Source organism: Panicum virgatum, chromosome 8N, assembly GCF_016808335.1.
Source record: "Panicum virgatum strain AP13 chromosome 8N, P.virgatum_v5, whole genome shotgun sequence".
Lineage (NCBI taxonomy): Eukaryota > Viridiplantae > Streptophyta > Magnoliopsida > Poales > Poaceae > Panicum > Panicum virgatum.
Window position 1 is genome coordinate 5273696 of NC_053152.1, and position 69382 is coordinate 5343077.

The 69382-nt window shown below is 46.2% G+C and overlaps 7 protein-coding genes, 1 long non-coding RNA gene and 3 pseudogenes across 13 annotated transcripts in view; 3 read left to right on the forward strand and 8 right to left on the reverse strand.

The window, feature by feature from the left end:
- Positions 1-1569, reverse strand: part of LOC120684704 — a 2880-nt gene extending 1311 nt beyond the window's left edge. Inside the window, exon 1 of the mRNA XM_039966600.1 lies at positions 1-1569. This exon is cut by the window's left edge and continues 1311 nt beyond it. Within this exon, the coding sequence (XP_039822534.1) occupies positions 1-542 (542 nt within the window). The 5' untranslated portion in view covers positions 543-1569.
- A 2639-nt stretch (positions 1570-4208) lies between these two features.
- Positions 4209-5783, forward strand: LOC120684705. Its single transcript, XM_039966601.1, has 2 exons — positions 4209-5001; positions 5206-5783. Exons 1-2 carry the CDS (start codon positions 4209-4211, stop codon positions 5781-5783), a joined length of 1371 nt encoding a protein of 456 aa, XP_039822535.1.
- Positions 5784-10813: 5030 nt separating this feature from the next.
- On the reverse strand, positions 10814-12351 carry LOC120684519. Its single transcript, XM_039966365.1, has one exon. It carries the CDS (start codon positions 12063-12065, stop codon positions 10932-10934), a length of 1134 nt encoding a protein of 377 aa, XP_039822299.1. The 5' UTR covers positions 12066-12351; the 3' UTR covers positions 10814-10931.
- A 5518-nt stretch (positions 12352-17869) lies between these two features.
- On the reverse strand, positions 17870-23405 carry LOC120684405 (fructose-bisphosphate aldolase, chloroplastic). Its single transcript, XM_039966273.1, has 7 exons — positions 21896-23405; positions 20306-21780; positions 19262-19531; positions 19050-19159; positions 18878-18968; positions 18503-18772; positions 17870-18413 (listed from the first exon to the last, which is right to left on the reverse strand). Exons 2-7 carry the CDS (start codon positions 20450-20452, stop codon positions 18135-18137), a joined length of 1167 nt encoding a protein of 388 aa, XP_039822207.1. The 5' UTR covers positions 20453-21780; positions 21896-23405; the 3' UTR covers positions 17870-18134.
- LOC120684406 lies at positions 21436-23068 on the reverse strand (annotated as a pseudogene).
- Positions 23406-26425: 3020 nt separating the features above from the next.
- LOC120685768 lies at positions 26426-28864 on the reverse strand (annotated as a pseudogene).
- A 100-nt stretch (positions 28865-28964) lies between these two features.
- On the reverse strand, positions 28965-30616 carry LOC120685765 (integrator complex subunit 3-like). Its single transcript, XM_039967850.1, has one exon. It carries the CDS (start codon positions 30552-30554, stop codon positions 29079-29081), a length of 1476 nt encoding a protein of 491 aa, XP_039823784.1. The 5' UTR covers positions 30555-30616; the 3' UTR covers positions 28965-29078.
- A 10074-nt stretch (positions 30617-40690) lies between these two features.
- On the reverse strand, positions 40691-44506 carry LOC120685763 (annotated as a pseudogene).
- A 1096-nt stretch (positions 44507-45602) lies between these two features.
- Positions 45603-46739, forward strand: LOC120685769. Its single transcript, XR_005679727.1, has 3 exons — positions 45603-45641; positions 46285-46397; positions 46481-46739. It is a non-coding gene; the product is annotated as an uncharacterized LOC120685769 (long non-coding RNA).
- Positions 46740-47105: 366 nt separating this feature from the next.
- On the forward strand, positions 47106-49654 carry LOC120685766 (DEAD-box ATP-dependent RNA helicase 9-like). 5 transcript variants are annotated; one of them, XM_039967852.1, is made up of 4 exons: positions 47106-47734; positions 48462-48538; positions 48734-48806; positions 49172-49654. In XM_039967852.1, the coding sequence occupies exons 1-4, from the start codon at positions 47121-47123 to the stop codon at positions 49182-49184; spliced, it is 777 nt and encodes a 258-aa protein (XP_039823786.1). In that variant the 5' UTR covers positions 47106-47120; the 3' UTR covers positions 49185-49654. The 5 variants fall into 5 exon arrangements, with proteins under 5 accessions (XP_039823786.1, XP_039823785.1, XP_039823787.1 ...); XM_039967851.1 differs by lacking the exon at positions 49172-49654 and adding an exon at positions 48971-49163; XM_039967854.1 differs by lacking the exon at positions 49172-49654 and adding an exon at positions 48971-49129 and having other exon boundaries at positions 47129-47734; positions 48730-48806.
- A 15326-nt stretch (positions 49655-64980) lies between these two features.
- LOC120685764 (calcium-dependent protein kinase 24) lies at positions 64981-69268 on the reverse strand. 2 transcript variants are annotated; one of them, XM_039967848.1, is made up of 8 exons: positions 68649-69268; positions 67899-68566; positions 67147-67290; positions 66892-67044; positions 66645-66760; positions 65877-66044; positions 65567-65791; positions 64981-65456 (listed from the first exon to the last, which is right to left on the reverse strand). In XM_039967848.1, the coding sequence occupies exons 2-8, from the start codon at positions 68491-68493 to the stop codon at positions 65325-65327; spliced, it is 1533 nt and encodes a 510-aa protein (XP_039823782.1). In that variant the 5' UTR covers positions 68494-68566; positions 68649-69268; the 3' UTR covers positions 64981-65324. The 2 variants fall into 2 exon arrangements, with proteins under 2 accessions (XP_039823782.1, XP_039823783.1); XM_039967849.1 differs by having other exon boundaries at positions 67899-68563; positions 68649-69244.
- Positions 69269-69382: the final 114 nt, after the last annotated feature.

Genomic DNA, 69382 nt, shown 5'->3' on the forward strand with positions numbered 1-69382 from the left:
CGGAACAGGTACAGGACGGACGCGGCCATGAGCGCTGACAGCAGCAGCCTCACGAAGGGGAAGCCGCCGGCGAACACCACCGGGTGCGCGCTGTAGAAGCAGTCGTGGAGGAAGGAGAGCTCGACCTCGGTGACGCGCAGCGCCCGGTCGTAGCTGCCATTGGCCCCTTCCTCCAGGAGTGCCTCCGAGATGAGCCGCCTCGTGGCCGGGTGCGCGACCTCGGCGATGGGGAAGTCGAAGAACCGGCGGCGCTGCAGCTTGTAGAGGGCGAAGGAGAGGCACACGTCCTTGAACTGGCCGTTGCCGTCGGCGGCGGCGCCCAGCAGCCTGTCGCTGCTCTCCTGGTCCCACACCTTGTCCACGGTGATGAGCAGCTGCTGGTTGCTGGACCCGGGCCGTCCCGTCGTGGTCAGGTCCAGCTCGCGCGTGAAGCCCGGCGGCATGACCTCCTCTGCCTGCTCTTCTTCCCCGGCGACGATGTACCGGTACCCCCGCATGGCGGCCGGCGAGGCATCGCCGTCGGTGTGATGCGCCGTCAGCATGTAGTCGCTGACAAGCTTGATGTTCCCCGGGGTGGCCTCGCCGGCCCGGCTGGAGGAGACGTGGTACCAGGCGACGCGCAGCGCGTGGACGGACCAGATGAGCCAGAGGGGGCACCGCGAGGCGCGGCCGCGTCTGGTTCCGGAGCTGGTCGGCGGACCACAGGGAGGAGAGCAGGTCGAGCAGGGTCATCTCCTTGGCCCTGTACGGCCTGCCGATGCGGGCGCTGGCCTGCATGATCACGATGAGCACAGCCCACACCTGGAACAGGTCGTGCACGGCGGCGGCGGCGCCACCGCTGGCGGCGGCGGTGGGAGAAGCAGCAGCAGGCTTCATGAGCCCGAGGGTGTAGCTCAGGGAGTAGGAGCTGAGCATGTGCAGTAGCCGGAGGAGGGGGGCGACCAGCCTCCTGGAGGAGAAGAACCGGGGCCCTATGGATTCCACGGTGAACCTGACCAGCAGCAGCAGCGTCGTCGCCGACACCCAGAACTCCACGGCTGCACGGGTGCTGCCGTCTTGCGAGAACATCACGATCACGATGCTGCTAGACATCTTGCTTGCTGCTTATTGGCTTAATTTGGCTGTGATCAAGATCGAAAACAAATTCTTACTCTGTGAAACCAACAGGCCAAGCCAGCTTGACTGTCCCAGAACTATGGCGACGAAACTTAGAAAAAGACATGAAGAGGCCATGTGCCGTACTGGTGTGTGACTGTTGCTGTCTTGCACATATAACGCGTGGACCATCCACATCATTTGGTCCACAAAACTTGCGGCAAAGAGCTCAACCAAGCCAAGGAACACCAGAGCAGAATCACCACGCACACGAAAAAGAATGAGGAGCAATGGGAGGAGTTTGAGTTTTATCCTCGTAAAACCCAGCCGGGCATAGTTACTAATTAAATTCATTCTCAGTCGTGGTAACTGTAATGAGACTGGCCTTAGCGAGTTTTCCTCACTGATATCAAGACAATCGCCGTGCATCCCAAGACCACTCCCGGTTCTCCCCATCTTACTATTACTTATTGGAGGCTCATTTTGAGCCTTCATATGAAACCATCTAGGATCCTAAATAGACACTATAAAAAATAGAGAAATCTTAGAAATTCTCATAAAAATCAGAAACATTCGACCTTCAATCCGACAACTCTAATCATAATAACTAATTGGAGGCTCCTTTTGAGCCTCCACGTGAAGCCACCTAGGATTTTAGGTGGACACTTTAAAAAATAGAAAAATCTTAGAAATTTTCACAAAAATCAGAAACATCCGGCCCTCAATCTGACAACTCTAATCATAATAGTCATTGGATCTGTTATCTTTTCTAATAAATTACCCACCTATGCCATTATAAAAATAAACTAAATTAACCCCCTAAACATGTATCTAAATTACCCTCCTCTGCGATTATAAATAAATCAAAAGTAACCCCCTAATCTTCGTGTAAATTATCTACCTATGCCACTATAAAAATAATGCAAATAACCCTCTAAATTTGCATATAAGTTATCCAATTATGTTATTATTAAAATTTAAAATAACTCCTAAATCTGAATCAAAATTATATAATTATAATAAAATATTAAATTGCACCAATATAAAATTCTAAATTACTACTTTTATTATTATTAATATATTATTTATATTATTGTTTATATAAAAATACTACCCATGATATGTGTCACCATGTATTCATGTATAATGGAAGAGATAAGAATACCAATTGACAAACAAAATAATTCAATTAAATATATATCAAACACATGAAGGTGTGATGCAATATGAAATCTATTGCAACTAGATAATGATAAACATGTATTTAGAGTATGTATTATAATATTTAATAGATGAAAGAGAGCGTGAGATAGATAATTATAATTATTAGCTATAAGCTTTATTTTTATATTAATTCTAATTAGCCCGTGTGGGAGCACGGGTTGATATAAGCTAGTAACAATTAATGATACACATGTATAACCCATAAAAGTAGCAAAAAGTATAAAGGCCAACATGGGGAAAACTAATGATAGTTGATTTGGACAAACTAGACCGCCAACGACAAAGTATAGGCTAATTTCTTTTGCCTTTACGTTTGTCGGATGTCCCAGACCTTTTTAGTCGTACCGTACGTCAACCGGTCAACCGACTGTGTTTGCGCGCGTAAGTCCCGTTAGTACCATCTCTTCTTCTTTTTAGTCCTGGACTTGACCCCGAAATTTCTTTTTGAAACGAACCGTGTGGCGCCACCACCCTAGCCTGTCTTCTACACATTCACGCGGAATCGGGCATGTGATCTAGGAAGTTGCTGAGAACATTTCAGGAACAGTGCTGGGTGATTGGGTGGGCAGGTAGGACACGGTGTGCACCGACTGACATCAAGTTATCTTCCAGTTTTCTCGCTGCCAACAAACAGCAAGTAGCTGCAGATCGGAAGCTAGCTCTGCAGAGGGGAAAGTCCGTTCGGCCGCAGGAATTTCTCCTTGTTCAAGGCCTTCGTCCTCATCGAGGTAAGCTCCAATCAGTGGCGGATCTAGAATCTCAATCTAGGGGGGCTAATTTTCCCTTCTTCTTCTCTCCTCACTTTTTCTTCTTCCTCCTTTTCTTCTTCCTCCTCTTCATTCATGGTTGAAAATTCTTGGGGGGGGCTTTGGGGGCTCCATTGGATCCATGGGGGAGGGGGGGGCTCTAGGCCCCCCCCCCCCCTGCCCCCACGTTGGATCCGCCCCTGGCTCCAATCCATAGACACTCATCTCATGCATCGAACACACTCCCATAGTCACAAAGTTCCTGGGTCGACCGGGTCGAGGAATGGGGTCGATGGTCGTCACTTTATAAAATTATGGTACGAAGAGGGTATACATCTATGGAACGATAAATTATTATGTGGGACGCGACCCTGATTCATCGGGGTCGATATCTTCGGGTCGATAAAGACAAAAACTATATATATGCTACTAATGAAGAAACTAATCTGTACAAGCATATAAGAAACATATAAAATAGTACATTTAGACCATGCTACACGTACTCAGCTCATTGTCTAACAAAAACCACACCAATCCACTGTCCTTAACCTCCTTATCCCAATTAAATCTGCTAGCAATGGGGCTGCGACCCCTTTCAAACCGGGACACAATCCAACCTTGAATGGGACACTGACCCTCTTCGACCCCGACCCTCGAATCGGAACGACGTTCCCGGGTCGAGGGACGAGGCATCGACCTCGAATCCTGTGACTATGCACACTCCTCCTCCTTCTTTTCCGTTTCCACCAGGACTTCCAGAATCCAGAGGACCACCTAGCTCGATGCTCTTGCATGATAGCTACACTAGTTAGTAGTTATTAATTAATGATAATGCTTACAAGAGTCATTAGATTGTATTAGCACAATCAGCTGAAGAATATACCAGATAATATAAACCTGAGGCAGAGAGTACTCTATATGTCACAAATGATACATATGTGCATTATCATAATCCCCAAGTACATTTTTCACGCATGCTCCACAAGTATCCTATGCCACTGTTACCAGTGAGTTCCAAAAGAAATAAATAATCCATTGCCTCATTATGTTGCAGGTGTACCGTCAAATCTTCTATGTTCAAAAGTTCCATCAATCTAGGGGATTCAACTAGTAGAACAGCAGGCTTGACAATCTTACCATATGATGGATGTTCCATCTGCGATTACATCCTTCATCAACATGTTGAACGAGGAGATACATGCCCTCATCCGCATCGAGTTCTTAGTCGCCCTTGTCACAATGATGTTCCTTGCGATGTTTGTCTTGGACATTTACCGCTTCCAGCTTCGCAGATCCACCATTACCACCATCATGGACATCATTGATGGTCTGTCTGGTCGGATAGTGGTGTATCTCATCGGAGCGATGAACTCTGCAGGTTCCAGGAATCAGCTCTTTCCTGTCTGGGCCGTGGTGCTGGTGACCCTACGTGATAGCCTCGATTATCTCTCCGGGCACAGCATCATGGACCGTCAGCACTGTACCAAGGAGGTGCAAGCGATTATCTTTATCGGAGGATTTTTCTTTAGTGCTATGATGGAGGGCTTGGGGTTTGGGGATCCAATCTGGTGGCTCTTCACCATCCTGCAACTGAGGAGCATGTACCGGTCTTTCTCACATCACAGGGCTGTGGAATCCTTGTGGCATGGACGGAGCTCAGAGTTCCTCCCAGACTACCTCTACAAGGGAACGGGCGACCAACAAGTCGGGAACAATAACTTCAACAACACTCAAAAACACCTGGTTTATGGAGAGTCCGATCAGAAGACTAATATAAAGCAGCCTCAATACGTTCGACAGCTTGATGACACCAACCATGAGTCACTCATCACACTGGAAAAGATTTGGGAATCTTCTGGGCCGCTTCTGAACTCCAGCAATAGCTGCAGATACAAGGACATGAGCCTGGCCTTCACATTGTCGAGGCTCCTTCGCTGTAGGCTTGAGGGCGCGCCACTGCACTCAGAAAGCATTCCGATGACACGACATCTAATTACATAAGAGGTCATTGGTGGTCAACATGCAGAGCCAAATGCAGAGGCGAAGCGAGCAGCAGGGAGGGCATTCAGAATCCTAGGCCTGGAGATTGCATTCATTAGAGATTACTTTTACACCTTCTACCCTATGGTCTTCTGGCGAGGGCTTTTTTCTCTCCCCTTCATCCTCCTCCAGTCCACCACAATCTTTGCTGCAGCCTCCTGGCTGGCTGTGGTCATCATCTGGATCAACAGCTTTGATGGTGGGTTCAATGTTCAGGTCATCGCCACATTGGTATTCTTGTTCTTCGTCATGTTCAAGGAGGTCTGGGAGATGGTCGCATACTTGCTGTCAAACTGGACAAGGTTACTCCTTGTCTGTAAATATGTGCGGAGCCAATGCTGGTGCCTGGGTTATGCAGCTCTCACTGAGAATCTCACAAGATTATTCTTCACCTACAAAATTGTCGATCCATGGCACGGACGAATCGACCAGTTCCAGTTCTTACAGTCATGTACTTACAAGCCAACCTTCTGGAACCTGGCCCACACTGCTACACTGGGAGTGACTCCAGAGAAATCTGTTGGGAAAAAATCTGGTGGTGCCATCAAGATCCCTGAATGTGTAAAGGCAGCTGTCCTTCAGGAGCTCCGTTGCCTAGATCTAAGCAATATCACCGGCTATGAGCTGCCCATAGACTTGCTCAAGAGTAAACTCCCTGGATATCCGCTGCCTAGATAGAGTGCTCAGCAAGTTTGGAAAGTACGAATGGGTCTTCCATGTTCCCACATGTTCTCAGGTGATTCTAGTGTGGCACATCGCGACCAGCCTCTGTGAGATCAAGCTTGCGCTAGACAATCACATTGACTTAAGCAACCCCGGTTTTCTCCGCTCTGTCTGGTCACGCATGAAAAAACTGTGCATCTGCTCTTCCCAGCCGTTCCTTGTTGATGAGAATATCCTTCTGCAAGGCCGACTCCAGACTAACTACAGCATTGCCAACAGCTTGTCGCGGTACTGCGCATATCTGCAGGCCTTTCAGCCTGAAATGCTACCAGATAGTTTTATGGTGCCTCAAATGGTCTTTGAGAAAACTTCACAATATGCTTGCGAGAAACTCAAAGGTTGTGACTCAACACAGTGTAGGTATGATTCTCTGAAGGCAATAGCGCAGCAAATAGTGCAGGACAGTGAGGATGGGAAGCTGAGTAGGAACATAGTGGAGCAAGGTTCGATGTTAGCCAGTGACCTGATCGACCAAGAGAGTGAAGAAAACCGTTGGGAGATTCTGGCAGGAGTGTGGGCTAGCTTAGTTGTACACATTGCCCCCAGTTGGAATGCAGAAGCACACAAGCGTAATCTCAAGTCTGGAGGCGAGTTCATAACCCTTATCTGGGCATTGCTTTGGCACTGTGGCATTGAGAAGAGTAGTCTGTGGCATAAGGGTAATGCATATGAAAGGAACGCTCAAGCACCTCAGGAAGATAGTAGTGAAACCTGGAACAGTCAGTTCGCTCAGCAACAAGCTAGTGAGAATGGAATTGAAACCTCCAAAGAGGCAGAGACAAGCAACTTTGGGGCGGATATAGCACTGCAAATCCAAAGGGAGAAGGAAGCAAAGAACAACATACCTCAGGAAAACAGTTCTGAAACTAGAAGCACTCATTTCATTCAGGAAAAAGCTAACGAGGATGGAATTACCTCTAATAAAGAGCCTGAGACAAGCAACTTTAGAAGCGGTAGAGCAGAGCAACCCCAAAAGGAGAGTGAAGCAAAGAATGATGCATCCCAGGAAAACAGTATTGAAACAAGAAACCCACAATTTATTCAGGCAGAAGCTTATGAGGATGGGATTGAGACATCTGAAGAGTCTGGGCGAAGAAACTCTAGCATGGGTACAGTGGAACAAGGCCAAAGGGAGAGTGAAGAAAAGAACAGTATATCTCAGAGCAGCACCACGAATTAGCATGCCCCCTTACCGCGGTGAATGCACGCTTTTGGTTCTATCGCTATCTAGCTTACCATCTACATGCAGTATGGCAAGGTCATGTTTCTTCAGAGCAAACACAGGTAGCTGTTTAAAGCTGAGGTAGCGTGGCTGATGAGACACATGGACTTTCATGTAAGCAGCATTGATGTGCTTGAACAAGCTCACTGCATCAACAAGGGGAAGACTTTAAGTCTGCAAGTTGCTACTAATGTTAGTTGTGGTCATTTTTGTTGTTGTGTACTTGTGCATTCGATAGAAGCCTATGACTGTTTTTTTTTTCCTAGCGTCTCTCTTTCTTTAGGCCTCTGCATTTGTATGTGATAAACTACAGTCTACAGTTGGAAGTACTGTGCTATGAGTTTCTTTAGAGAAATTTCCAATAAACATCCCCCGTGACCTTTTGGTGTTACCATGGCCACAGGTACTGGTAGTGCATTAGAGATCCGTAGAGAGCATAAGCATAATCACTCATCGGTTACTAATGGGGGCAGCTGATATTAACTGCCCCAGAGCTCTGTGTCTGAATCTCTGTACGATTTTTATGTGCTGCAAATGACTAGATTCTACCAGGTACCAGGTAGTAACTACATAGATTTCACTAGCTCCTAATGTTCAATAGCATTATGCATCGCTGCCATCCCCAATCTTTGTGTACCCTACGCTTCAGCCCATGGCATCAACGAAATCTTATCCCTTGCGCTCGCAATGGCAACGACATACCTCGATCCATCACGGCCTCGAGGGGCGATTCGCGCGGGGGGCGCCCTCCCTGGAGGGCGGAGCAATAGCGGCGGGACAGGACCTCCTCCGCCCCTGCGCTGCCTGCTGCCTCCACATCGCCGTCGTCGCTTCCATCCTCCTGCGAAACTCCGGCGGCGGCGCGCTGGCGGCCGTGCTCCCAAAAGCGGTGGGGCCCGGTCCAGCATGTAATCGGCGACGTTTATCGTGTTGGGCCCGTGAGAGGCCCATGTCGAGCTGACATGGGCCGGGTTGGATGCTTTTCTTTTGGCAAAAGTCTATTTTACCTCCTCCAACTATTACCAAAGTTTGGTTTTCCTCCTACAACTATAAAATCGGGTATTTCACCTCCCTCAACTTTTCAAACCGTCCATTTTACCTCCCTCGAGCGGTTTTGAAGACTGTTTGCTACAGTAACCGTAGTTTTGTCTTTTTCTTTTTTAAAAAAATTTCAGTTGAATCTTTGAAAATTCATAGTAAATCACAAAAAAATCATAAAATAGAAAATCCAATTTTGTTGGACTCCACATGAGTAGATATACGTAGTGAATATATTATATGATATACTTTAGTACAATTTTTTTACTGTAACTTTAGATATATACTTTTCTGTAATTAATTTATAGCTACAGTTTTCGTCGTCCTATTATGGTGAAATTTTTATGGTGAGCTAATCATTATATGATTGAGCTGTAGTAAAAATTTTATGATTATTAGATCATGTTTGACTGATCTATAGATTTATCTATATAAACTAGATAAATCTATAGAAAAATCTAGACGAATCTATAGATAAATCTATAACTCAGTCATACATGATCTAATAATCATAAAATTTTTACTATAGCTCAATCATATAATGATTAGCCCACCATAAAAATTTCACCATAATGGGACGACGAAAACTGTAGCTATAAATTAATTACAGAAAAGTATATATCTAAAGTTACAGTAAAAAAATTGTACTAAAGTATACCATATAATATATTCACTGCGTATATCTACTCATGTGGAGTCCAACAAAATTGGATTTTCTATTTTATGATTTTTTTGTGATTTACTATGAATTTTCAAAGATTCAACTGAATTTTTTTTAAAAAAGAAAAAGACAAAACTACGGTTACTGTAGCAAACAGTCGTCAAAACCGCTCGAGGGAGGTAAAATGGACGGTTTGAAAAGTTAAAGGAGGTGAAATACCCGGTTTTATAGTTGTAGGAGGAAAACCAAACTTTGGTGATAGTTGGAGGAGGTAAAATAGACTTTTGCCTTTTCTTTTTGACTGGGGGCCGGGCTGGATGCTAGTGGTGATTTGTGAATAAATGTTTTGTACTACCACAATATATATATATATATAGCATCTCCTACAGATTACTCATATCTCATAATTATAAAATTCTCTTTTTTTATAATTAACTATCTTTATACCAGTACGATGCTACGGATATCCAGCATAATAAACATATATAGCATGTTGTTGATATCTTAGCAACATGCTATTTTGAGGCTAATTGAGATTTAAAAGCATAGATTAGTAACATAGCGTCAAAGCAATCAGGAACATAACACATGAAAATATAGATTATTCGTGTAACACTATGGGGGAAAATAAAGAAAAGAAAAAAAGAAAAGGAAGAAAAAAGACTTTTTAGGAAAGGGGTCAAGGCCCAATAGCCTACTTTCTCCTCCAACATGCCACCACTTCCCAGACCGACACCTTCTCCTTCTCTTTGTCGTTCTCTTCCTCCTCCTTCTCCTCCTCCCCCTCCCATGGCTGCTCCACCCTAAAATTCCCCCATTGCAGCGTCTAATCCTTGAGGGGAAGTAGCACAAAACGGAGTAGAGTGAGAGGAGTATCTTCGAGGTGAATTGGCCCTTCTCCTTCTCTTCCCGTTGCCCTAGGGTTTGAGGAAAACCAAGGTGATGTTGCTACGAGGCATCTATGCCATGTCTACATAATCGGTGAAGGCAAGTGAACGTAGCGGTTGCGTTGCTACAATTTTAATATTCTATTTTTACTGTCTCCACTTATAAAATACAGCACACATGCTTATATGTGATAATATAACAAGTTTAGACATGACTCATAATTATGGAGTGAAGTATGAAATATTGTTGCTAATATAAATTTAGAGGTAACGTGGCTTTTTACTTTAGCATGGGCCTAAAGGAAGGTTAAGGTCTTGTTTCAATATAGAAAGGTACATTGTTATTGTTAATCTGATGGTAACTAATAACTGTCGTAACGAGGTACGCTCTACGTACTGATCTGCAATGAGATGATAACCAAGAGCAAATTAAATAAAAAGAAAGTAAAGAGTTAAGTTTAAGTTGAATAGTTTAAAGTACAATGGTAAGAACAAGGGGGGAATATGTTAGTGTTGATTTCCAACGACCAAGTCGGGCCCTTGACTCAGTCCCCTGATCGGGGGAGCCCAACCCAACTGGGTTGTGGGCCCCTGTCGCGCTGGCACTGTATATAGGAAGTGGGGGCTATAGAGGGAGACACGCCAAGACAGTACCGTGTCCTCTCGCCCACCTCCGTGACTCTACCGAGCGAGTGCCGGAAGCGGCGGGAAGCTCACCGCCACTACACGTCGCCGCCACTACACCACGTCGACCTCGACCCACTCCGGTGCGTCAACGACGGCGCCATGGAGGTAACTGAGGCTACTGAGAAGGTTTTGTCCTACTGAAAGTGAGTTTCCCCTCTCGATCTATTTTCTAGTGATCCTGGTTATCTAACATAAAGTTGTCATGATTACCGCTAAGAAACATAATTACTGTTGCAATTATCGAATTCTACTCATGGATGGATTTACTGTCTGTGAGTTTCTGTCTACTTAATATAAACGATGTTCCCATATACTTAGGATATAATAAATGCCACACATTTGCGAACCAAACGGTACATTACTATAAAAATCAGTTCAAAATATTCAAACCATATATAAACAGTTCATGTGATTAGAATACTGTAAGGTATTAACACAGTAATTAATCTACAGCTGATATAACTTCGCACAGGCGCAAGCGCAAGCAAATATACATGGGGAACACACTTTGATACACTTGATACGGAGTAGGCGCAGCTAGTTAGCAATGCCATTTAGGAAACTCAGATTGAAATGATACAGTTCACGAGCAATCGTGCATGAGCCGTTTAATAAGCTGCTGGTTGCTGCTTGAGAGAGAGTAGAGCCTTGAAGATGCCCACCAGCACGCCGACAGTGGACAGCACCGTAGCGATGGTTTTCGAGTTCTTGTAGACGAACCTGTAGATGGCGATCCACAGCCACCTCTTCTGCCTGTACTCCTCGAGGCTTCCGATGAGTCGCCAGTAGGCGTTGCCTTCCGACACGCCTGGGGCCAGGTCCTTGAAGAACTCGAGGGCCTGCCGGTCGCTGGAGGTGCCGTGCACGATGCGCTTCACGCGCAGCTCGCGCACGTCCTCCTCCCGGTGCATCAGCAGCGACAGCACGGAGAGGTACGAGTTCACGGAGCAATCCTCCCACGCCGTCTCTGTCCACATCTCGAACGCCGCCATGTTGACGAGCCAGCAGTAGATGGTGGCGTCCAGGTTCAGCGGCGCCAGGAAGAGCTTGGCGAACAAGGAGGGGCCTTTCTCCATGGCCATGGCCGAGAACTGCCTTCTCCGGCTGGCTTCCAGATCGATGCCTAGCTCTGCCAGCTCCGCTGCACTGGTATATATGGGTACTGCCTTACCGGAGAGGCGGGCAGCCGATGACCTGTTTGAAGAAACACCTGTGCAGATGTTGCCAGCTGCTTCAAAGAACCGGATGAGGCAAAGGAGATGTGATGGTTTGTAATCCTTGTCGATGCTAATGACCAAATCTTCAGTTTCAGTGTTTGACGTGGTGCCATGAAGGCAGTTGTCCACCAGTAAACGGATGACATCATCCACCTTCAAGCTCTTAAGGGGCATCAGGACCTCCATCACCGCCCAGGGGATCTGGTTCTCCAACAGCATCATGTCCCTCAATACGCCGATAGTATGCGGATGGATGAGACGTCTGAAAGAAGCATCTCCGCTCCTACCAAGCAGGGTGTCAATGAACTGCACCAAAAAGCACCCATCAACGAGCATTATCTCAGCAAACTCATCATTAGTGATGTGTCGAAGCGCATGTGTGTCGTTGTAGCAGCAGCGGGCATGGCCAGCCATGGATTTGATCTCCCCGTAGGTTGCCTCCTGCGACTTGTCCACCCCTTGAAAGAAGTAGTCCACGGCCGTGCGCTTGATTTCTTCCATCAATTTGAGTTCGGACGCCGCCATGCCATGGTAGTAAGGACCGATAGCCACCGTCGTTGGGGCGATGTAGCCTCTTTCTTTACCGATCCTGTCTAGGTTTGAAGGAAACCTAGGGATCTGATTGGGTTTCAAATTCAAGATTCATCTTTTGCTACTACAAAAAGAAAATCATCATCTAGATGTCCCTCTCTTGGAATTGCCATCCTCTGAATTGGAAATGGAATAGGATATTTGGGATCTTCCATGATATGTGTCAATATGTGTATAGATGCAAAGGTAGTGACCCCCCGTAAAAAAAAAAAAGGTTCAAAGGTAGTGAGGTATGTATGAGTTTGGATGTGCATGTTGTGGCATTAAATAGCCTGCAACTAGCTTTACAGTGAAGACTGTGCTTAGCGTATCCCTAGCTAGTACTTGTCCCATTATCCACGTTCAGAACAGCGCGTAGATAAGGGAAATCAAAATTTAATACAACAAACACTACTACAGATCGGGCCATTTGTCCCGGTTCCAAAGGGCTATTTGTCCCGGTTTTGGAACCGGGACAAGACCGCCGGGACAAAAGCGCTGGAGGCTTTTGTCCCGGGTGGTAGAACCGGGACAAAATGTCCCTCGCGCTAAAAAATATTTGCGCCCTGCGGGATTGGAACCCAAGACCTATTGCCTAGCGCATGGCTTTCTTGCCAACTCAACTAAGTAGTACATGTGACTCAGTAAAGAATAACTCCCTTTTGAACTATCATGTGGAGGGGCCTTTTGTCCGGGTTGGTATTACCAACCAGGATAAAAGGGGTTGGACCTTTTGTCACGGGTGGAGCCACCAACCCGGACAAAAGGGGGGCCTTTTGTCCGGGTTGGTGGCTCCACCCGGGACAAAAGGCCCCTGTCCCCCCCGCTGGCCCGGCTAGCCTTTGGACCCGGGACAAAAGGTGGCTTTTGTCCCGGGCCCAAAGATAACTGGGATAAATGACCTGGAACAAAGGCATATTCTGTAGTAGTGAAAGGTAGTAATAATCCACTAGAATCATGTGCGCAGAACACTGGAAACTACAATATTTTTACGTAAATAGTAGGAGTAAACTACATGCACTGGTGTAAAAGGGCATATGAAGCATTAAAAACTTCTAGAACAAGAGAGCACTCACTCCACGAACAAACATCTGAGATGGATTCTACCGCGACCATGGTAAATAATATGAGAAACAGGGAGGTATACTTTATCCAATGATATATATACGTCCATAAACTTATATTTAATCGTACGTGTCGATATTAAGGGTGTTATCTAGCTTGTTTATTACACTCCTAAGTGCATCTCTGTAAAGCCAAAAAATAGAAAATGGAGCTTGTGCTACGGATCTGAGTAGAAAATAGCTAAATAAGCTAGGATTAATCAAACATTAGATAAAAACTTTGCACAAGGATGTTGTAGTATATATACCTCAAGGATGCACATCATGCCTTTAGACCTTGCATAAGTTAATAACTAGAATCCTATAATGGGAGAACACACGTTAGACCTTGCATACGTTTGCCAAGAATCCTAAAATGGGGGGACACGCACGTCAGACTTTGCATACGTGAGCCAGAATTCCTTACTTCCCTGAGCGAAGAGTTTCCTTTTCCCGTGGGCGAAAAGAGCTCAATCCATACATGAAAGGAAGAAAAAAAAAGAAGCATTTAGGTGAAATAACACCATTTTTCATGACCATTTGGTGGGTACGGTACAAATTTCTGGATCATGCATGCTGGCTAATTTTTGGGCAGTTAGCCATGTATGGTGCAGATCAAAAGGCATATCCTACGTTGGCGCGCGGTACCTAGGTTTAATTAGATTTTGTGCCATATGGTGCAAAGTGGTGGAATCAACTGCTTTTTATTTCATGCCAGGTTCAGCAAAGTAGCACAATCAGCTTCTTTCGTATAAGAATTCGATCTGTATACAAAAGGTAACGGAATCAGCTTCTTTGATTGTCATCCTTGTACTACTATTCCGCATTAGATGACTGACCTCTCAAGCAAACTTTGTTTGTGGGGTACTGGGCAGCACTACGGGAGACGCCTAGTTTGCCGTGTGCCTAGCTGAAAAACGGCTTTGCCATGTGTAACACACGGCAAAGTGTTCACGGTATACAAACATCGACAAAGGGCTCCTTTGCCGTGTGTCTTTTATCGGGCACACGGCAAAAAAAAGTTCGGCAAAGATTCAATCTTTGCCGTGTGTCCTGGAGTGGACACACGGCAAATTAAAGACTCAATCTTTGCCGTGTGCTTACTCTTAGGCACACGACAAACACTCAATCTTTGCCGCGTGTCATGGCCTATGCACACGGCAAAAAATTGACCACGGTACACCTAAAATGGCTTCTTTGCCGTGTACTTTGGTCATTGCACACGGCAAAGGTACCATATTTTGTGTTTTTTTGTCCTACACGTATATGGTACCCCAAACATTATAAGCAATTCATATATATCACAATAATCATTGTACGCATTTCATACATCACAATAATCATCGCACACATTTCATACATCACAATAAGCATTACAGGCAGTTTATATAGTCAAGTAATACACAAATGCAAATAAATTCTAGTATCGTTTATCCACAACCACAAGTAGTGCATACAAGTTCATATAATAGTCTATACAAGTTCAAATGCAAAGGTAGCATATATATCCCTGCAAATCAAGTCCATACAACTCACTGGGCCGCTGCTAGCGGCGGCGGCCACGGATACTGCTACGAGTATTGCTGAAGGAAAAGCACCCAATTAGGACGCGGCCACAAAGGAGTATGAGGCGGCGGCATAGGCGACATGTATGGATTGATTGGCCCATCATTGGATGCCGACGATTGATTCTGCACATAAGTGAAGATATTACATGTGTTAGACAAGATTTAAGTTAGAAACATTCGAACTAAGTCATCATTGCTTTATCCTAAGTTGCGAGCATGTATATTATGAGAATGAAACTACAAGCATTATCCTAAGTTCATAGTCATTGTAGTTGTATCCTAAGTCATTAGTTCTAAGTCATTGTAGATCCATCATTCAAAGTTCTAAGTCATTATGACAAATGAAAATATAAGGTTGTCAAGTCACTCATAGGAGTAGGAGTAGCTGCAAGGGTCAAATTATTCACCTGGCTGATCCTCATTGATAGGCTGAATACCAAAACAATGCTGAGCAGATGACACATAGAAGTACATGGAGATGATCTATGTGTAATGTGTACCACTGGGGCAGATGAAACCATTGAGCATTTGTTCTTTAACTATCCTTTTGCATATCAGTGCTGGGCAAAAATCAACATCAACTGGGACCTCACCCTGAATTTGGAAGATCGACTCCTTCAAGGAATGCAGAACAATGGGTTGGAATTCTTCATGGAAGCTTCCATGATTGCTACATGGGAGATTTGGAAGATACGCAATGACAAAATCTTCAATAGAGGCAATCCAAGCATCAATAGATGGTTCTGTAATTTTAAGAGTCAATGTCTTCTCCAGTCTATTAGATTCAAGGCAGACCTTCGGTCAGCCTTTTGCTACTGGTTAGATGCATTTAGCTAAACTTGTTGTAAGCTCTCTTAACTTTTGTTCCTATTTTAATCTAAAAGGTTTTTGATACTGAGGGAATCTCCTCCACGGTTTTTTCCTTCAAAAAAACATAATAAATTACAATATTCTTTTTGCATATCTTGGAGATGAGTGACAATAATATTACATGAATGTTCCTTAATTATCATTTATAGCATCCGAAAACCCCGAAGGTTGGAAAAGAACTACACAGAACAAGGACCTTTTAAAATTAATTAGCAATAGTAAGATCTTTTTTTTTTTATATTTGTAAGTTTTGTGGAACTTTTGGTACTTATTGGATTTTTTTATATATTTTTGAAGTTTAAATTACATTTTTTTGTTCTCTATACTTTTAAATCACAGTTGCAAGCTTTTTAAAATTGGTTTAGAATATATTTGGAAATTTGGAAAAGTTTTGGAATTGTTTACACTTTATGCATAACAGTTTCCTGTGCACATCGACTGAAATTAGCTTTGGAAAATATCTCAAATTTGTTCCAGAACCCCATATGTTACCTATTATTTTCTATTGTTATTTTATAATCTCTTTGGTTATAGTTAAGGATGCAAGTAAGCAAGTTGGTATCGATGGTGTTTGTGTTTCGTAGCTATGGTGGCATATCATTCCAATCATTTATTCTCCTAAATTAGCTGTGTGAAATGCTAGTTCATTTTATTAAATTTTTAGATCGACCCTATGATCCAAAATTATTAGAACTTGCATATCTAATTACAGCAGTTAGGGTAGACAACCGGCCGTCTCTGTTTTCTGCAAATTAAGAATATGCATGCACCTGGGCCAAACCTGAGCTGAGCAGCAGTACTGCCACATGTAGCCCATTTCCACATTCAGCCCAAGACGGCTGGCTCTTCCTTCCTCAGAATTTCACAATCCTGCTTAGTTTTTTTTTGTGTACTTGTAACTTTGCCAAACGAGCCATAAGTTTAAAACACACTTCACCACAGAGCCGTAATGTTAGTTTAATGGTTTACATAGACATGACCATCCACGTAGAAAAAGAAATAATATGTGAATACATATTCCAAACTAACCAAGTTAATTAATTGATTTTTTTTATAAAAGTAAGTTTTTTGTTGAAATCAAGATAAATATAAATGGCGTACCCAGTGCCGTAGGGTTCCCGCACTATGCGGGGTCTGGGGAAGGGTTGTTTTTATGCCCCAAGCCTTACCCACACAAATGTGCAGAGGCTGGGGCTCGAACCCTGGACCTTCCGATTACAGACGGTAGACTCTACTGTTGCACCAGGCCCGCCCTTCGAAATCAAGATAAATATATCTTGCTTTTTACAACCATCTTGAGATCACTTCCGACATCTGTGCAATTAAAATGGGCAGAGCATAGAACAGTTTTGGTGGGAACAAACCAAGTTCAAACTAGCTAGGACTGTCTACATGACTTATTATTTTCAACATGACATTGTTTCCTGCATCAAGAGCAGTGAAGCTGACCAGATCATGAAAGCTGGAGCTATAGGAGAAGGGTGGCCTTCAGGCTTGAGCATTGGGCTCTCTCTCACCTTCACCTTCAGTCCGGTGTACTACAAAGAGAAGGATTGTAATCTTGCAATTTCATAATATCCATTCATTGGGAAAAACTAATAGCTGTAGAAACTTTTGGACAATGTGTCCGCCACGGGCATCTTTGAGAATCGATTAAAGTGCAGAGCATCTGAGCTAAGTTATTCCTGCCCTCTGGTAATATCATCTGAGCTAAGTTATTCCAGGAGAGCAAACAGCAACTTCAGGTACAAGGAACCTGTTGCTATCATTCGCACCATCCCTAGTGAAACAACACCACTCGCTATCTTCTCATCCAGAATCGATCCGCGTGAGTGGAGGAGAATGCGGGGAAGGGCGTGGCGCAGGCCGGCAGATCGCCGGCCGAGGATAGGAAAGGAAACTAGGACGGCGACAGCTCGGGGGAGGCGACGTCAACGTAGAGGGCAAGGGCAACCACGACGTCGAGGGTTTGGGGTTTGGTTTGCATCGCCATCTCGGAGGAGGCGACGGCGACGGCTCAGGCTCGGAGAAGGCGGCCGGGTTTGGTTTGCAACGCCGGCTGGTCGCCATCGGAGAAGGTGTGAGGCGACAGCGACGGCTCAGGCTCGGAGAAGGCGGCCGGGTTTGGTTTGCAGCGCCGGCTGGTCGCCATCGGAGAAGGTGTGAGGCGACGGCGATGGATTGTAGGAGACGAAGGTCGTACAGTGATGGCTAGTAGTGAGATAATAATATGCAAAACTTTGCAGTAACCAAATCCACAGGTCACAAAGATTTGGCTACTCGAGATTGTCGGTAAAATACAGAGGCAGGCAAGGTCACAACGCTCTAGAAAAGCATGCGAAAATACAATAACCATTCCGCACACCCTAGCTAGGATAGTAAAACTGCAGTGTACATTTTTTTCCATTGTCTGAACCTGTAATGGCACACTGCCTACGGTGCCCTCGAGGTAGCAGGTACTAGCAGCGAGCATCGTCGTCTACTTAGTAGACGTAGTTCTTGACGAACATGCCCTCGCTGGCCTCGGCAGCCTCGCCGTCGCTGGTGTACTTGCCGAGCTGCGCCAGGGAGTTGGCCTTGGCGCGGAGGAGCAGGGCGTCCTGCGCCGCCTTCACGTTCTCGGGCCGGCCGCCCCATGTCTTGAGGCAGGTGTTCTGGAGAGCCCTGGCGTAGGAGAAGGACACATGCCACGGGTTGGGGCCCTGGTTCATGGCGTTCAGGTTCTTGGTCGCCTCAACCTCAGACTGCCCACCAGACAGGAACTGCATTTTTTTTTGCACAACAGGAAGGTCAGAACATGATCTCCATTTCTTGGACAGTATGTACAGCGAGAGAGAAAAATGTTACAGACCATGATGCCAGGGACGGCAGGAGGGATCCTTCTGTGGAGGAGCTTGAGGGTGTAGTCGGCGACTTGCTCAGGGGTGGCCCTGTCCTCACACTCAGCACCAGGGGTGACCATGCTGGGCTTGAGGAGGATGCCCTCGAACATCACATTGTTCTCAGCCATGTAGTAGAAGGTCTCAGCCCACACCTTCTGTGCGACCTCGAAGGTCCTCTCGATGCCGTGCTCACCGTCAAGAAGGATTTCAGGCTCCACAATTGGCACCAGGCCGTTTTCCTAGCAGATCCAGAGATAAGACGTTTATATACATGCATATTGAAAGGAAGCCAATGTCTTCTATTGTTGAGAGTTTCTGGCTGTTGAAAATGCATGGCAGGATACCTGAGAAATGGCGGCGTAGCGGGCAAGGCCCCAGGCAGCTTCCTTCACGGCAAGTTCAGATGGACCGTTGGGGATGCTGACAACAGTGCGCCTGTGACAGAATTTCATGTCATACATGGGATCTATGTCACATAACAGAAAGTAACTGCCAATGCAGGGGTACGTTTCTCACCATTTGGCGAAGCGGGCACCAGCCTGGTAGTAGGCTGCTTCACGTGAAGCAAGGCCATCAAGACCTTGGCACCATGACTCGTCGTTGGAGCCAGCAAGTGGCACAAGACCCTGAGATTGAGCATAAATTTAGAGGGATGAAGTTGTCTTCCATCTTGAAATAGAGTGGAATTCACAGCAAATGTCATGTGTCAGTTTGAGCCGACTACATACCTTGTCGACCTTGATACCGGGCACGATTCCCTGCTCAACAAGAATGTCTACAATCTTCTTGCCATCAACAGTTGACTGGTAGAGGGTCTCCTCGAAGAGGATAGCACCAGAGATGTACTGTCCCAGGCCTGGAGCACTGATGAGGAGGGTCCTGTAAGCCTGGCGGTTGGCCTCGGTGTTCTCAAGGCCAATGGAGGCAAGCCTCTTGCCGCAGGTAGCGTTCGACTCATCCATGGCAAGGATACCCCTTCCTGGTGATGCGATGGTTTTCTGCAGCAAGAATAAAACTAGTGATGTTTTGAACCGTAATTGATATGGTCATCTAAAGTTCCCTTTCTCAATAGAAAAAAAAATACATTTCTAAGCTGATGAAAAGTGCTTTAAAAAGTTTGAGACGACAGCAAGTTTTACAAATTACGGATCTTTCAGATGTATCGTGGACCTTAAGCAGGACCTTTCAAATTATCTAAAATGCAACTGAAATAGATGAGTCATCAAAATTCTGTGTGGCTTTTACTGCATCTTGGCCTGTAATTACAGCTACTGGTATTGACCTGTGTCATGTGTCATGATGCAGAGATGTCTAATTTACACATTCATCTCTTGTGTGTTGTGAGTTTCCCAAGTTCTTTTTAGGCAATCTTTGTTTCTTTATTTTTTTCTTCTTCTACAGATGTAAAATAGGATGCCAAATTTCCTAAACCAGTGATACATGAACTATGCAATGTGAAAATGTAGGTTTAGATTAGTGTGTCAGCATAATCAAGTAATATTGGGATCAAAAGAGCCAAATGGGTTGTCTTCTCCTAATGAATCATCAAACTTAGAGTAACTGAATTATAGAAGCAGAATTTTAGGGTGATTGTTCATCCAAGTTGGATCTGTATGCAAGGTTACTAAGGCACTGCTTATATCTATTTTGACATTACATCATTTTCCATTTATACAAACAAGCTTCTGCAAGTTAATAACAAAAAAAAACAGCATTCATCATCCCAATGGAAAAAAGTGCAGAATTATAATGCTGGTGTTCAGAAATCATACCGCGGTTTGGACAAGCTCATCAGCATAGGCGCTAGCACGGACAACCATGGAGACAGTCACCGGCTTGGGAGCAGCAACCTGGCGCGTGGCACCCCATTCGGCCTTCTTGGGAAGGAAAGATGACTTGAGGAGAGTAGCAGATGCCATTGCTTCTGGTTCTGAAGGCAAACAAGGAGATCAAGCACTACCCGCTCTTTGATACACAGTCTTTCCTTCGGGGCTGAGAAGTAGTGCAGCAGCTGACATATAAGGTTATGCACAAGGGATATGAGTTGTGAGGTGGAGACTAGTCTTCCGGATATGAATGGCTGAGCTTTGGTTGCTGCATGCAATCCTCTTTTGCCAACCTCTCTTTTGTCCTGGCTCTGGCAGATATTTTCTCCTCTCTTCCAACGGGGAGATGCCCTGATAGTGATATACTGCATCCTTGGAATTGTCCCCTTGTCATTTATTCCAGGGAATACCAGATTTTCCAGCCAGTGTCTTGGTGATAACAAACTCCAGTTGTGAGTCGTTGTTGCATGCAGGGTCCCTTCTGTGACACACATCCTTCTAGTTCTCTTCCTGAGACAATGTTGCTGCTTCTTGGGCCTGGCTGCAGCAGGGACATCCGCCACTAATTTGAACTCCCTGCCAAAGATGCCACCAGGAGGATTCCAACCATATAGCAACATATCATTCTTGAAGATCATTTCTGGTGACACCTGATTTATGATGATTTCCAAGGAAAATGCATTTTCTTTTTCTTTTTCCTTTTTCTCTTGGACTTGCAAAGTGCTCTGACATTACCTAACACCACACCGCAAAAATTAACAAACCAGCTGGGAGAAGGCATAAGGTACAAATATCATATCTTGCAGAGTATAAGTAGTTTCAAAATGCTGAAGAGTAAAAGGAAGAAAAAAAAATTCTGCCAGTTGGGAAAAAAACTTTATTAGCAGAGATCAGATTGGCTTCATGGCACCTACTGATCTCAATGAAAGGGAAAGAAACAAACTAACAAGTACAATGAAAGGGATTTTACTATTGAATCACAAAAGCTGAACAGCAGCAGAATGTTTACAAGCACATAATTCTGTCTGAAGGATTTCAGATTACATAAAATTAAATCGAATTAACTGCTTCCTTAGTTCAGAGAAAGACATCTATAGAAACACCTTTTTTCGATACAAACACCTGCTGCATATAGAACCATTTTGTAAAAAGAAAATGAATAATACTAATACAAAACAAAAATTCCACTATCACCAAGATGCTGTGTATGGTGCTTTTTCTTACACATGCAAACCTTGGATCTGGACACATAGCTGGAAGCATCTGCTACACCGTAGTATACAATAGGTCATCACAGCTTCTTTAGTCAATTACAGATGTCGGTAATTTAGCACAAAGAACAATGTTTCTGCTGTACTCCAGTTGTTCGTGTCTGGACTAATGTGAAACATGCAACAAGAAGCAAAAAATTGCAGTCATCCCTGCAGAAACCATTCAACCAGTGAAATAACCTATTCAGGCACATGAAAACTATATATTTGGCATGGTTTGAGCAAACTCAACAGTTCATAGATCAAGCAGTCAGCCAATTCATACCGAATATGGTGGAAATATGAGTTGAATGTGGATAAGGTTGGCTTCAATAGTGTGAAACTTAGTTTTATGCGTCACTGTAGATGTAAATCAGGAACCAACATGCTAGATATAGCGGCAGCCGTTGATGAATAACTGCATACTCCACATCCCTTTTCTTCCTGCCCCCAATGATTTTTTTCACATCTTTCCTCTCATTTGCGAGAGCATCATGATTCCTCTTCAGATGCCTATCCCTGCAGAATTGGTGCCGAGCTCGTTCCTGTGACACATGACTGACATACAGAACCATTGATTAATATGTCTAGCTTCAGCAAGCACTCTTCTTCAACTCTGTTTGTTTAGAAACTACAGCAGTTGGTTTCCCGCAAGAATCTTCAGCTGCCCCCAGGATTGGAACTACTTACAAAGGCCACAAGCTTCTGCCTCAGCAATGGTGATAGCTTCTCACAACAAGTCAATGGCTCCAACGATAGGATCACCCGTTTCTTCACCAATGCCTCGAATGCACTCCTCACACAGCAAGCAATTGCATCCTTCCTCCTCACATCATAGTTATCGATAAGAAGAAACAAGAACTCAAGCAGCATGTTCGAAATATCAGCATACTGAGGCACCAAGTTCACCATCTGGAGCATTGCAGGCTCGATATTCATGATACTACCCCTCCCCTCCTCAAAAAACAACCAGTCATAGAAGAGCGCCAGCTTCGCATTAGCCATCACGTAGCCTTTGCTGCAACCCGTCAGCAGCCAGCCTATGACCACCCAGCGGGCAATAACACCAGAATTCATGACCTCATTCGTTGGGTGGTACCCGCAGCATATGAACCGCACAATGTCAGGGATCCTCTCCTCCCCTCCAGGCACCATCAGGTGCTTCCTCGCAAACCACAGCTGATACCTCTTCTAATCCCCCCACTTCACATTGTTCATCATGAACAGGAGCTGTGTCTCCATCTCAGCCGTGACGGCCAAGGCCGTGCACCAACCGGGTGTGCTCATCCGGCAGACATCACCGACACGGTCCGGCATCAAGTCTCTCCACAGCGGCTGGAACTCCGGGACGAGGGCCAGCTCGTGGAGCGACCTCACAAGGTCCCTTCCTATCAGTGCACACACCTGGAAGTGATCCCGCAGCATGGAGACGCAGAAAGACACCAGCTTTCCCCTGCATTCTTCGAGGCTCTTGGCGCTCTTGCACTCTTTGCAGTCCTTGCACTCAGCGCTGCCCGGGGCCGGAGCGAGACGGTTCCTGGCCAGGAGGCGGAGGAAGGCGAAGGCGGCGGAGGCGAGGAGCACGAGCAGCGGCTCTTCGTCGGCGAGGAAGGAGGCGTGCTCGGTAAAAAGCTCGAGCAGGCGGGCGTCGCCGGGGAAGGGCACGCGGCGGAGGAGGGATGCGAGGAGGGTCCCGAACCCCGGCGCCGCCGCGCGGGCGAGCTCGGAGGCGGCGAGGAGGAGGCGGGCGCGCGCGTGTGGGAGGAGGAGGGGAAAGGGGAAGGAGAGGAGGGCGGAGGCGAAGGCCTGGTAGAAGGCGGGGAAGCGGCCGCCGGCGGCGTGGAGCGCGACGAGGAGATGCCGCGGGAGCGTGGAGGGTTGGGTGAGGAAGGCGAAGGCGAGGGCGTGGGGGAGGTGCGGCGAGGAGAGGTCGGCGGGGGAGGGAGACGGGGAGGGGAGGAGGAGGTGCGCGGAGAGGAAGGGGTGCTCCGGCGAGGAGGCGGAGGTCGGGGGCTGGAGGTGGTCGCCGCCGGCGAGGAGTCGCGGGGGCGGGGATGACGGCGACGGCGGCGGCATAGGGGAAGAAGAAGATTTGGATTTGCAGAGAAAATTGGAATTTTGTAAGCGGGTTTCGCTAGAATGCCATCCAAATTGTGGGCCTCGCTGGAATGTCTATGAATCTTGTGCCTCACGCTATAATACCATTTCAGCTCATTTGATAATTTCACAAAATCTGCAGCTCATTTTTTGATTTGAATGGACACTTTTACCCTTGCCTCATCTCTCTAATCCTCTCCAACCGTTGACTCCCGTTACTCCCGTGCAGGGGAGGGGCGCACGCGCCTGGCCAACGGTGGCGCAGCGGCGCTCGCTGCAGGCCGCCCACCGCCGGAGCCCCCGCTGCAGACAGCCCACCGCCGGAGGCCCCGCTGCCGGAGCGCCGCCGCCACCCGCCGAACTCGTCCCGCGGTGCCCAGGTCGCCGCCACGCTGGCCTCCGCGCTCCTCTGCATACGCCGGCCCGACGAGGCTCTCGTGGAGTGCGGGTGCCCGCTCGTCATGGCGGCCCCTACCGACCTGGCCCTGCAGGTCGCCGCCGCCGCCTCCCAAGGCGGCCTCACGGCGCCGAGCTCCCAGGCGCGCGTCGCGGGATGCGTGAGCGGCTCCTTGGGGTCCGCGCCAACGCGGAGGCCTGGAGCGGCAGCGGCGTCGTCGGAAAGGGCGCGGATCGCGAACTCCGGCGGGCGGCGGCGCTCCGGCAGCTGGCAGCGCTGCTACAACGGGAGCTTGGCGGAGGGCGGCGCTCCCGTGAACAGACGGATGAGGGCAAAAGTGTCCATTCAAATCAAAAAATGAGCTGCAGATTTTGTGAAATGGTCAAATAACGTGAAATGGCATTATAGCGTGATGAAGCACAAGGTTCGTAAAGACAGCACAAGGTGCACAAGGTTCGTAAAGACAGCACAAGGTTCGTAAAGACATTCTAGTGAAGCCCACAACTTTGATGGCATTCCAGCGAATCCCACTTCGGCAAAATTCCGATTTTCTCGATTTTGCAGGCGAAAGTTTTTGGATAGGTCTCGATGTCTCGTGTACATGGATGGACCTAATTTCTTTGTGGGCCTTTATGAAAGCCTATAACGGCACACTACAGACGCTAATTCTTGAACGGGCTTTTATTACAGCCCACACATATATAAGCCTAGTAACTTTATTCTTCCACATACATCAAAAAAAACTTTTTTCTTTTACAATAACTTTTTAGATGAACATGAAAAATGAACTATAAAACTACATATCCAGTTCATCAACTAATAATAATTTATTTTACTGATTAATCTCCGTATCACAGGAAAAACTGTAAACAGGTACATCCAGCCGATCGAGCCGATCGACAACGCATCCAGAACTTACCCCATGAAATGTACTAGGCGACCAACATGCATAGTGTAAGGAAGATGGCACTATTAGACCATTATTTTGTGATTTTGGTGATTGAATAACAACGTAATTAATGTGATTAATGGGACTCAAAGAAATGAAAAAATAGACGAGTTCTACAGAGTTCAGTTGCACTGGATACACCGGTGATGCTACACCGGTCTAACCGGTTGTCATCGGACGCACCGGTGCCCTAGCACCGGAGCATTTTGCAGAGCTGGTGCCAACAAGTCATGTGGCACCGGATGCACCGGTGATATCAAGTTGAAGCACCGGTGCAAGCACCATGCTATGTACCAGAGAGCATGTCAAGGGCCAAAGAGAAGTCTTTTCAGCACCGGTTGAACCGGTGGTGCACAAGCGCGAAGCATCGGTGTAATTTCAAGACAGAAGATGAAGATTTCTTCAGGACCGCATGAACCGATGAAGCACCGGTGCATGGGACCGGTCTAACCGGTGATAGCCACGTCAGCTGTCAGAAGGCCAACGGATAGCGAAGAGCTGTGAGTGACCGGATACATCGGTGCCCTACCACCGGTCTATCCGGTGCCCTCGCAGAAAAGTGGCCAACGGCTCTTAACGGCTCTATGGACTTGGAGGCCTATATATATGTGATCCCCCGGTTATTTGAAGATTGCTGGAGTTGCTACAAGCCTCAAACACACCCAAAAACATCTCCAAACCATCCAAGTGCTTATTGATCATATATTTAGTCATTAGCACATACAAGAGAGTGTTAGTGCTTGGTTAGCTCTTTAGTGAGTGAACAAGCACGGCTTTGTGCCTTTGTGTTGTGGTTCTTTGTTGAACCAAAAGAAGATTTCGGTGCGCCGGCTCCTTGGAGCATTGGTGGCTCGCCGGCACGTCATCGACCCTCCGACTTGGTGTGGAGCGGCGACGACAATCTTGTGCGGGGGACGTGGAGACCCCCATCCTTTGTGGAGAAGCTCCTTAGTGGATATCGGGATCAAGGTGACCGTGGTTGAGTCTAAGGAAGAGACTTGATTTCCGAGAAGCAATACTCTTAGTGAGTGCTTCAACAACGTAGATGTATGTGTGCCTTTGTGGCTAACCGAATCACGAAATAAACACCCGCGTCAAGAGTTTGCTTCCTCCTATCCCGCTCTTTAGTTTCCGCATTTCATACTAGCAATCTTTGTGTGCCTTTATTTTCGTAGAGTAGTTTCTTGATAGGAAAGACAATGAGTTGCTAAACTCTTTTGGGATATAGGTTTCACACTAGAACAACTTTAGTTGCACATATAGATAGCATGTTTTAGTTTAATATTGTGCAATTTAGTTGGAGCCATAAGTCTAGATTTTAAATTACCTAATTCACCCCCTCCCCCTCTTAGGCTAGAGCAACCGATCCGGTGTTTCTCACGGCATTCCAACAAGCGCCAGATTTTCTTTTTTATTTCGAAAGTGGAAATTATTTTCAACATCTGCAACCGCACACAACCAAGCAGTGCTAGGTTTTGCTAGGGTTAAAGAGTTGGCAAGATTCAAATGCAGGCTTTGTTCCTCATGGTTTTCCAGCATTAATATCCTTCCTCACCATCGCGGCAAACTCATTGTAGCTGATTCTCCCATCCTGAAGTGAAAACCATATAGGAATTGATTAGTCTCCCCAAGCAGGAGAATTAAGTAACTGACGAAACAGCTCTAAACCAAGAAGTCTACTGAATAGTATAAAACGACTAACATTGTTTTGATCGATATCTTTAATCGTATCGTCAAGGTGAACAACATCGACACCAAGTTCACGGCATGCTTGTGACAGCTCGTCAGTGGTTATGAAGCCACTTCCATCTTTGTCGAAAAATGAGAATGCTGAAAGCAAGTTTTCCTCCCTCTCCAGTTTATTCATGTGCAACGTAGCTGCAACGAATTCAGAGCAGTCGATGGTTCCATTGCTGTCAATATCAGCCTGGGAAAAGGTATGATAAGAGTACAAGACAAAAGATCAGTATCATTTACATTTCCCAGATCGAGAAGTTATGATTTAACTAGTAAAGAAGCACCCTCACCGCATCCATTAACGTCTGCATTTCTTTATCTGACAATGCAGAGCCTAACCTTTTCAAGCCATCTTTTAGCTCATCAAATGTAATAGTTTCACTATTGTCTGTAACTCTGTATCAAACATCTCGAACAGCTTCTTGAGGCCTCCAATCTCTTCTTCAGACATGCTTTCAGCAATAACCTGCAAATTGAAAAGACGCTTACAATTGTGTCAAATGTTTGAGACAACCATGGCATGATGCACGTTATGTGTCGAACAGAGTCCTGTTGAGTTGCTTAGAGAAATATCTGTTAATTCGCTACAAATCATGATAAAGCTTAGGCTGTACGTTAGTACCACACATTAAGGAAAAACAAGAACATGTCAGGTTACCTCACGTTACATCTATAGGATCATGTATGGAATAGTGGAAGTTATATATCTAATTGGAAGATATTTCCTGTGTTTTCCCCGTTTCTGAAAGGGAAAAATCAAGTTTACACCCTCGAACTATCATAAAAGTCCAATTTTCAACCATCAACTATGAAACCCGATAATAGAGGCCATCCAACTGTTCAAATTAGGCAAATTTAACCCCTTAGATGGTTTTCTATTTTGTGAGAATTAAAATTATTTCATTTTGAACTAAAAAATCATAAGTAATTTATTTTAAGTTAAAAAATTACGAAATGGGTATCAAAATTTTTTCTAAAAACGTAACCTATCTATTGACACAATACTTGTCACTTATTCATGTCCAATTTTTTTTATATTCATAAATTTGGTTGCTTATAGTTGTGCCTATTATTTTTGAATAAATAAGATTCAAATGGAGCGATAATAGATAGGTTACATTTTTAGAAAAATTTTGATACTAGTTTCATATTTTTCTGATATAAAATAAACTAGTTTTGATTGTTTTTAACATTACAAACCTCCTTCAAAACCACCCCAAGGGTCAAATTTGCCCGGTTTTGACAATTAGATGGCCTATGTTGTCCGGTTTTGTAGTTGAAGGTTGAAAATCAGACTTTTATAATAATTCGAGGGTGTAAATCGAACTTTTCCCTTAATTTTAAAAAACATATGTTTCCCCCATTTCTGAAATTAAAACACACCGTAAAAAAATTGAAAGTGCAGAATCAGACATTGTATCAACAGGAGTCAGTAAACCTCCACACCTTCAATACCATCTTCGTGAACATGTTCATTGCTGAAAAATGCTTCAGCCTTGACAAAACGGCAGAGTCACTAGGCTTATCAGGTGCAACGGCATCATCAATCATCCATGGGTGACCTAACATATACAAGGTCGTTATGAGCAAATAAAAAAAATCATATTCAATGTGGAACACCACACTAGCTGTGAAAGGTGAGGGGAGCGAGGGAAGGGTGGACTTACAAAGAACCTCATGAGTACTAAATCTTTTCTTAGGATCCTGAGGAAGCATATTACGGATCAGATCCTTGGCGCTGTCAGAGATGCTAGGCCAGAGATCAGATTCAAAGTCAATTTTGCCTTGTAGAATCTCGCTGCGGGTTCCCTCTTCGGTTTCTGAGAGGAGAAGCATATATGAGCAGAGCTAGGAAGCGTGAGAAAAATTCAGAGATGGAGACAACTAATACTTTGAATTTGATGGTCGTTGTAATGAGCTAGAAATGGTTCACCTGCCCAAAATGGGGGCACGCCAGGAAGCAAAATGTACAGAATCACCCCAACACTCCATATATCAGCTTCTGGGCCATAGCATTTCTGTAGTTGATGCGTCTCTGTAGATCCTTAGTTTGATGCGTCTCTGTAGATGTAAATCAGGAACCAACATGCTAGATATAGTGCCAACCGTTGATGGATGACTGCATACTCCACATCCCTTTTCTTCCTGCTCCCAATGATTTCTTCACATCTTTCTTCTCATTTGTGAGAGCATTGTGATTCCTCTTCAGATGCCTAGCCCTGCTGAATTGGTGCCGAGCTCGTTCCTGAGAGACATGACTGTGACATACAGAACCATTGATTAATATGTCTAGCTTGAGCAAGCACTCTTCTTCAACTCTGTTTCTTTAGAAACTCCAGCAGTTGGTTTCCCGCAAGAATCTTCAGCTGCCCCAGGATTGCAACTACTTAAGAAAGCCACAAGCTTCTGCCTCAGCAATGGTGATAGCTTCTCACAAGTCAATGGCTCCAACGATAGGATCACCCGTTTCTTCACCAGTGCCCCGAATGCACTCCTCACACAGCAAGCAATCGCATCCTTCCTCTTCACATCATAGTTATCGATAAGAAGAAACAAGAACTCAAGCAGCATGTTCGTAATATCAGTATACTGAGGCACCAAGTTCACCATCAGGAGCATTGCAGGCTCGATATTCATGACACTACCCCTCCCCTCCTCAAAAAACAACCAGTCATAGAACAGCGCCAGCTTCGCATTCGCCATCACGTAGCCTTTGCTGCAACCCGTTAGCAGCCAGCCTATGACCGCCCAGCGGGCAATAACACCAGAATTCATGACCTCATTCGTTGGGTGGTACCCGCAGCATATGAACCGCACAATTTCAGGGATCCTCTCCTCCCCTCCAGGCACCATCAGGTGCTTCCTCGCAAACCACAGCTGGTACCTCTTCTGATCCCCCCACTTCACACTGTTCATCAAGAACAGGAGCTGTGTCTCCATCTCGGCAGTGATGGCCAAGGCCGTGCACCAACCGGGTGTGCTCATCCGGCAGACATCACCGACACGGTCCGGCATCAAGTCTCTCCACAGCAGCTGGAACTCCGGCACGAGGGCCAGCTCGTGGAGCGACCTTACAAGGTCCCTTCCTATCAGTGCACACACCTGGAAGTGATCCCGCAGCATGGAGACGCAGAAAGACACCAGCTTTCCCCTGCATTCTTCGAGGCTCTTGGCGCTCTTGCACTCTTCGCAGTCCTTGCACTCAGCGCTGCCCGGGGCCGGAGCGAGACGGTTCCTGGCGAGGAGGCGGAGGAAGGCGAAGACGGTGGAGGCGAGGAGCAGCGGCTCTTCGTCGGCGAGGAAGGAGGCGTGCTCGGTAAAAAGCTCGAGCAGGCGGGCGTCGCCGGGGAACGGCACGCGGCGGAGGAGGGATGCGAGGAGGGTCCCGAACCCCGGCGCCGCCGCGCGGGCGAGCTCGGAGGCGGCGAGGAGGAGGCGGGCGCGCGGGTGTGGGAGGAGGAGGGGGAAGGGGAGGGAGAGGAGGGCGGAGGCGAAGGCCTGGTAGAAGGCGGGGAAGCGGCCGCCTGCGGCGTGGAGCGCGACGAGGAGATGCCGCGGGAGCGGGGAGGATTGGGTGAGGAAGGCGAAGGCGAGGGCGTGGGGGAGGTGCGGCGAGGAGAGGTCGGCGGGGGAGGGAGACGGGGAGGGGAGGAGGAGGTGCGCGGAGAGGAAGGGGTGCTCCGGCGAGGAGGCGGAGGTCGGGGGCGGGAGGTGGTCGCCGCCGGCGAGGAGTCGCGGGGGAGGGGAAGACGGCGGCGGCGGCATTGGGGGAGAAGAAGAAGATCTCCGGAGATGATACGGGTGGACAGACCAAATTTCTTCGGGGGCCTTAACTTTTTTTTTTTTTGAGAAAAAGGGTTGGACTTTATTGATAACATTTTACATCCAGGCCCTGAAAGGGCACCCCAAAGTGCAAGATAATTTACATATAAGCTCTTGAAAGGAGCACCCAGCAAACTTCAGCATCGCCCACCAATGTTGCCGCAATCCGGTTCTTCTCCATCTCCCGCAATAGAGAAGATAACCCAAAATGGAGCTAGCAGTCGCATCCCGAATCGACGAAGAGTCCGTAAATTTTGAAAGGCCCATCAGTGGCTCTTGCCTTTGATCCGTTGAACGCCCTAACAAATGGCAAGCCATCTCTTTGTCGTCACCAGGATCGGACACCGGTCGCCCCACCGTCCAACCCCAGTCGACGAGCAGCAAACCCGCAAAGGGGGACACAAACCTCACAAGGCAGTTTCTGCCAACCTCGCAGTCATTAGAAGTACCTTGGAGGGACAAAATAATCCTCTGGACTCCAGCTCCCATATCAGCAGGTATGAGGCCACCGCTGACACTAGTTGCATGGGCATGGACAGCGCAAAGAAGCGCACAGAAAATTCGACCACCAACGCATAAGAAAGTATCGAAGAAATCATCGCCGGTGATGAATCCTCCGCATATGACGCCATCATCATGCTCCACGCAGACAACGACCGGCAACAGACCCCAACCACCGCCAATATTGACAACACCAGAAAAAATCCAGAGGAGACAAAAGACTCCCGGCACATGGCTCACCGAGAGGTAAACCAACCCTTTGGTAACAGTAGATCTACGCACTAAGCGTAGATAAATGCATATAACAGCTAAATCCACAAACATAGGTATAAACAATCCTCTCACTAGAGACGACGCCGCAGAGCTCGCCCTCAAGCACCGCGAGGCACCACCGCCCAAGGCCCAAATGGACCCCGCCCAGCCGCCGCCGACCCCATGCAGAAGACGCTCGAGCCGAGCTTCCTCCACCAGGAGCCACGCACCGCCGCTGGGCTTACTCCGCGGGGAGGCACGCCCCACCGCAGAGCTCCCCCAACGGGGCCGCACGGCATGGAAGAGCTCGTTTCGCGCGTGCCTCGGTGGAGGAGATCCACGAATCGCCTGGAAGTCGCCTATCTACACTGTAGCTGGAAGAACTCTCGCGAGGAAGACACCCCCCCTCGTGGGCCTTAACTGAATACCCATTTGTGGGTGCTCCTTTGTAAGTGGGCCTCTTTTTGCCAGCCCACACAGATAACAAGTTTAGGAAAAATCCATTTATATTGACTTTACTCAGCGAAAAATCCATTTATATGGACTTTACTCAGCGATTAGGCTTATTTCTTTAATCTCATTTAATGGTGAAAAGATTTTTTTCTCTCCTTTCAAATTTTATAGGGCCATTGTTAAACATTATGCATTGTACTGCAAAACATATTTCAGAACTTTACAACTGTTTTTGTAGATTTGGAGCCATTTCGGATATGAAAATACATAGGACACGCAAAATTACCACAGTAAATAGGTTATGAAGTCATGTATCATCTCACAAGAATTAAATCTAATACACAAATCGTAGAAAAAAAGTAAAGACAGATATCATACTTTTTTTAAGATGCAGATTTCTATTGAATTATCAGACTACAAATCCTATTCACCAACTGATACCAATTTTCCTTTTTACTCCTAATATGCCTATTCTACTAATTTTATGACGAATATGGTAAATAGTATACAGGAAAGATAAAAAAAGGTGTCAAAAAATAGTTAGATAGTGAGGAAATTAGAGCTAGAAATAGCCATTTAATACCAACCTAAATTGAAACTTAGCAGCGACAGCGAAGAAGTACTTCTAGGGAAGATTTTAGACAATGTTCAATCTACATCTACAGTAGTACATGTAAACAGTTGATCACAGTAACCAGTGTACCATCGCTCTTCTCTAGCTGATACCACTAGGACTACGAAAATCCTCCAGCACCTCAGTAATACCACAGGACAGCCACTCAACATCTCATACTAGACCAGTTGATAGCAAGTCGATGACGAACCAAAACTTCAGACGCTATGAGCATGTACCCGGCATGGCCTTCCTGCATGCGCTAGGTTTTGCTGGGGTTCAAGAGCTCGCCAAGATTCAAGTCATCAATGATCAATGCAAGCTGTTCCTCATGGTTCTCCTTCCTGCTGCACCAGTATTTGTGAGGAACGAACTAATCCTATCAACTATACTACGATAGATCAATGGAACAGAAGAACCAACAAGCAAAATTAAGCTAGGAGCTACTGCAATCTGAAGATTCAATACCTATACAAGAGGAGGTCAGATCTCCTGGCTGTCAGTGTGGCGGCGCCTATAGCTACAACCCTAGCCTAGAAACGAGTTCTTCTTCCACGTACGATAAGATCCAACTACCCTCCTTCCTCCGCCTTTTAACAGTGGGCGGGTAATTACATTAATGGTCTAAGTAAACACATGCTTAGCTGCTTATTACAGTTCATTTAGAACACAAAAGAAGTGTCTTAATGGCTGTAGCTCGTCACCCGTTGTCGCAGACCGTTGGATGGAGATCTTGCGGTGAGCGTTAAGTAGATGAAGCGGTATGATTGAGTGTTGACTTCCACTTGCACGCTCGACTGAAGATACTGACGAACTGAATGATGATTGCAGTGCCTAATAAAGCCCCCCCCCCCCCCCCCCCCCCAGCATCCTTGTCCTCAAGGATGGAAAGATGGAAAAATTCTCCTGATGAAGTTGGCGTCTTCCCATGTGGCCTCCGAGGATGGCAGATTTGTCCACTGAATGAGCCACTGTACTACAGGTTCGTTGTTGCGTGGGATAAGCCTGCGTTCGAGAATTTCCTGCGGAGCAACTTTGATGTTGCCATGCTCATCCACCAAGGTAGATCTGGTGTTGGCACCACCTCTGGTCCAATATCCTTCTTCAGTTGACTGACGTGAAACACTGGATGTAGGTGACAAGTATCAGGCAAGAGGATCTTATAAGCAACCTTACCTATTTTCTCAAGAACTCTGAAAGGCCCATAATATTTGGAGTTAAGCTTGAGAGAGCTGTGAATGCTAAGTGAGGAGTGTTTATAAGGTTGGATTTTGAGGTAAACCATGTCACCCACTTCTAGCTGACGCTCAATTCTATGTTTATCAGCTTGATGCTTAATACAAGCTTGTGCCTTCAATAAGTTATCTTTGATCAACTGATTAGATAGTTGTCTGGTCTGTAGGATATTTCTTGCACCATCTTCAGGACAGTCTGGCAGGATGACTTCAGCTATTTGAGGTGGAGGAAACCCATACAAAGCTTAGAAAGGTGTCACATTTAGAGATGTGTGATAGGATGTATTGTACCACCATTCAGCAAGGGAAAGCCAGTAGTACCATTTTCTTGGTGTAGTAAAACACATGCATCTCAGATAATTCTCCAAACATTGATTAACTCTCTCTGTTTGCCATCTGTTTCTGGATGATAAGCAATACTAAAATGCAGATTAAATCCCAGTGATTTGAATAAGGCTTGTCATAAATTGCTCGTGAATATCATGTCTCTATCAGACTCTATAACAGTAGGTATGCCATGTAGCTTGAATATGTTTTCCAGGAAAATATTAATGACATCTTGGACAGTGAATGGATGACTCAATGTGAGAAAGTGAGCATATTTCGTAAATCTGTCAACAATGACTAGAATCACATCTTTGTTGTTGGACTTGGGCACGCCTTCCACAAAGTTCATGGACATATGAGTCCAGGCCATATCTTGAACAGGGAGTTGTTCAAGCAATCCAAGATATGGATTGTGCTAAGATTTGTTTTTCTAGCATACAGGACAGGTTCTCACATATTCCTTAACTTGTTTGTGCATCTGAGGCCAATAAAAGACTGACTTCAGCCTCTGATATGTAGCCCTCTCTCCTGAATGTTCCCCCAAGCTGATTTATGAAAATTTTCTAGCAACTGTAGTTTAAGCTGTCCTGTAGCCTATTAATATTCTACCCTTGTACCTAAGAATGCCATTTTGCAATGTAAATGGCTGGACAACTGTCTGGTCAATGCTGAGTTTAGTGAGTAATTCTTGGCATTTGAGGTCTGCACTATAAGAATTGTTGACTTGTTCAATCCACACTAGCACCACACAAGATATTGCAAGAGATTCAGCATGGCTAGCTCTGGACAGAGCATCTGCTACCTTGTTCTCTGTACCCTTTTTGTACTCAAACACATAGTTGAAGCCCAGGAGCTTGATCAAGAGTTTATGTTGGATACCATCAACCAGTCTCTATTCATGAATGTACTTGAGACTTTGTTGGTCGGTTTTAATGACCACAGAAGAACTGGCTAGGTAATGTTTCCATTTCTTCAAGGCTTCCAGTATGGCTATTGCTTCTTTATCATAAGTGGACAATGCTGCTGCTTTTGGGCCTAAGGTTTTGCCGAAAAAAGCTATTGGTCTGCCTTGCTGCATTAAAACAGCTCCAATGCCCTGGCCACTAGCATCTGCCTCCAAAACAAATGGGGAGCTGAAGTCTCGTAATGCTAAAACTGGGGGTGTCGGCATTGCTTGCTTTAGCTTCTGGAATGCTTGTTCCTGTGGATTAGACCAAACAAAAGCATCTTTTTTTAAAGCATCATATAGTGGTCTATAGATTGTGCCATAGCCTTTGACAAACCTTCTGTAATAACCAGTCAGGCCCAAGAAAGCTCTTAGCTGGGTAATTGTTTGAGGTGAGGGCCATTGTGCAATGATACTCAACTTTTGTGGGTCAGTGGCCACTCCATCTTTGCTGATAATGTGCCCAAGATATTCAATTTCCTATTTTGCAAAAGAACATTTGCTCAGCTCGGCATACAGTTTGTTACTCCTGAGAGCCTCTAAAACATCCCTTAAATGATTCACATGATCAGATAATGTTGAACTGTATATCAATATATCATCAAAAAAGACTAGAGCAAACTTTCTCAGGTACTGAGAGAGAACTGAGTTCATGAGAGACTGAAATGTGGCTGGGGCATTAGTTAATCCAAATGGCATTATTATAACATCAAAATGACCCAAATGTGTAGAGAAGGTTGTTTTCTCGATGTCTTTCTGCTTCATTCTTATCTGGTGATATCCAGATCTCAAGTCTATTTTGGAAAATAGTTGTGCTCCATGTAATTCATCCAACAAATCTTCAATGATTGGGATGGGGTACTTGTTTTTCACAGTGTTTGAATTTAGTTGCATGTAATCAACACAAAGCCTCCAAGTTCCATCTTTTTTCTTGACCATGATGACTGGAGAGGAGTATGGGCTTAAGCTGGGTCTAATCATGTGAGATGCCAACATGTGCTGAATTAATTCCTCCAAAGCATTCTTTTGGTGAAAGGGCAATCTATAGGATCTTTGAGTCACCACCTTAGTACTGTCCATCAACACAACTAGAACATAATGCGCGCTTGCGCGCCCGATCACGAGTTGCATACAGTATCCAATATCCCATGCAAATATTCTAATAATATTAATATTGTTTTTTTGAGCGGATAATATTAATATTGTTGATTGAATGGGATCTGCAGCTCATAGGTGCTGTGAAAACCATAAATTATATTTAACAATCAGTATTAGTAGCTACCAAACATTTTAACAGGTAACTTAGAATACTGATCCAAATAAGAGTGGAGTACTAAGATATTAAAAGGAGGAGATAACACACTTTGTAGTCATCCGGTATCCAAAAGAGTTTCACTGATGTTGAAAACACCAAGTTATAAAGGGCAGACCCCCAGAGGCTCCCACTCGAGTGGGGTCTGGGGAAGGGAAATATACGGGCAAGCCTTACCCCCACAGTAAACTGCGGGGAGGCCGCTTGAACCCACGGCCTGGCACTTCGGTGAGCAAGCGCTCAACCAACTGCACCAGGCCTGCCCTTCATATAAAATGCCTAAATATATATAGCACCAAGCAGCAGGGCATCAGATGCAGATCAAGGCATGGTTGGAACTGTGTAAACATAAAATAAGCTGCTCCCCTTCTTCCTTCTAAGCATCGTCATTTGGAACTGTAAATATAGGAACGATAGTTAGTTGCTATAGAGCTTGTTAATAGCCGCACGAAGAGTTTACAATAAATCTAATATTTTGAGGAGGCAGCCATATTTGAATGAGGATCTGATGCTGAAAAAAATTAAAGTGATAAGAAGCATCTCTATGGTACCTATGGCTATGTCTCTCACATATACTCACAATTTGGAAGAGAAAGATATAAAACAATAAAGAGGCACATGTAAAGAATTATTAGAAATTCTATGTTGACATTCAACTTGAGAGGAAGGCTGTTGTCTAGGTAGGCAAATTATATAAGCAGGACGATATGTAAATAGGAAAGCAATATGCAATATCAGATATATTTTTGCATTGCTAAGTAGAGGAAGATGCTTACATTAGTATAAATGATATATGCACTATCAATTTTATAGATACTATGATATACCAAATGTCCAACTCGGTGACGACTAATAAAGATAATGCTTTACGATCAAGTGCAGCCATGATCTAGTCGGTCTATCTATTTTATTTGCAGTTTGTAGCAAGGAGATACCTAGATTTGGAAATGCCATGTTCACAACCACGAGCTTTGCTTCCAATGTCTTTATCAAGCAGTAGCTTATTGATGATTTTCTTGTTAGAGGAGTAGTGAAACCTGAAAAATAAACATGTTAGTTACCATGGTATTACTTGACATGTTGAAGAAAACAAATTTATGCTTATAAGGTCGATCTTTTCTTACGATAGTCTTTTCTATCTTTGTTGCAGAATTGCCAGCTCTCTTGATCCAACTGACTTCGCTAGTGAATGAATCCAGCAGACTCCAGACTTTAGTTACTTTTTAGCGGGGCGTCTATACATAACACGCACGACAGCAACCATCGTCGCCGCAGGAGGTCGGTCCATCGTGGCCCGCTGGATGTGCACCCATGAACTTGCATCATAAAAGATGTTCTAAAAATAAATTAAAAATTGTTTTAGAAAGACAACAATATTTTGATTGTGTTGTTACTAAGGAGATGTAAAAATGGTCATCGTAGAAAGATTGTTTAAAGATAAAATAAATTATTCCAAAAATAAAATTTCATATTCTAAGAAAAATATTCTAAAAAATGTTTTAGAGCAAAAAATATTTTAAATAATATTTTTCAAACGTAGGCAAGTGTGATCTAGTTTTGAAAGTCTTAACACAAAGATCACTACGGTGCAATCATAATTTGATTTAGATAATTAGTTTGTGAAATACAAATTTTTTTAGTTGGAGTACATGCACATAAACTGAGATATGTCAGGTGAGGTATGCAGCCGCTAATTTTTTACACTTGAATGCTCCGTGAGTGCTGTGGTTCGTTCGAGGCAGCTGGCTAGAATCGGCCCATGAAAATAACAGATGGGCTAAAAGCATGCGCCAGCAACCGTGACGTGGTGCATTATGGTCTGGGAGCATGGAGCAACCCAGTTCCTACAGCAACACCAGACCCATCCATCTTACGCCCCTGTACATGACGTGGCGAGAAGCAGGGGCACCGCAAGCCGCGAAACGCGGACGAGCGAGGAGGAGCTACCTCTCTTTAATTAACCCGATAGGGTGATCCACTTCTCTTTGTGGTGAAAGCTCTATAGGCTCTTGAAAGATGTCAGCAAATTCCTGTAAAACAGTGGAAATAGCTGGTGGAACATCTTTAGTGGGTTCAACATCATTGCTAGAATTTGTGGTGGAGAGCACAATGACAGATGAGCAGGCTTGTTTTTTTTCAATAACTGATACAACTTCTTAGGCCCAATTAACAAGTGTTTGGGTGGAATGGATTCATCCTGAAAGGTGAGTAGTGAGCTACCATACTTAGTGATAGTGAATTCCCTTGTTTTCAAGTTCAAGCCCACTGGGCTGTGAACCAAAAGCCAATCAGCTCCCAAAATAATGTCATATCCTTTCAACTCCAATAGTCTGAAATCAGAGATGAATTCATGGCCCTGAATGGAATAAGAGCAAGCAGAACATGATGTTTCACTGAGCATTGTTGAACCATTTGTTGTTGCTACCTGTAAGGGAGAAGTAGCCAAAATATGGAACTTGTGGCGTGTAGCAAATTTAGCATTGATGAAGGAAATGTCACTTCAGGTATCTATCAATGCTATGGCCAAACTGTGATTTCAGGGTAAATACAGTAGCATGAGAAGTGGAGCCACACAAAGCATGCATAGATACTTGTGCTACAGGAATGGTTGAAGCATCAAAGTATTCACCATCATCTGATTGAGTTGTATCATCAACAACTGCATCTTTCTCTTTACCCTTTGTATTCTCAACAAGAATCATTGAAAAGGTATGCTTGCCTTTACAAACTTTAGTGTGACCAGGAATTCAAGGCTCCCTACATTTGAAACATTTACCAGCAGCTCTAAGATCTGCTATGGTAGGATTAGTATCATCTTTTGACTCAGTTGGTTTTTGGCCCTTGTTCCATTGTTTCACTGGCTTGGGCACTTGTGGAAATACAGTGTATCTCTTGGGTTGATAGGTAGCCTGTTCCAATCTTCTAGCAAACCAGAAAGGTTGAGTTAATGAGGTTGGTTTGTGCCATTGGAGGTGGTGCTGGATATAGTCTTTCAGCCCTGCAATGAAACTGGACACAAAGTACTCTTCTTGCAAGGATGGGTTGTTTCTTTTGACCAAGCCAATAAATTCTTCAAATTTATCTATATATTCTGGGACAGATGTTCTCTGTTTGAGGTTGAGAAATTAGCCAATGATCTCAACTGTTGAAATTCCAGGAATCTATCCTCCAACAGTCTGTAGAAATGATGCCATGGTAGTGTAGATGGATTACACCCAGTACCTCTTCACCAGTACTCAGCCTTGCCCTTCATGTACATGACTGCAACTTTGACTTTGTCTTCAGATGGGACAGCCACAAGTTCAAAAAGTTTCTCAGCTTTTCTTATCCAGCCATCAGGGTCAGTGCCCTCAAACTCAAGGAATGATAATTTAGGTCCTTTGGCCACTACCTTTTGCTGAAACTGCATTTGAAAATGAAAATGCTGCTGAACAGGATTGAAATTTTGTTGTGGAATGGTGTGGAGGTTTGGTGCAGATGTACTAAAAAATGGGTGTGATTGCTTTTGTGGTAAGGTAGCAGATTGATTATGCAGAGGAGTCATATCTCTGTTGGCTAACTCATAAAATGCTTCTAGTTCCAAATCTGTCCATGGGCAATCATGCAAATCATAATCGAGGGTAATCATCTCAGGAGCTGTGGTGGACAGACCATTGTCACTGGCATGAACAAACTGTGCTCTTGTAGAACCAGGAGGGGTGTAGAAATGAGTGGTATTTGGTTGCTGGGGTGGGCCAAAATGCAGAGATTTGTTGGTGTGAACAGTTGGCTTACTCTTAACATTGGAGCCTTTGTCTTCTACCACTGGGGAAGTATCTGTGCAGAATAGTTTGTCAATTTTGCCTAGTATCTTGTCCAAGGTATTTTCCATTGCAGCAGTGCGTTGTTCCTGAGTCTTCATGAAGGAATCAAGAGTGTGACGAATTCCATTCACTTCATCAGCGGTGGCATACTCTTCCAATTCTCCATCTTTTGGGGTAGTCAGCTTCTCCTTCTTACCGATACGGTTTGAGACAAGCTCTCCCCTTGTGGATCTGCAAGAATCGTCTATCGCCGCCTGGGTTACGGATGTGGATATAGAATTTTACACAAGGACTCGCCTTGAAACCTTCTCCACAGAGTAACCCCCCGTCCACGCCTCCTCGGTCTGAAGCAGCTTATCGGCTCCCGAAATTTTAAGCAAGAACAAAGTCCTGCAACCCTCGCCTCAGCTGAATCTCCCGATAATTTGAAGGGAAAAGTGGGGGTGGTGTTCACGGATCGGGGTGGGATGGATGGGATTTTACACGAGTGAGTCGAAACCACGAATCCACCGTGCCGATCGGACTTGATCCGGAACTCTGGCTCTGGAACAGAAGAATTTGGCCAAGGATAGCTGGCTCTGGATACCAATTGTGACGAACGAACTAATCCTATCAACTATACTACAATTGATCAATGGAAAAGAAGAACCAGCAAGCAAAATTAAGCTAGGAGCAACTGCAATCTGAAGATTCAGTATCTATACAAGAGGAGGTCTGATCTCCTGGCCGTCAGTGTGGCGGCGCCTACAGCTACAACCCTAGCCTAGAAACGAGTTCTTCCATGATAAGACCCAACTACCCTCCTTCCTGCGCCTTTTAACAGTGGGCGGGTAATTACATTAATGGTCTAAGTAAACACATGCTTAGCTGCTTATTACAGTTCATTCAGAACACAAAAGAATCGTCTTAATGGTTGTAGCTCATCACCCATTGTCGCAGACCATTGGATGGAGATCTTGCGGTGGGCGTTAAGTCGATGAAGCGGTATGCTTGAGCGCCGGCTTCCACTTGCTCGCTCGACTGAAGATACTGACGAACTGAATGATTATTGCAGTGCCTGACAGTATTGCCCTTCCTCATCATTGCTGTGAACTCGCTGTGGTCAATTTGCCCATCCTAAAAAATCATATAGAAATTAACTGCCGAACGATCAAAACCAAGATTTATGAATGCGACTAAAAAATGGAGATGAAGAGAGTAGACATAAAATGGACTAACATTGTTCTGGTCAATATCTTTAATCATATGCTCAAGGTGAACATCATCAAGACCAAATTCACGGCATGCTTGTGATAGCTCATCAATGGTTATAAAGCCATTTCCATCGTTGTCAAAAAAATGAAAAATGCTAAAACAAGGTTTTCCTCCTTCTCCAGCTTATTCATGTGCAACGTAGCTGCAATGAATTCAATGTAGTCAATTGTACCGCTGTTGTCAATATCAGCCTGAAACAAATTACAAATGTGTAAACAGGCAGAACATAACTGCAAAGATTATGATTGAACAAGTAGAGATTGAATAAACGCTTACTGCTTCCATTAGAGCCTGGATTTCGTTCACTGTTAATTCTGAGCCTGCCCTTTTCAAGCCATCTTTCAGCTCATCAAATGTTATAGTACCACTATTGTTTGTATCAATCATTTTGAACAGCTCCTTGAGGCCTCCAATCTCTTCCTCAGACAGGCTTTCAGCAATAACCTGCATATTGAATTCCTACAGTATTAATATTTTTAAGATGACCACTGCAAGTTGTGCAGTGTATTGAGCAATAGAGACATTGTGTAAAGCATTAAGCGTCAAGATTATGAATTTTTTTTGTAGTTAATTCCCAGCCAAAATGAGAGCAGATATTCCAAAACATCATATCTGACATCCAATGTTCTGCTTCGACAATATGAACCTGAACAAAAACATTACTGCATATTTTCTAAAATCTGGATGGAACTAGGGAGCATTGTGACACAGAAAAGAAAGCCGGGGTGTCAATACTCAATAGTCATCAGGACAGAACGTCAAGAGGTATGATATGACTATTCATCCCGCAACCCTCTACTAGAATTACATTTAGAAGAGCCACCTTCGTAGGGATCGCAATTCAGGAACCACTACAGTTAACAGTAAGATTAACTGGGTGGAAAATAGTCATGTGGAGTTTGGCTTTGGCGTTTCAAGAAATAAAGGTATAGTTAGCAGTAACACTTAGACCACCCCCTCTAGCCACTCTGACCCTAAAACCCAGGTATTAGAGTGGGGGAGAGGGGGGCTTTATCATTGGACCAACATTCCCCCTATGGTGAGCGAGCCGCGCCGCGCCGCGCCGCGCCTGTGGCTGCTGGTTGCTGGGCTCAGCAAACCCCGCAGGGAAATCGCGCAGCGGAAGAATGTGTGGCCGGTGGGTTTCGAACCCGGGACCTGGCTCTGGTACCAACTTAGACCACCCCCTCTAGCCACTCCGACCCTAAAACCCAGGTATTAGAGTGGGGGAGAGGGGGGGCTTTATCACTGGACCAACAGTAACTTATATGGAGCATTAATTATTAGGGCATTAATGTAGCATAAACAAAACATAAAGTGGAACTTAAAGATGCAGAATCAGCTATGACATCAAATAGGGAGATAAGTAATCTATACCCTTAATGCCATCTTCTTGAGCTTGTTAATTGCCGAAAAATGCTTCAACCTTGACAAAACAGCAGAATCAATAGGCCTATCAGGTGCCACAGCATCATCAACAATCCATGGATGACCTAACAAAGACACCACCATTATGAGTTTGCATTTCCTATGGGCCATGTGGCAGCAACACAGGACATATACCTACAGAACTACACCTCAACTACATGAGAGAGATGAGGGGTGAGTGTACTTACAGAGAACCTCATGAGCACTGAATCTCTTTTTAGGATCTCGAGTAAGCATATTACAGACCAGATCCTTAGCACTATCAGAGATACTTGGCCAGGGTTCAGATTCAAAATCAAGTTTGCCTCTCAGAATCTGTCTGAAGATTCCAGCTTCAGTTTCTGAGGAGAATTAATTTTCGATAACGGAAAAGGTATGAATTTGCATAGTCAAACAGGTTTGAATGACAAATACTAATTCTTAAAAAATGGCAAATACTTTACCTGCCCAAAATGGGGGGACACCACAAAGCAAAATGTACAGAATCACCCTGCGCTCCATACATCAGCTTTTGGACCATAGCATTTCTGTAGTACCTCTGGTGCAACATAGTAAGGGCTCCCAACAACATCGCTGAATTTGTCACCTGAGGAAATGGAAAAGACAGCTTGCATCATCAATAAACTTTTTTTCGAAACATATCATCAATAAACTTAGCCCAAGGGATACAGAGAACATCCTAGCAGCACAAGAGTCAAACTGTGTACAATTTTGAATGCAAGTACCATTGTACCAAAAACATAAAAATAAAACTCATAAATCATCATGCACTACATTAAGAACAATACAACAACCAGATCATCTATAGGGGAGGTAGTATATATAAAGTCTACATTATGGTTCTACGTCATCTCCTAACCTCAGCTGGCATCTTGAAAACTTCTACCAACAATTTCAGTAACTCACTCCCATTCCAAAATGAAACTAGGAGCTTCAACCGGTTTTGATTTATTCTCCTACAATTCTTGCCAGATAATCATAGCAATGCGCCAATGTCCTATCATTGCATTCTCATTCCATCAAAACGAACAACGTGCAGAAGCACTAATGCCAAATCCATCGGACTGACATGGCATCAAGTATCATTGTTTCAACAAACTAATATATATCATTCTAACACAGCAATTAGCCTAATAATTTGCATCAGCACTCCAAATAGCAACAATAAACAGCAATAGTTGGCCTATAGCAATGTAAAGCAAAGGAATCAGCATACCAGGCTTGTAGAACATGGAGAGCCCAAAGTCAATGGCCTTGAGCGGGGCGTCCTCAGAGGTGCCGGCAAATAGAAAGTTCTCCGGCTTGAGGTCCCGGTGCATGACACCAAGCGAGTAGCACCCCTCCACCATCCCCACAATCGTCTTTATGAGCTTTGCTGCCTTGCGCTCGCTGTAGTGGCCCTTGGTGACAATGGGGTCGAAGAGGTCGCCACCGGCACAGAGCTCCATGATGATGTGCACGAAGTGCGCGTCCTCATAGGCGCCGTGGATGCGGATGACATTGGGGTGGTCGGAGAGGTGGTGCATGATCTGGATCTCGCGGTAGACGTCCTTGTAGTCCTGGCTAAGGAAATTGCGCTTGGGGATGGACTTGCATGCGTACTCGGCGCCGTCGGCCTTGTCCACGCACTGGTAGGTGGTGCCGAACTGCCCCTGCCGCAGCTTATTGCACGTTCGCCGTCTTGTACGGCAGCACGGACGCTGGCCGCCTCGATGACAGCGCCGGTGGCGTCACCATCATCTTCACTATATTGAAGAACCTGCTCGAGCCGGCCCGCTGAAAGCAAAACAACTGGTGTCGCCCGTAATGATGCAAGCGTTGTGAACAACTAAACATGGTAATCTAATAAAAGTAGCTTCATGTATGATTACCTCTTCCACTCGTGGCCCTTTGTCCACGCCAGAGCTCTTGTCCTCATTCTTTGTTGCATTAAGTGTTGTGATTATATCCGATGCAGCAGGTCTTTTCTCCGGGTCAGTCTCAACACATCTTAGTCCTATCTTGATGCATTCTTTTACTTGTTGACTGCATATTTCCACGGGTATGCATTTCTGCATCTTTTTCACCCTGTTCCTCCATTCCTCAACCACCTAATGAGTATGCAATAGTAATTGTATGAGCATTTTTTTAATAAATAAATAAAAGTTACACCAAGCTGATCTTGTTCATCTCACATTCTCAATGAAGCGTACATGTACGAGAGATGCTTCACTATTCTGGGGATAGTTCCTGTATCCCGTCAATCATTCTATGATTATAACGCCCAAACTGAATATGTCTGACTTAGTTGTTATCAACCCATTCCTCAAGTATTCTGGTGCCATGTATCCACTGCATTATAACAAGCACTACTACAGAATATATCATTGCCAACGCCCCATCACCGCCGGTTTGTTTCGAACCGGCGGTGATAGACTATCACCGTCGGTTCCAAATGAACCCGGCGGTGATGCTTACGTCAACATCACCGCCGGGTCGTATTACGAACCGGCGGTGATACGTAAGCATCACCGCCGGGTTGTAATATGACCCGACGGTGATGTGTTGTCCACCTTTTTTTTTCATTCTCCCATCCCCCTCTCTCTCTCTCTCCGGTATTTTTTTTCCGCTCCGGCGGCGGTGGCGATTGCCGGCCATGGCCAGCCACTTCACCTACATCCACGAGCTCCGCGAGCTCATCGCCTCCTCCACCACCGCCTCCGCCGGCTCCGCCCCGGGCTCCGCGCACCTCGAGGTCAAGCTCCGCGAGGTCCTCCCCAACCTCCTCCGCGACTACATCATCCCTTCCCCCAAAGGTTCGTGCGCCGCCCCCCTCCCTCACTCAACATTCATTTGAGCTGACCCGTTGCTCAAGCTGGTCGCCTACACGGCCGCATCCTCCCCTTCCTCGCCGAGCCCGATTTCAGGTACCTGCCTTCTCCCCCATCTTCCCTCCACAAAACCCTAGTCCAATCACTCCTAATATTTGTGTTTCCTTTCATCCTGGAATAGAATGCGGTATGAATGTGTAATTTGATTGGGACCACGTGGGCTGTACATCTTTTTCGCTAAAATTTAGATACATTTATCCGGTTCGGGTGTGTGCAGTGGTGTTGCAACTTCCATACATTGTCCATTTGATTCCATACTCATTTGTTTCCCATCCAGACATGTGATAAATTTAGCTGATAATGTGGGCGTGGACACTAACTAGTCTTTAGTGTGGCTACCTACATGTGTATTGATTTTGTTTTTGAGGGAAATGCGTATTACTTTAGAACTCGTCCAGGATGATCTGAGCTGTGGAGAAGCTGCCGGTTACATTGTAGGTGTTTTGCTTCCTATTCTTGATTGTACTAGTGGTTGTGTGTTCCAGAACTTGTAACGTGATAAGAGGGGAGTGCTGTCACTGTCCTGATGGGTATGTGTGCCATCAGCTGCGCTGTAAGCTGAATGATGGTCTTTAGCTTGCTTAAAACAGGGGCTATGTTCCTTAAAACACCAGCAGATTCCACCTGTTAGACATCCCCACCTGTCATTTACATGTATGCTGTTTCTTCACTGTTGCAGGTCGAGCCATGAGCTTATATTCAGTGCAGTTTGGAATCTGCTCTCCATTCTTCGCACAGGTGACCGAGAAGCCTACAGACAGTTCTTCCTGGATGCTATGGTCACAGTAGAAGGTATGTGTTTTGCTTTGTGCTCTTAATCTTTAAATTATGGGTCATGCAGAAAGGCTGAAACTTGAGCTTGTCCAATCCAACAGATCTACTATATGTGGCATCAATGCATGATGAGAGTCCTAGTGGTGTGCCACCTGGAAGGTGTTTAGTTAAATGCCTCTGTGGATCCTTCTCAAATATATTAGACTCACCTGGGCCTTATAGTGAGCTCCCAGCCAGTTGCCAACCTAAGAATGGACCTGGCGTGCTGGTTGATCTGACAGGCGATGTAAGATGGCGTCCATTTGCCACTTCACTGATTAAACTAGTTAACAAGTGTCTTGCAGATGGGACCTTGTATGTTGATGGGCTTGTAACATGCCATTTGTTTCTGCTGCTTGTTCTATCCTCTGCTATGGGGATGGTTCTCTGCACAAGGTTGGCATCAACCTTTATGAATAATTTTAACCTTTGGTTAACCCTGTGTATCTTTAACTTGCCTGTGTTTGATCTGTTGTCACAGGTTTGTTTTGATTTTGCACGCATTGTTCACTACTACACATATGGTCATTGCAAACAGCTCATCACCAACGGTTTAGTTTAAACCAGCGGTGATAGTCTATCACTACCGGTTCTAAATAAACCCGACGGTGATGTACACTCATCACCGCCGGTTCATATTACGAACTGGCGGTGATAAGATTTACGGGCATCACCGCCGGCTGGTAACACGAGCCGGCGGTGATGACCCGTCGTAGATATTTTCCCACCATCCCCGGCCCGTCCTCTCGCTATCTAATCCTCTACCGTGTTCTGTGTTCTCAGATCCTCTCTCTTCAGCAGCCTCCCTCTCCTCCCTTAGATCCCCTCCCCAGTAGCTTCTCCTTCGCCGAGTCATGGAGCTGCAGAGATGCGGACTTGCCCCGCCTTCCTGCCGCGCGAGGTCCGGCGCCGCAGCAGCAGAAGCAAGCACAGCAGCAGCCATGTACGCCGCCCTCCGCCGCGCGGCGCCACTCCGGCGGCGTGCCGTGTCCGCGCTCGCGGCCGCGCTGCTCCAGCAGCAGTCGGCGGCGATGGGGGCGGTGGCCCCGCGGCTGCCGGCGCCCGCCGCGTTGGCGGCGTCGTGGTTCCACTCGTACCCGTCGCGGCTGGGGTTCCGGGAGACGGGGCCCGCGGGCGCGGCGGCGCGGGCGGAGTTCGCGGCGGCCGAGGTGGGGTCGTTCTACGAGGAGGACAAGAGGGCCGCCAGCGCCGGTGGCGCGGCGGACCAGGGTCTGGAGATTGCCAAGCTGGGGATCTCGTCCAAGATCGTCGATAGGCTCGCCAAGAAGGGCATCACCAAGCTGTTCCCCATTCAGGTACGAGGAGCGGTGGATCTTCACCGTTCTTCTGGTCGAAGTGGATTCTAGAATAATCTATTTGCTGCGAAAACTCGATTAGATTCTTTTACGCTAGTGGTTTGATTGGATAGTAACTACCGTGTACCAATCTGCTTGTCCTGTTCTCCGCGGACACAATCCATACAGATGACATCGATGTTTAATTAACAAGCACCAATGGGAAAACCGTTCAATTATAACAAAATTCTTCCATTTGCTTTAATTGGTTATTTATTATGTTTACGTTGATCCAAATTCAACTGCTTTTGTAATGCGGCAAATTCATCTTGGCATGGTGATCGGATGAAACATTAGAATTACCAGTGTTCGTTTGTGGTTAGGTGATAAATTACCAATAATAAATTAATTCCTCGCAATTTCATGGATCTCATACATGAGGCAAAGCTGTTTGCTATAAATCAGTACTGAATTGATATTTGAACCTTGTCTTCTATTTTGCAACCTGTACAACCTGTTTAGAGAGCTGTTCTTGAGCCAGCAATGCAAGGAAAGAACTGATCGGAGCAACAATTTGGCTAGTCTATTAGTGATCGCAATTTGGCATTCTTGTCACAATTTATATATGCTGCCCCTTTCATGATAGTAGTTTTTACTATATAAGTTTGTCAACGTGTAATTTGTGATTTATCTGACTTCAGAGATTCAATGTTGGCAATGTTCCTTACTAAATTGAACTCATGTGTAGCCTATCTAATGGGTTGCCCGATACGAGGAGTCATTTTGGATCCATTTGTGGCATTGCGAATGGGCATTCAGGGACAGGTATATCCATTGTTAATTTCAATCCTGGGCAATCTATCAATCGGGCTTGGCATTTTGTCTATTATCCAATGTAGCAGTGTAATTTTGTCAGCTATGCCTCCATTTCCTTTTGCCTTTATCACCTTATTATGCCCTTCATATAGACATCACACATTATAACACTCTCATGGACTCATTCCATACCTCTGCAGGCAGGGACTCAATTCTGGGATGAAAAGATGGAAAAAGAACTTGCTGAGGGACATCTATCGAGTACAGTATTTGACAGGTACATAGATGGGTCATATACTCATATATTTGAATATTGGGACTTGGAGTTCTCGTGCAACATTTGACTTTTCTCTATAGATTAATTTGAGATGTGCATTGAAAACTAGGATGTTCTGTACCAATTGCTAAACTGAATTGGAGAACTGTTGTTTTTCTGCACAGAAATGCAAATATCCTGGTGCTCTTTTGGGACAAGTGTTGTTTCTATGAAGAGAAATGCAAATATACTTCAAATACACTATATAGGTGTACTCATTTGCTACCTTGTGCCGTTTTGGGACAGTCACTGCATAAGCCTTTCTGCATGAGGCATTCAGTTCACTATGTTTTTTTTTAATTTTTACTTCCTACCTTCAAATGCTGATGGATTTGCTGAGAAAGGTTGGTGCAGCTAGAGAAGTTAATTGTTTTTTATTGTTTGGACATTAAAATGTCATGATTATAGGGTGGAACCAAGCATTAGCTAGCTTGATCAAATTATATGGTAGAATATGCCAGACATGCATGTTTAATGTAGAATAAGCTATATATTTTCCTGGTGAATGGCAGAAACTGAAAACATGTCTATTGTCTGCTTCTTTCAGATGTTTATGTCTATATTATTTCTTTCAAACCAAGAACTGTACTAATTCATATCCCATTCCATGTCAACTTCAGCAAGTACTGATACTAGAATTTGTGTGGAATATAATTGGCTAATAAAATGTGATGAGTCAGATTTATCCATTCACCTTTAACTTATGTTTGGGCAATAATCTCGATGTATGAGCTCATATGGTTGAATTCTGCTGCTATAATTATATATTATATATGTTGTACAAATGATGCAATATTATTATATGAAAATATTTTTTTTGATGGGAAAAAGATCTTCACCGCCGGTTCGTGTCTTCAACCGGCGGTGTTGATGTCTCCATCACCAACGGTTCCAGATACGAACCGGCGGTGATGGGTGCACATCACCAACAGTTCTGGAACCGGCGGTGATGGCCCCGCTATCACCAACGACATAAATCCAACGCCTCCTGAACCGTTGGTGATACTCCTTACGAACCGGCGGTGATGAGGGGTGCTGGAGTAGTGAAGGTAATGCAATCAGATTTGGAGTAGATAGCAGTGTAAGTCTTAAGAGATTAGCTCACAGTGTCCCCTCGCGATTCTCAGTGATAATCCGAGACTGTTGTTGGCCAAAGAGTCTCAATGTACCAAAATCTGTAATTTTTGGCACCATATTGTCATCCATCAATATATGAGGAATGTTGAGTACTCTATCCTGCTTGTGATGAGTGAATTGTCAACCGTGCGGTGTGATCGTGTGCTTGGTCTTTGGATTGCAGGTACACAGGCGTTGAGTGTCGACGGGGAGCTGCCGTGGAGGTGCTGTGGCCGATGGACCGTGCGGTGGACGGCGGTGAAGGGCAACTGGGACCGGAGCTCGGACCGGGTGGCAGCTGTGGCATCCACTCCTGGATCGAGGGCGCAAGCGGCGACGGAAGGCGGGTTTCTTGGTTTGCGCCACAAAACCAAGGAGGCAGACGGCGGTCGAAGACGCCAAGTCGTGGAGGCACGGGCGTCGGTCTCGGGACTGACGGAGGCGACGGGCGTCGACGGCGTCTAGGGCCTCGCTGCGGGCGATGAGGTGACGGGCGTCGGGCGGCGTCTAGGGCCGTCAGAAGGCCGAGACGGGAACGACGTCTAGGGCCACGGCGCGGAGGCGGGAATCTTCCCGCGCGTGAGGTTTTGGCGGTTTTCTCAAAACCGGCCACCTACCCGGGTTTCGCGGACCCTCCAAAACCGCGGACTGGATCTTCATCAAGACGGCGGCATCGCGGAGAATACTTCGTTTCGAAGAAAGAACCTCGGCCGTCGGATGAGATCGTGTACAGGGGGTGCTGCAGGCCAACCGGTCGGACCGGTCCCTGGCACCGGTCTGACCGGTCTAACCAACCGGTTTGACCGGTCCCGCGGGTATAAATACCCCTTCACTTGTGTTAGGTTAATTGCGGCTTTTGTATTGCGTCCGTGAATTGTTCTGTTCCCCAGGCCGCCGCCCCTGCGTCTCCCTCCCTCTGTTCCTCTCGTTTGAGTTGATTTTGTCCATGGATTGTTGAAACCTTGTAAGGGATTTGATTGGGAAAAGAGGCCCTATCCTCCTCGTGCCCTCTGGGCTTTTGATTCGATTCAATCCTCTGGTTTTGTGCCTTGTGCAATGGATTTTCGATTTCGTTTTTGGCACACATGATTGAGAGGAGGCTACGAGTTCTTAGTTGTGATTCCCGTGCATCTAGCCCTGTCCTACACCCTCTGGAATCACGAGCTCTTTTGAATTTCGATTTCTTGAGTTCTAGAGAAAACTCCAACCCTTTTGATCTCCCCTCGAATTCTCAAGAATCATTGATCTTTAGGACAAGATCTTTTGGGGATATGTTCACGGGGTAGGGGCGAAGCAATCCCCCAAATTTCATCGATTTTCGTGGTCGTTTGATCGAGATTCACCGTTTGAATCTAAGTTTTCGGGGGTTTTCTGGGTGCCACCGGTCAGACCGGTAGGCAAGACCGGTCTGCTCTCTTTTGCACAGCCCCGACCGGTCAGACCGGTCCAGTGCACCGGTCAGACCGGTACTGGCTGTTCAGATCAGCTGTTTTCCCGAATCGCTTCCGGATTGCTTTGGGTTTTCACTCGCTCGTTCGAGGCCTGTTGTGTTGGTTTAGCTTTTCAATAGCTACTCCAAACTTTGGTCAGAACCCTTGAGGGCTTGGGCAATTTTGGGACATAGGCCGACGATTTGAATTTCGAAGAAATTTTGATCGGCTCCCGTTCACCCCCCCCCTTTGGTCGCCGGCTTCGTTCCCACAATTGGTATCAGAGCTTGGTTGAGGTTTTCAATACCTTAACCGGTTCGAAAACCACTTGGCGACCATGGCGAGTCTTGGTGAGATCCCGGTGTTTTCCAGCGAGGACTATGCCTACTGGAAGGGTCGCATGAGAGCCTTCTTGCAGAGCATGGGAGCCGAAGTCTGGGAAATTACCAAGAACCAGCTTTACGAGGTGCTGGCTGTTCGGACCACGCCTCTTCAGGTGACCCAGCACGAGGCTAACGCCAAGGCCGTCAATGCCTTGTTCGCTGGCGTTTCTCGTGCGGAGTTCTCATGCGTCCAGGGTTTTCAGGAAGCCCACAAAATTTGGACGTGCCTTGAGAACTACCATGAGAGTACACCTCAGGTGAAGGCCAGACTGTTCGAGACTCACTAGCGTGAGTACGAGAACTTCACACAGGAGCCGGGTGAGAGCATTGACCTGATGTTCAGTCGTTTTCAGTCGATTGTGAACAAGGTCAATGCGAACAGATCTGCTGGTGCCCTTGAGTACACAGAGCACGAGAAGGCTCTCAAGTTGCTCTACGCACTTGACCGCTCTGTGTGGGATCTCAAGGTGAACACGATCATTGAGTCTGCAGGCTATGAGACTCTGACCGTGAATGAGCTTTTCAGCAAGCTCAAGGCTACGGAGGTGGATAACCAGACACGAGCCAAGCTCAATGGTGCCCGTCCTTCCAAGAGCGTCGCTCTTGTGACTAGCCCAGGTGGATCGAGCTCTAACGCTAACTCTGCTCTTGGCTTTTCTCTTGCCTCTTTGCCTTCTGTTTCAGATGAGCAGCTGGAGACGCTGGGCGACGACGACTTGTGCCTCCTCATCAGCAAGTTCCAGCGCGTCTACCACAACAGGCAGAGGAAGAAGAACCCCGGGTGCTACAACTGCGGCGATCTGAACCACTTCGTCGCCGATTGCCCCATGAAGTCCGGCGGTGGCCAGAACAACTCCTTCGACTACTACCGCCACCGCGACTGCGACGAGGGAGGCTCCAACAAGGAGCGTCGGCGCCACAAGCACCGCAGTCGTGACCAGGGAGGATGCTTTGACAAGGAGTCGCTCAAGAAACGCTTCCAGTACAAGGCCAAGAAGCAGGAGAAGGCCTTCCTGGCGCAGCTCAGCGACCTTGACAAGAGCTCCGACACCGACCGCTCTTCTTCACCGACCTCCGACGACGATGACAAGAAGAAGAAGAAGCGGGACAAGGAAGCCACCGGCTTCATCGGCCTTTGCTTGGCGGCCGGTCGGTGCAAGAGCTTCTGCACCATGGCTGGCGAAGCCAATAGTGCTCGTGCGTCTTCGGGTGGACATGCTACACCGACGCACTCCGGCTCTGCTCCTGGATCCGAGAGCGATTCAGAGGTAAACTCCACGATCGACCTGCTTGATACAGAGGTTAGGGAGTTGTACGCCGCTCTCGACAACCAGAAGAGGCTGCTTAAGGAAGCAGCTAGAGAGCGTAGAAAGCTTAGGGCTGAGCTGGCTTGTGCTAGGGAGAAATCTAGTGAGGATGAGTGCGCTGGCTGCATATCTCACATGAATGATCTTGTTGCTCTCCGTGCCAAGCATGATGAGAACGTCGCGAACTTAGATGTTGCTAAGACTTCGCTTTCTGACGTATCTCACGAGCTAGCCAAGGCCAAGCATGAGCTTGAACTTGTCAAGGACGCTCCCAGTGTTAGTGATGTTCTTGAATGCGATGAGTGTCCCATTTTTAAGTCTGATCTAGCTTCTTTGCAGTCCAAGTTTGCTACTGTTGTTTGTGAACTAGAGGAGCTTAGATCTAGGCCTGCTTTGCTTGGCGCTTGTAAGTTTTGTCCCACGCTTAGGTTGGAGCTAGAGGAGAAGAATGCTTTGATCAAGTCTTTTGGAAAGACTAAGGTCATAGAGTCTAGCCCACCTATTGACTGCTCTGTTTGCCCTGGTTTGATCTCTGATTTGGATAATCTTGCGGTAGAGAAAACCAACCTGGAGAATGAGAATACCTACCTTAGGGCAATTCTTAGTTGGGTTTCTGCTAGTGAGCCGCAGTTGGGCATGATGATCAAGCAGTTCAAGCGTGGTGATGGGTTTGGGGTCGGTTACACATACACGAAGTCAGACTTTGACAGGTTGTATGGTAAGATCGGCAAGGCTGCTGGAAACACTGCTAGCACGAGCACGCAGCCTTCGCTTGTTGACCCCGCGGATGGTGTGCTTAAAGAACCACCGAAAGCACCTCCGCAGAAGCAGGTTTGGGTTCCAAAGCCCAATGAGCTGAGGAACTCCCTCGACACGCTCCCTGCTGCCACAGCCCAGGTTGTCCAGAAGAAGAGGGCTGCTCCTCCCCGTCCGCAAGCTAGGCCTCCACCTCCCAAGTGTGAGGTGAGGTACCACTGCGAGTTTTGCGACAGGGAAGGTCACCTGGAGGAGTTTTGCTTCAGGAGGAAGCGGGCTGTGAAGAGAGAGCAGGAGAGACGGAACGCGGACATGTACTCTGCTCGGGTGCATGGTCCTTCTCGGCGTGGTGATAGGCGAGATGCTAGGGCGCGCCGTGTAGGTGGAGGTCAGGGAGACGGTGGTGGTTACCGTGCTCCAGCGGGTGGTCGCTTTGCCGGCCGTGCTCCTGGTCGTTTTCAGTACGGCTATGGACCACGAGACCGAGGCTTTGGAGGAGGTTTTGAGACTCCACGCTTTCCTCGCGGTGGTGTTCGTCAGTCACACGGTAGACGGGACGGGGGATACGCTTTGTCTGGTTTTGCTAACCCTTCTGTAGAGCAAATGGCTCGACACTGGTTTGATTCTCACTTTGCTAACCCCAGTGTTGAGATATTTGCTCACCCTTTGTCTCACTACTGATGTGCAGGTCGGAGGCTTGGAGAACAGGTGGATCATGGACTCCGGTTGTTCGCGCCACATGATCGGAAATGACAAATGATTCTCCAGCCTCACCCCGATCCGCTCAAAGGAGTACATTGTGTTCGGGGATAATGGAAGAGGAAAGGTACGTGGACTTGGCGCTGTTCGGGTTTCTGATTGCTTTACCCTGAGAGAAGTTGCTTTGGTTTCGAATCTTGGCTTTAATTTGCTCTCTGTTTCGCAACTTCTTGATGAGGGGTTTGAGGTTCGCTTTAAGGAGGGCTGTTCGTGTGTTTTGGATTCCAGGGGAGATTTGGTTTGCCGGATTACACCTCGCGATCGAGTTTTCTTGGTTGACTTCTCTGGAACTCCTTTTGGCCCTTCTCATTGCTTGATGGCTGGTCCTTCTTCTGATTTGTGGAAGTGGCATAGGAGACTAGGACATTTGAGCTTCGATTTGTTGTCGAGACTGAGCTCACTTGGCCTGATCCGAGGATTGCCCAAATTGAAGTTTGAGAAGAACCTTGTTTGCCATCCGTGTCGCCACGGGAAAATGATTGCCGCTTCTCATCCGCCCGTTAATCAGGTGATGACCGCTCATCCTGGAGAGTTGTTACACATGGACACAGTTGGTCCTTCTAGGGTGATGTCTGTTGGTGGGAAGTGGTATGTTCTTGTGATCGTGGACGACTTTTCTCGCTATTCTTGGGTCTTTTTCATGAGAACCAAGGATGAGGCTTTTGAGTTTGTTCGAGACTTGATCTTGAGGTTGAAAAACGAGCTACCCCAGGCCATGCGAGCGATTCGCAGTGATAATGGCACAGAATTCAAAAACGCTCGTTTTGACGCCTTTTGTAGTGATCAAGGGCTTGAACACCAGTATTCTTCTCTCTACACTCCACAGCAGAATGGAGTTGTAGAGCGGAAGAATCGGACGCTGGTTGAGATGGCGAGGACGATGCTCGATGAGCATAGGACTCCTCGCAAATACTGGGCTGAGGCGGTTAACACCGCTTGTTACGTGTCCAACCGCATTTTCTTGCGTGCTTTGATGCACAGGACTTCTTATGAGTTGCGGTTTGGACACCAACCCCGTGTTGACCATCTCAGAGTTTTCGGTTGCCGGTGCTTTGTGCTGAAAGATGGAAATCTTGATAAGTTTGAGTCTCGCTCGTCTGACGGTGTTTTTCTTGGTTATGCTTCTCACTCTAGAGCGTACCGTGTGCTGATTATTGATACTAACATCGTCAGAGAGACTTGTGAAGTCACTTTCGACGAGACTGTACCGTGCAATTCTTCTGTCTTTGAAGTTGCAGGAGATGATGAGCTCGGCACCTCCATCTTTGAAGATGAGGAGGAAGAAGCTGCAGATGGCGAGGCTGAGGCTACCACGCGTGCTGTGGACCCAGCTATCTCTGCTACGAGCTCGGACGATGACGACGGCCCCGATCCGACTACGTCTACTTCACGGGGGCTGTTCGAGGAGGTGACTCAGGCTACACCAGCTGATCCTGAGGAGACACCAGCTTTGGCTGAGGAGGAGGCGACTTCAACACGGGAAGCACCGCGACACATTCAGCGCCGCCATCCACCTCAACAGATGCTAGGTGATCTCAACGAGCGAGTCACTAGGTCCAAGGTAACAAGTATCGCTGGCTTTGCTCATTCAGTGTTTGTTGCCTCTTTTGAGCCCAAAGATATTGGACACGCTCTTTCTGATTCTAATTGGGTCAATGCCATGCATGAGGAACTTGAAAATTTTGAAAGAAACCAAGTTTGGGTTTTAGTCGAGTCTCCACCTGCTTGTAATCCCATCGGAACGAAGTGGGTTTTCAAAAACAAGCAGGGTGAGGATAGTTTGGTTGTTCGGAACAAGGCTCGTCTTGTTGCCTAGGGGTTTTGCCAAAAAGAGGGTATTGATTTTGAGGAAACTTTTGCCCCTGTTGCTCGTTTGGAAGCTATTCGAATCCTTCTTGCATTTGCTGCTTCCATGGGTTTTGAGGTTTTCCAAATGGATGTTAAATCTGCCTTCTTGAATGGTTTTATCGAAGAAAAGGTTTTTGTGAAGCAACCCCCTGGTTTCGAAAATCCCAAGTTTCCAAACTGTGTTTATAAACTTCAGAAAGCTCTTTACGGTTTGAAACATGCGCCTAGAGCTTGGTATGATAGATTGAAGACCTTTTTGTTGGCTCAGGGCTTTAAAATGGGATGTGTGGATAAAACTTTGTTCCTCATGCGATCTGGCACTGATTTTCTTTTAGTTCAGATATACGTGGATGATATTATCTTTGGTGGCTCTTCTCACGCTCTTGTGTCCAAGTTTTCTGAGCAGATGTCCAGGGAGTTCGATATGAGCATGATGGGTGAGCTGCAGTTCTTCCTCGGGCTGCAAATCAAGCAGACTCCTCAGGGCACTTTTGTCCATCAAGCCAAGTACACTAGAGACTTGCTGCGGAAGTTCGACATGAGCGACTTGTCTCCTCAGCCGACTCCGATCAGTACACCTGCGGCGCTTGATGAGGACTTGGACGGCGAGGCGGTGGACCAGAAGGAGTACAGGAGCATGATCGGGTCGCTCCTATACCTGACGGCGATGCGACCGGACATCCAGTTCGGCGTCTGCCTTTGCGCGCGGTATCAGGCTTCGCCGCGCACCTCCCACAGGCAGGTGGTGAAACGCATATTCAGGTATCTGAAATTCACCCCTGAATTTGGTCTTTGGTATTCTGCGGATTCTTCTCTGGTTTTGTAGGGCTTTTCTGATGCCGATTTCGGTGGGTGTCGGTTGGATCGCAAGTCGACATCCGGCACTTGTCAATTTCTCGGTACATCTTTGGTGTCTTGGTCCTCTCGCAAGCAGGCTAGCGTAGCGCTTTCTTCCACAGAAGCCGAGTATGTTGCCGCTGCTAGCTGCTGCTCCCAGATACTTTGGATGAAACAAACCTTGCAGGATTATGGTTTGAGTTTCGGTAGGGTTTCCATCTTTGTAGACAACATGTCAGCCATTAGCATTGCAAAGAACCCTGTCCTACACTCCAGAATCAAGCACATAGACATCCGATTCCATTTCCTGCGAGACAACCATGAGAGAGGACACATAGACCTGATCCATGTCCCTTCAGAGAGGCAAACCGCGGATATTCTTACCAAACCGCTAGAGCAAGACACCTTTGCTCGCTTGCGAGGGGAGCTTGGGGTTTGTTACCCCTTTTGATCGCTGACTTTTGTTTTGGTTAGCTTGGTAGGTCTTTGTTTTGCTTCTCTTTATTTTTCTAGGTTTGGTAGTTGCATTGTGCATATGCATTGTACATGTTTGCATTTTGCATTGTCTCACTTGCACTAGCATTCTTGTATACATTGCTATGATCTTCTAGTGCCTGCTAGTGTGAGTTGATAAACTTGATCATGTATAGCTTGCTCCACTGTGTATATTACATCATCTGAGTTAAGCTATTTTGATTTGAAAATCTGAAAACATGATCACCCTATCTTGGCTACTAGCATGTTAGGGCGTGTTGATATGCTTTGCTATCTTATTCATGCTAGTGTGGCTTTTCGTTCAACAATTCATACTTGAAATGATATAAATTCGATAAAATTGCTTGAACTGTTCTTGAAATGGATTGAAAAGATCCAGGTGGTATTGCTTGTCGCACTGATCGAGCTTTCGGGACGGCTCACTTTGCACTTGTGAGAACCCGGGCAAGGCTGTGCATGACTGAAACGAGTGCTTTAAGCTTCTGATTGTCTTTTGGCATAGGCTTGGCCTCGTTGCTAAGTAAAGCATGACAAGCTTTCAACCCCTGGCTTTAAGAATTGCTTGATATAAAATTGATTGAAAAATGAAGGTTGGCAACTTGTTTTGGCTGGTTTGGCTCACCTGTATGAGTTTGAGTAGCACTGCTTTCCATTTCCTACTTGTTAGTGCTAGATCATGGGTGATGCTTTTATTTCTCCTAAACTGAACTTGCCTAGCTCTAGACTGATTTGATATACCCTGTTGAGCTAGATGCAGGTCTTGTTTATGGATGCACACGTGCTTGTGACTAGATGTTGCTCATATCATTGTATCCCTGAATTCTTTCACTTACACCTCCTGCATTGCATTCATGGCATAGCATCTGTTCAGGGGGAGTTTTGCTTCAGGGGGAGCTTTAGGTCTTTTTAGACTTGATGTGTGCATGTGCCAACAAGGGGGAGATTTTTTGGGAGAAGTGATCGAACAAGGGGGAGACTTGTTTGATTTTTGAAAAACTTGTTGTGCACAAGGCTTTGAGAGTGCATCATTTTGGGAGAGTTGCACTTGTGAGAGGGAAAAGCTTTGCTTGAGGAGTTTCTGCTTTGTTCTTGGCTCCGGGTTTTCCTCATTTTCCCTCTGCTTCTTGCATGTCTGCATCGAGCGTTACCTCTGTCTTTGAGGAGTCATGTTTTGGCTTTTGATCGATTGCGTCGAGCCGTTGCCCTTGTCTTAGGGGATCGATCTCTGCTTGAGTAAGTGACTATTCTTGATTTTCAGAGCTTTTCTGTCACTTGCTTGAGTTCTTCGTTTTCTTGCTTCTCTTTTTATCACTTCTCTGGTTTCAGGTGGTGTGTTGACAATGCACTCATCAAGGGGGAGATTGAGGAATGTTGAGTACTCTATCCTGCTTGTGATGAGTGAATTGTCAACCGTGCGGTGTGATCGTGCGCTTGGTCTTTGGATTGCAGGTACACGGGCGTCGAGTGTCGACGGGGAGCTGCCGTGGAGGTGCTGTGGCCGATGGACCGTGCGGTGGACGGCGGTGAAGGGCAGCCGGGACCGGAGCTCGGACCGGGTGGCAGCTGTGGCGTCCACTCCTGGATCGAGGGCGCAAGCGGCGACGGAAGGCGGGTTTCTTGGTTTGTGCCACAAAACCAAGGAGGCGGACGGCGGTCGAAGACGCCAAGTCGTGGAGGCACAGGCGTCGGTCTCGGGACTGACGGAGGCGACGGGCGTCGACGGCGTCTAGGGCCTCGCTGCGGGCGAGGAGGTGACGGGCGTCGTGCGGCGTCTAGGGCCGTCAGAAGGCCGAGGCGGGAACGGCGTCTAGGGCCATGGCGCGGAGGCGGGAATCTTCCCGCGCGTGAGGTTTTGGCATTTTCTCAAAACCGGCCACCTACCCGGGTTTCGCGGACCCTCCAAAACCGCGGACTGGATCTTCATCAAGACGGCGGCATCGCGGAGAAGACTTCGTTTCGAAGAAAGAACCTCGGCCGTCGGATGAGATCGTGTACAGGGGGTGCTGCAGGCCAACCGGTCGGACCGGTCCCTGGCACCGGTCTGACCGGTCCCTGGCACCGGTCTGACCGGTCTAACCAACTGGTCTGACCGGTCCAGCGTACCGGTCTGACCGGTCCTGCGGGTATAAATACCCCTTCACTTGTGTTAGGTTAATTGCGGCTTTTGTATTGCGTCCGTGAATTGTTCTGTTCCCCAGGCCGCCGCCCCTGCGTCTCCCCGTCTCCCTCCCTTTGTTCTTCTCGTTTGAGTTGATTTTGTCCATGGATTGTTGAAACCTTGTAAGGGATTTGATTGGGAAAAGAGGCCCTATCCTCCTCGTGCCCTCTGGGCTTTTGATTCGATTCAATCCCCTGGTTTTGTGCCTTGTGCAATGGATTTTCGATTTCGTTTTTGGCACACTTGATTGAGAGGAGACTACGAGTTCTTAGCTGTGATTCCCGTGCATCTAGCCCTGTCCTACACCCTCTGGAATCACGAGCTCTTTTGAATTTCGATTTCTTGAGTTCTAGAGAAAACTCCAACCCTTTTGATCTCCCCTCGAATTCTCAAGAATCATTGATCTTTAGGACAAGATCTTTTGGGGATATGTTCACGGGGTAGGGGCGAAGCAATCCCCCAAATTTCATCGATTTTCGTGGTCGTTTGATCGAGATTCACCGTTTGAATCTAAGTTTTCGGGGGTTTCTGGGTGCCACCGGTCAAACCGGTAGGCAAGACCGGTCTGCTCTCTTTTGCACAGCCCCGACCGGTCAGACCGGTCCAGTGCACCGGTCAGACCGGTACTGGCTGTTCAGATCAGCTGTTTTCCCGAATCGCTTCCGGATTGCTTTGGGTTTTCACTCGCTCGTTCGAGGCCTGTTGTGTTGGTTTAGCTTTTCAATAGCTACTCCAAACTTTGGTCAGAACCCTTGAGGGCTTGAGCGATTTTGGGACATAGGCCGACGATTTGAATTTCGAAGAAATTTTGATCGGCTCCCATTCACCCCCCTCTGGTCGCCGGCTTCGGTCTCATAATATATTCTGGGATTTAAGGTCCAAATGAACAATATTGCATTTCTCGTGAAGGTAATGCAAACCGCAGCAAATCCTTGTAATTATCTGAAATCTCTCGTGCCACTCGAGCCCACAAGATTCTGTCGTAAGGAACAGATCAATAGAAAAATGTCTCAGGTCATTAAACTTAATTATATGTTTATGGAACACTGGTTCTATATAGCACTATCAAATTAATGGCATAAATTCACAGAATATAGTTGTATACTTGCATTCGATCAACGGTAACACAAAGCTGAAGGTGGATGCAACACACTACAACATTATCATACCAGGAATGTATTTATCAAGGCTATAGTTAATTAGTTATTAAGATACTCAAAGCAGATAAGCCTGTTCCGTATTTCTGCCATGACATACTTCCCTCCTACTTGGACGGCTTCCCACCGTGATTCAGCACAATAGCCGATGAGTTGTACTATGTTTTCATGCTTCAACCCGATTAGATAAGTAACTTCATTATGAAAACGGGCATCGTCTAGGTGCGCTTCAGAAAGTTTTTTCACAGCAATCGTCTTTCCGTTTCGAAGAATGCCCTGTTCAGAGTTCAGACTCGTATTGTCAGTACTGGTCATTTGCTAATGATAAACACTTTGCGAAAATGGATTTGTGAGGGTGGGAAATAAATTGGCAAATATACCTTGTAAACCACTCCAAACCCGCCTCTCTCTCCCGATCAAAAAAAAAACCCCCGCCTCTCCCCAGTTCTTGCTCCTTGGAGAAATCGCCCGTGATATGTTTCAGAAAGTCCAGTGGCAGAGCCACTGGCGTCGCACATGGATCTTCTAGCTTCTTTTCCAATATACCAAAATCCGCAGAATTCGGCCAAGAAAACATTCTTGCTAAAGAAAAAGCCATGTTTCAAGAGCGTCTTGGTCAACAACGCCTTTGCTAGATTTACCAGTTGGAGCTGTAGAGCATCTAAGCAGCAGGATGATGTGCTCCGACTCCGAAGACTTCAGATCTGAGGTTCCGCGCCTCCTTGGAATCTCCAATCCGAGCGAGCAATCATGGTCCACGCAACCAAGTTACCGCTGCAAAGCCTGCAGCTTGGAGGGGTGGAGTTTCAGGAATCAGGACGACCTTACCAATAGGCCTCCCCCGACAGTTAAGCCAATGACATCCTTCCAAATCAGCGTAAGAGACCACTTCTCCGACAAGGTGTACTTAGATAGATCTTCAATAGTCAGGAGCATGTAAGGGAAGGGAAGAAGCATAGAAGGAAGGCAAGAAGGACTTACCCAATAGTCAGGAGCAGAGGCGGAGGAGAGGCCGTGGGGCCGTGGGGGAACAGGGACGGCGGAGGAGAGGCCGTGCGGGTGCAGCAGAGGCGGAGGAGAGGCCGTGCGGAGCAGGACAGGCGGCCGGCGCGTCGGCAGCGTCGCGCAGGGTCGCCGGCGTCCGCGGCGTCGGGCGGCGTCGCAGGTCGCGCCTGGCGGATGCGGGAGCAGGGCACCCTGACCCCTGGCGGCTGCTACTCGTGGGATACTGGAGAGTGGGAGGCCTCAGCGAGATAGGGTTATACCTGTTTGTGGGCTGAATGGGCCAGAAAATATGTTGGGCCGTATTCAAAGTGGACTATACGTACCCATACGTGTATCTTATGCACAGAAGTATCTGAAAATAATAAAAATTGCTAGATACGTATCCGCGACGTATCCCAGCCGTATCCGTATCCGATACGTATCGGATACGGGATACGCTAGGTGAGCGGAGTATCGGCGCATCACAGAGTGTACCTATCCAAAAATCTGTGATTTCTAAATGAGTGTAATTCTGTTGAAGATTTAGTGGTGGATTTGAGGAGAATTTTAAGGAGTAGGTGGGAGAAGGAGGAATATGAACAGTACAGTTTACTGAATGGATCTGCCTTCCAATTTCCAAACAAAATGGTCAAGGTCTCTGCTTGACTGCTTTTGCCAGAGCAGATTGGGCTTCAATGTCAACTAGAACATTTAGCGCACTTTGCGCGCTCTATCATAATTTTAATAATATAAGAAATGTGCATCTCCAGTTATGTGAGTGTGTCCACATTGAGGAGAGCCGGAGGATGAATGTGCTTGTGTCCACTATCTGTGGTAGGAAGGCGGAGAGGTCATAGGGAGCGCACGTCCTGCGCCGTCTTCATCCGCTGAAGAACAGATGGGGTGGAGTGGGGAGGGACCAGAAAAGTTAGCGCGCACAGATGACGACGATGAAGCGGCAGGAGTAGAGTTTTGGTTGACTGGGAGTGTGACGGGCTTGTGATAATTTAGCCACTAAACATCATCTCAATTAGGCGCACGAAAACAGGGAGATAGTTCCTCTGCAGAGAGACTTCACTCACTAATGCGTAGACCCACCGCATTTGAGCCCATGTGTCAGCAAGTGAGTCCCTCTGCAGTATTGCAGAAGAGACTCATTCGCGAAAAGATTGGATGCTAGTTTCGACCACTTTTGGAGCAAGTTTATTTCTATCTTGTTGGTTTTAGATGTTTAGGCCCAAGAGGTGAGGCTCTCTCTCTCTCTCTCTATATATATATATATTGCGCTCTTTTCTCACGGCGAACGATCTGTCTTCCGATTCTCTGCGCTCTCAATCGGGTTCACGCTAAGTTGGGACCAAATGTTAGTTAAATGAACTGGCGCAGGAAATGTACTCCCTCCATCGTGCACTTTTAGAGTTCAAAATTGATTACACGCTTACACGATCCCACCTCCTAAATCAAAGTGACTAAATTTTAGTCACTCTATTTGGATCAAGTGACTAAAGTTCCAAATAAAGTGACTAAGCGCGCGTTTAGTTTCCGGAAAAATTTGGGCAAATTTTTTTGTGAACTTTTACAACACTAATTAGGAGTATTAAGTATTGACTAATCATAAAACTATTTACACGAATGGATGGGAAATCGCGAGATGGATCTATTAAGCCTAATTAATCCATCATTAGATATTATTTACTGTAGCAAATTATTGCATAATTAGGTTCATTAGATTCGTCTCGCGATTTTGTCTGGAGGTTATGGTATGAGTTTTCTCAGTTGTTCACATTTAATACTCCTAATTAGTGATCAAACATTCCAAGTTACTGTATCGCAGGAAAATTTTTGGGAACTAAAGAGCCTTAAAAGTGACTAAATGAGGGGCATGCCCACTCAAGTACTCCTTTTAGCTTCTTTTAGGTACTCTTTGGGATCTAATGAGACTGAAATAATTTTAGTCACTTTATCAGTTTGTTTGGAACTGTAATCCCTATAAAGTGACTAAAAGTTTAATCACTTTGGTTTAGAAGGTGGGACTCAAATAGAGTCTAGAGTGCATTTATTTTAAAACAAACGAGTAGACGAAGCAAGCACCGTGCGTGAAGCGTGCTGCAAGTCTGGACGACTGCACATGGCATGGTACACGGGCCTACGCACGTCCGCCCCGTTTAGTTCCCAAAATTTTTCCTACAATATCTTTCACATCAAATTTTTCGACACATACATGAAATATTAAATGTAGTTGAAAAAAATAACTAATTACACAGTTTAACTGATTAGCACGAAATGAATCTTTTAAGCATAATTAGTTCATGATTAGATATTATTTGTCAAGTAACAACGAAATGTGCTACAGTAACTTTTCATCCTACTTTTCGCAAACTAAAAGCGGCCTTCGTTACCCCGAAGGAATCATGCTACAGTCATTAGGGCATGGCATGCACGTCCATATTTTAAATCTCATTGGTCGCAGCGTTTGGTCAGTGCAGCCACAGTCCCCTTGACCCGAGTGCATGCTGTCCCTTGGTGCAGTACTTCTGCAAGTCGCACAGCAGCGCAGGGTGACACGTGCCGCGTGAGATGCGGAGAGAGCTCCAAGGAGTAGCAGGTTTTAAGAAACCCGATGTGCAAGGGAAGGGTGGTTTAAAATTTAAAATTTTCTGGACAGGTCTCTCACTCTCTTCTCTTTGAATGTCAAATTTCTTACCAAAAAATCTTTACGCAGGTGCCTACGGGCCACGACGGTTGCGCTGCACCCGAGGCCAGTTTCCTCATTTGCCTGCCCCCCAGGGCCCTAGCAAGAGTAGCAACTGGGTAAATATCGTCGAAATCGATCAGAAAAGGTCAGTCCAAACCACGTTTTTGATATGCATTTCACTAATTTCCTGACCGAAAGACAAAAAGGATGTAAAAAAAGGGAGATGGTGGGGCAATTTAGAGCTACAAGTGCCATTTGGTATCAACCTAAATTGACACTTAACAGCAAAGAAGTTGTACTTCTAGGGAAGATTTCTGATAATTTTCAATCTACATCGACAGGAATACATATAAGCAGTTGATCATGGTAACCACAGTGAAACATCTCACTTCTCTAGCTGATACCATCGGTACTACGAAAATTCTCCAGCATCTCAGTAACAACACAGGACAACCACTAACATCTCAGATTAGACCAGCTGATCGACGATGCATCAAAAGCTCCCGACACCATGAGGATGTACCCGATGGACTGGCAAGGCCTTCTAATATGCACTAGGTTTTGCTGGGGTTCAAGAGCTCGCCAAGATTCAAGTGCAAGCTGTTCCTCATTGTTCTCCTTCCTGCTGCACCAGCATTGCCCTTCCTCATCATTGCCGTGAACTCGCTGTAGTCAATTTGCCCATCCTGAAGTGAAAATCATATAGAAATTAACTAGCAAACAGTCAAAACTCAAATTCATGAATGGAACTAAAACATGTAGATGGAGATGGATCAAATATAAAAAACAGGCTAACATTGTTCTGGTCAATATCTTTAATCATATCCTCAAGGTGAACATCATCAAGGCCGAATTCACGGCATGCTTGTGACAGCTCATCAATGGTTATAAAGCCACTTCCATCTTTGTCGAAAAATGAGAATGCTGAAACCAAGTTTTCCTCCCTCTCCAACTTATTCATGTGCAATGTAGCTGCAATGAATTCACCATAGTCGATTGTACCACTATTGTCAATATCAGCCTGAAACAAATTACAAATGTGTAAACAGGCAGAACATAACTGCAAAGATTATGATTGAACAAGTAGAGATTGAAGAAACGCTTACTGCTTCCATTAGAGCCTGGATTTCATTCTCTGTTAATTCTGAGCCTACCCTTTCCAAGCCATCTTTCAGTTCATCAAATGTTATAGTACCACTATTGTCTGTATCAATCATTTTGAACAGCTCCTTGAGGCCTCCAATCTCTTCCTCAGACAGGCTTTCAGCAATAACCTGCATATTGAAAAGATTCCTACAGTATTAATATTTTTAAGATGACCACTGCAAGTTGCAGTGTATTGAGCAATAGGGACATTGTGCAATGCATTAAGTGTCAAGACTATGAATCTTTTTGTAGTTAATTCCCAGCCAAAATGAGCGCAGATATTCCAAAACATCATATCCGACAACCAATGTTTTGCTTTGACAATATGAACCTGAACAAAAACATTACTGCATATTTTCTAAAATCTGGATGGAACTAGGGAGCATTGTGACACAAAAGAAAGCAGGGGTGTCAATAGTCATCAGGTCAGAACGTCATGAGGTATGATATGTATTCATCCCTCAACCCTCTACTAGAATTGCATTTAGAAGAGCCACCTTCGTAGGGATCGCAATTCAGGAACCACTACAGTTAACAGTAAGATTAACTGAGTGGGAAATAGTCATGTGGAGTTGGCTTTGGCGTTTCAAGAAATAAGGTATAGTTAGCAGTAACTTATATGGAGCATTAATTATTAGGCCATTAATGTAGCATAAGCAAAACATAAAATGGAACTTAAAGATGCAGAATCAGTTATCACATCAATTAGGGAGATAAGTAATCTATACCCTTAATGCCATCTTCTTGAGCTTGTTCATTGCCGAAAAATGCTTCAACCTTGACAAAACAGCAGAATCAATAGGCCTATCAGGTGCCACGGCATCATCAACAATCCATGGATGACCTAACATAGACACCACCATTATGAGTTAACAAAAATGCATTTCCGATGGGCCATGTGGCAGCAACACAGGACATATACCTACAGAACTACACCTCCACTACATGAGAGAGATGAGGGGTGAGTGTACTTACAGAGAACCTCATGAGCACTGAATCTCTTTTTAGGATCTCGAGTAAGCATATTACAGACCAGATCCTTAGCACTATCAGAGATACTTGGCCAGGGTTCAGATTCAAAATCAAGTTTGCCTCTCAGAATCTGTCTGAAGATTCCAGCTTCAGTTTCTGAGGAGAATTCATTTTCGATAACGGAAAAGGTATGAATTTGCATAGTCAAACAGGTTTGAATGACAAATACTAATTCTTAAAAAATGGCAAATACTTTACCTGCCCAAAATGGGGGGACACCACAAAGCAAAATGTACAGAATCACCCCTGCGCTCCATACATCAGCTTCTGGACCATAGCATTTCTGTAGTACCTCAGGTGCAACATAGTAGGGGCTCCCAACAACATCGCTGAATTTATCACCTGAGTAAATGGAAAAGACAGCTTGCATCATCAATAAACTTAGCCCAAGGGATACAGAGAACATCCTAGCAGCACAAGAGTCAAACTGTGTACAATTTTGAATGCAAGTACCATTGTACCAAAAGCATAAAAATAAAACTCATAAATCATCATGCACTACATTAAGAACAATACAACAACCAGATCATATATAGGGGAGGTAGTATATATAAAGTCTACATTATGGTTCTACTTCATCTCCTAACCACAGCTGGCACCTTGAAAACTTCTACCAACAATTTCAGTAACTCACTCCCGTTCCAAAATGAAACTAGGAGCTTCAACCAGTTTTGATTTATTCTCCTACAATTCTTGCCAAATAATCATAGCAATGCGCCAATGTCCTATCATTGCATTCTCATTCCATCAAAACAAACAACGTGCGGAAAGCACTAATGCCAAATCTATCGGACTTGACCTTGACATGGCATCAAGTATCATTGTTTCAACAAACTAATAGATACCATTCTAACACAGAAATTAGCCTAATAATTTGCATCAGGACTGCCAATAGCAACAATAAACAGCAATAGTTGGCCTAGCAATGTAAAGCAAAGGAATCAGCATACCAGGCTTGTAGAACATGGAGAGCCCAAAGTCAGTGGCCTTGAGCGGGGCGTCCTCGGAGGTGCTGGCAAATAGAAAGTTCTCCGGCTTGAGGTCCCGGTGCATGACACCAAGCGAGTGGCACCCCTCCACCACCCCAACAATCGTCTTGATGAGCTTTGCTGCCTCGCGCTCGCTGTAGTGGCCCTTGGCGACGATGCGGTCAAAGAGCTCGCCACCGGCACAGAGCTCCATGACGATGTGCACAAAGAGCGCGTCCTCATAGGCGCCGCGGATGCGGACGACGTTGGGGTGCTCAGAGAGGTGGTGCATGATCTGGATCTCGCGGTAGACGTCCTCGTAGTCCTCCCGGCACAGGAGCTTGCGCTTGGGGATGGACTTGCACGCGTATTCGGCGCCGTCGGCCTTGCCCACGCACTGGTAGGTGGTGCCGAACTGCCCCTGCCCCAGCTTCTTGCCGATGCGGTAGTGGTCCCGCACGTTCGCCGTCTTGTACGGCAGCACGGACGCCGGCCGCCCCGACGACGGCGCCGGCGCCGTCACCGGCTGCGGCAGCTTCGCCTTGGCATTGGCGTTCCCGCTCGGGTCCGGCTGCATTGGTGCGCCACAGGTGTGCTCCCCGAATCAAGAATCGTGCAGAGGCCGCCGCAGCAGGGAAGGAAAACCTCTTCTTGAACCAAGAAACCGAAAAAAAAGTGAGAAATTTGGGAGCACGGCGATCAAGAACCTGTCAAAAGGGGAAACAAATTCACCTCGGAAAATCCCTCGCTGCAAATTTCTGCGCCTCGCCCAGGGATTTCCGCGGATTGGAGGCGGAAGAACAGGGGAAGCTAGGGATGTTGGAGCGGGGAAAGCAAGCCAACCCTACCCGATGAGATCGAGAGCCGAGAAACGAAGCTTTATGGGAGGTTTATCTATGACGAACCCACGAGCAGGACCAAGAAACAACAGCGATAAGGGGAAGAAATCGGTGCTCTCACTTTCTCAGGTGTCACATGGGGGAAGACGCAACCCTGCCGAAAGAAAAGGCGGGACGAGCTGGGGAAAAGATTGGCCGCTTTATCTAATCCGGCGTGGAGCTACGAGCTGGCCGCGCAAGAGGACAGGATTTTGGCGGCGTGGGTGATGGCTCCACCCATATTTTTATAGGAATTTTGCGGAGGCGGCTTCCAATAGGGTGAGGAGATGACGATTACAACTGAAATATCCTTTCGATTTGCGATTCGGGGATGGGGACTGGGGAAAACCGAGGAGGGTGCGTTGGTGGAGGGGGAGGGGAATGCCTGGGCTGTGCAGCTAGGTCGTATCTAAGGAATCCTCCATGGGCGACCAGGAAGGAGGGAGGAAGGAGACGACGACGCGGACACCATTTTGTCCTTTTTTTAAACTTTCTCCTTTCGTAAATTGTAAATCGCACGAAGGTCCATGCCCGGTCAAAAATGTTTCAAAAAAATAAATATTTTGGACTCTATCCTACTAACCAATG

Excerpts from the sequence above, each read along its gene's own strand:
- LOC120684705 (XM_039966601.1), top strand. The coding sequence starts at position 4,209 with ATGGATGTTCCATCTGCGATTACATCCTTCATCAACATGTTGAACGAG. Across the intron at positions 5,002-5,205 it reads ATTGTCGAGGCTCCTTCGCT|GGCTTTTTTCTCTCCCCTTC; the intron begins GTAGGCTTGAGG and ends TCTTCTGGCGAG.
- LOC120684519 (XM_039966365.1), bottom strand. The coding sequence starts at position 12,065 with ATGGCGGCGTCCGAACTCAAATTGATGGAAGAAATCAAGCGCACGGCC.
- LOC120684405 (XM_039966273.1), bottom strand. The coding sequence starts at position 20,452 with ATGGCATCTGCTACTCTCCTCAAGTCATCTTTCCTTCCCAAGAAGGCC. Across the intron at positions 19,532-20,305 it reads ATGAGCTTGTCCAAACCGCG|AAAACCATCGCATCACCAGG; the intron begins GTATGATTTCTG and ends TTCTTGCTGCAG. Across the intron at positions 19,160-19,261 it reads CCGGTATCAAGGTCGACAAG|GGTCTTGTGCCACTTGCTGG; the intron begins GTATGTAGTCGG and ends GCTCAATCTCAG.
- LOC120685765 (XM_039967850.1), bottom strand. The coding sequence starts at position 30,554 with ATGCCGCCGCCGCCGTCTTCCCCTCCCCCGCGACTCCTCGCCGGCGGC.
- LOC120685766 (XM_039967851.1), top strand. The coding sequence starts at position 47,121 with ATGACCCGTCGTAGATATTTTCCCACCATCCCCGGCCCGTCCTCTCGC. Across the intron at positions 47,735-48,461 it reads CCAAGCTGTTCCCCATTCAG|CCTATCTAATGGGTTGCCCG; the intron begins GTACGAGGAGCG and ends ACTCATGTGTAG. Across the intron at positions 48,807-48,970 it reads TCGAGTACAGTATTTGACAG|AAATGCAAATATCCTGGTGC; the intron begins GTACATAGATGG and ends TTTTCTGCACAG.
- LOC120685764 (XM_039967848.1), bottom strand. The coding sequence starts at position 68,493 with ATGCAGCCGGACCCGAGCGGGAACGCCAATGCCAAGGCGAAGCTGCCG. Across the intron at positions 67,045-67,146 it reads TGTCCCCCCATTTTGGGCAG|AAACTGAAGCTGGAATCTTC; the intron begins GTAAAGTATTTG and ends AATTCTCCTCAG. Across the intron at positions 66,761-66,891 it reads CAGTGCTCATGAGGTTCTCT|GTCATCCATGGATTGTTGAT; the intron begins GTAAGTACACTC and ends TGTCTATGTTAG.